Source organism: Pangasianodon hypophthalmus, chromosome 4, assembly GCF_027358585.1.
Source record: "Pangasianodon hypophthalmus isolate fPanHyp1 chromosome 4, fPanHyp1.pri, whole genome shotgun sequence".
In the NCBI taxonomy this organism is placed as follows: Eukaryota; Metazoa; Chordata; class Actinopteri; order Siluriformes; family Pangasiidae; genus Pangasianodon; species Pangasianodon hypophthalmus.
In genome coordinates, this window is record NC_069713.1 from 8125763 (window position 1) to 8186710 (window position 60948).

Consider the following 60948-nt stretch of genomic DNA (forward strand, 5'->3'; position numbering starts at 1 on the left):
CTTTATAAATGTTTATGAAGCTATTTAAGTTGTCATGAAGTGCTTATGTAGGAGTTATAAACTACATTTAAAAATCTTCATGTTATGTCAACATGACATAAAAAATTATTAAATCAGTGGTTATGAATCAGATCTTAATGTTATAAAGGCTTCACAAAAAAAAAGCAGTGTTTATGACAGCCAACTCCTGTTGAAAGCCTTTATAAATATTTATGTATGTTTATGTACGTTTATGTAGGTGTTATGAACCCCAACCTTTTATAAATTGAAATGTATTCTTTTTATGTCAACATGCCATAAAAATAGATGAAATCAGTGTTTATGAATCGTATTCGTAATCTTATGAAGCCTTCACAAACGTCTGTAGCTGTTATGTCATCTTGACATTAAAACTGATAAAAGCAGTGTTTATGTCAGCTGATGCTTGTTGAAAGAAGCCTTTATAAATCATGTATGCTATGTACAGTATATTTATATCATAAACAGATCACTTTATGTCAGTTGTCAAGTGCTTATACTGTATTTGTAAACACCAGTTGCTTCCTGTTTTCTGTCATTTGGACTGCACTTATAAATCTTAAAAAACGTTCATAAGGTTACTAAGAACATTATAGATGCTCATAGAGAATGGCAGTGCAAATGCTTACAGTTAAAATAGTATGCTCACCATTTAATGTACGTACTGAAATGAAGATCGCACTCTGCATTTGTTTACGTTTACTCAGACTTATAAAATGTGAACCATGACATTCCTGCTTGCTCCTGATGCTTTTCTGACAAATTGCGCATCTCCTTCCAGCAAATTAACCTCCCAAGTTAAAGCTTTTCAATGAACTTGTAGTGTTCCACATTAGGATTTGGACTTGACTGCACGTTGGAATTGCTGAGATGTTTCAACTTTTTAATAGCCCCCCTGTTTTTAATCAGGATTTTTTGCCTATGACTGTGCTTCTATTCTTTTGCCTAATTTGGATTAGGAAGCTCTCGGCCTAAAGTGCAGGCTTTTGTAGCTCTCTTTTTCCTTTCTGCTTTTCTTCAAATCCCATCATCTTTGAGTGAAGAAACAGAATCGGGTTGGTTGGGGTGGGGAGGAATAGCTCTCGTCTGAGGCTGTAATGCCCTGCAGCTGCTTAGCATCTCTTTTATTTTGATCATCGCAGCACAATGGATTCATGCCATTCTGGCAGCACTTTCACTTTTTTTCCTTTTTTCTTTTTTTTTTTTTTTTGCCCACGATCAGCCCGAAACATAAAGATAACACGCTTACTTGCGCAGACTTTCGACGCAAGTGCATACACTGCCTTTTTCTCTGCTTATGAGTACAGAAAGAGTAATGTGAGTCTAAAGCAGTCTTCGTGTGCCATCACTGGCTGTGGAAGTGTGTATGTGTGTGTGTGTGTGTGTTTGGTGATAAGGTGATATGCAGCTCAAGATGCCCAGAGGCAGTTAATAACCTTTAGGCGCTAAAGAAACTGTGATTCCTTGTTTACACCTGGTATTAAAAAAGGTGAACCGAGGCTGCGTTCAGGATTTCCATACCAAACAGCGCATAACACTGCTATCACACCTGGCTGGATGTGTGTCTGTGTGTGTGTGTGTGTGTGTGTGTGTGTGTGTGTGTGTGTGTGTGTGAGTGTTGATCAGATTTTCTCACTTTATGCAGAGGATCAGCAGTCATGTCAGATCTTAGATAAGTTAGCCGGCCAGCACACTTTATTTATTAAAGGTAAACTCTTAGAAAAAAAGTCTATCTAGAACGTTCTTGATTTTATTTCTGTTCAGAACCGTACAACATCCGAGTGTTTCCCTTTCAGAGAGCATTTCAAGCTGAACCATTGAAGAACCCCTAAATTAGCCAAAGAATACTTTTTTTTTTCTTAAAAATGGACACACTGGAGATTATTTCTCATGGTCTTATGTAATGGCTTCAGAAATACAATACACTCTGAAAATATACATTTCTTAAGATTCTTTATGGGACGGCCACCTAATATTTGTGAAAAAAAATAAAAGGTCTAAGGGAGAGCTAAAGGAATCTCTGAGGTCTAAAGGAATTTTTCTTTTTTCTACTATTTTCATTTCATTTTAGCCAAACAGCAAACCGAAGCTGTTTCTTTGGATAATAAACCCATGTGTCGCTCTTTTTAAAATGAAGTAGAACTACATTATACATTGTGGATCTCTTTCATCAAATAAAATGTAATATCATAAACATAAATAAAAATACTCCATGCCTTCATATTATATGATCTCTAGACTATATGAGTCGCAGAACCATGTGATTTAATACACATGACAAATGACTAATGACATCACTGCACTCCTACTCAAGTAGACACTGTATAGTGTTTATGACAACCAACTCCTACTGAAAGAAGCCTTTATAAATGTTCAGCTCAAGCTATGTCAGTTGTCATGGAGTGCTTAGGTAGGCATTATGAAATGTCAACATAAAAACTAATGTCGTTAGTGCTTATGAATCAAATCACATCATATGACGCTTTCACAAAGGTTTGTGTAGCTGTTATATCAACTTAAAAAAAAAAAAATGGGGAAAGCAATGTATAGGACAGCCAGCACCTGTATAAAAAAACAGCCTTAATAAATATTTATGTCTGTTTATGTCATTTGTCATGAAGTGCTTATGTAGGGTTAATGAATGCCATATTTTTGAGCTTAAAAATTCTTGATGTGATATCAGCTTGACATAAAAATCTCAGTGTTTATGAATCAAGTCATAATGTAATGAAAGTTTCACAAAAGTTTGTGCAGCTGTTAAGTTAATCAGTTTGTGTCAGTTATTATAAAGTGCTGTATATTCGCTGTATAGGTGTAATGTAGCCTTATGGACATTATATGAAACATGAATGAATTCAAAATTGTATGTTTATTAAAAGTGGAAGTGCAGGCACTCCATGTGCTCCTGAGCCGTCTATGCCCTGTGGTATGTAATAGGACTTTGAGGACTCAGCGTGTTTGTAAAAAGTCGATTTTTATCTTTTGGAAGTGCTTCACTATGATGAAAACAATTGCAAATGGAGTTTTAAAAGTAAAAGGGCTCTCCTTAGGATTAATCATACGCTAACAGTTGAGGAAAATCACCTAGTGAAAAAGCAGCTTAAACTGACCATGCACTCATTACAATTCAGACATAGTTCGGACATGAGACATAGCTGATTAATTATATCCAAATAAAATTCTGTCCTTGAGATGAGCATTGCTGCTGATTTCCTTTTCGTGGCGTCTCCAGGTACGACACTCGTATCATGCCACAGCACTGTTGATTTATCAAGATTGACTTGATTGATCAGAAGGTATTGATTCAATTTCTATAAAAGCAGCTCTGACAAAAAAAATGTAATGCATTTGTTCTAATATGGCATCGTTTATGTTATCATGCTTTAATTAATAAAACAAATTGTAATTGTTGACAAACTGATGTGGTATAAGAGGAATAAAACACTTCGGGACATGCTGTTATTTGGAAAATATTCAACTTCGGGTGGTAGCTGTAACTCTGCTTCACGTCAGGCCACATCACACCACCCTGTTGTTGATTATTTTCGTACAATAATATATCCCTTTGTATTTTATTCCTTACATATTTTTAATATTTCTCTCAAATGGTACTCCATGGTGTTTTGAGTGTATTTACAGTCCAGAAAAGTGTGAACTTTTTTTTTCAAGTGCTATGTTAATTCCAGCTATTATCTCCTTATTTTGTTGTAGTAAGTTGTTATTTTGACTTAGTATCTCATTATTTTGACTTACTATCTCATTATTTTAACCTAGTATCTAATTATTTTGACTATCTTGTTATCTTGACCTTCTATACATTATTTTGACTTAGTATCTCATTGTTTTGAATTTCTATTGACTTAGTATGTTGTTATTTATTAATTGTTATAATTTCTTCTTCTTCATTATTACTATTATTATGATTATTATTATTATTATTATTATTATTATTATTATTATTTTGGCTTAGTATCTGGTTATGTTGATTAATAACTCATATCAACTACTATTGCTAGACAATATTTTGAAATAACAAATTAGTAAATCAAAATAATTAGTTCCTACATTTAAATAACAAGTTAGTAGTTAGTTAGTAAAAGTAAGTCAAAATAACAAGATCCTAAGTCATAATAAAGACTTAGTAAGTCATAATAACGAGATACTAAGTCAAAATGAGATAATATCTTGAAATAACGAGTTGCTAAGTCAAAATAATGACACCACCTGAAAAAATTCACACCTTGCAGATCAGGGCTTTCACACAAAATAGCCAAAATGTTCAAAGTCACATGTGACTATAATATGTGCATAAGTGTTACACAGAATTTAAAATGACATAAAATGAGATAAACTTTTATTATTCCCTCACTGGGAAATTAAAGTATTCAGTATTAACTCCTATCTATGTGCGCAGCTTAACTCTGAATATGCCAGAGTGTGTGTATCTAGCACTTTCTCCAGCTCTCCAACCCTGATTTCTGGTCACTTGGTGGATTCTTCTTGACTGTCAGTCGTGTAGCCCTTGCATCACTGTCAGCTCCTTTAACAGCGCAGTGAGTGGACTGCAATCTGTCTTGCCAAATAAACGTATGTAGCAATTACTAGGAACGAATCATGAATTCCCTCTTAATGTGCACCTGCCGAACCTGGCTGAGCTGACATGATCTCTCTGAGAAGTAAACAGAGGCAGGGTTATATGATATGTTACTGGAGGGGTTGAGGAGTAAGATATCTGAGATTCACCTCTGGATGAGGTAGGCCTGTGGGTTCCCTGGTGTTTCCTTCATTTTCCTGGTTCCTTGTCCACTTCTCTACATTACACAGGGTGGAGCTGCAGAGAATGGTAGACGTACGAGGAAGAAGCAGCGGCCCGTAGGATAATTCGCTCAGCCGGAGGCAGCGCTTTCCCACGATTCCTCTCTTTCCACCCACTCTCTTCTATTGTGCTTGCTTGCTATTATTGAAGGGTTTCGATGGTGGGTGTGCTCCGAGGCACACACATGGGCAGGAACGTAAGCTTGGAATAAGATCACATCCTTTGTCACCATCCAGCTAGATGTATACTTTAACTTCATGCCACTCATTAGCTTCTGAGATGTAAGACACACACAGATCAGACTCACCCAGAAAATGGAAGACACTAGAGCGGACATGTGACGGGTTGCAAAGGGACGCTGTCGTCCGAGTGTGCGGCCCTTGGTGACTCGACGCACCCTGACAGCTTGCTCGATGCTCCAGGGACAGTGTCACACTTTTCCCCCTCCTTTTTGCCTCACACATTCTCTCTCTCTGTCTTTCTTTTCCATGACAATCAAGAACAATTGAGCTCATGAGATGGATTCAGTAGTTCTAATGCGAGGCCCCCGAGGCAAAATGTTCAAACAGATCGAAAGAAAAACATGTCAAGGCTCAGGGTTTACTGCTTTAAGTTTTTTCCACAATCTCTATCATTCTTTTAGAGCAGCAGGATGAAAGAGGAGAGAGTAAGCGAGAGATAGGAATGCACTGACAGTGCCTGGGTCAATACTGCCATCTGCTAGTGGTTTCTGGTAATAACTGAGTTCAGACCACTGAAATATAACCATTTGTACACTTTTCCCACCATATATACTGTATGTATTTTACTGACTCACTATGTACTATACTGTATTATATCGCTGCATATTGATTGTTTCTGTAGCTCAATCCACTCACCATCCACTTTATTATTATATTGAAGATAGAAAAATGACCAGATGATGGTTTTCCAGTCTTCGGTTGTCCGGTTTGAGTGATCCTGTGCCCACTGTAGTCTCAAATTCCTTTTTGGCTAACAGGAGTGAAACCTGAAGTGATCTGCTGTTGTAGCGACTCGTTGTGAGTCCTGAGATGCTTTTCTGCTCACCACGGTTGTCAAAACTGTTACTTTCAGCTCGAACCAGTCTGGCCATTCTCCTCTGACATCTCTCCTCAACATGGCGTTTCTGCCCGTGGAATTGCTGCTCGTTGGATGTTTTTTGTTTTTCACACCATTCTGTTTAAACTCTAGAGACTGCTTTGTGTGAAAATCCCAGGAGATCATCAGCAGTTCCTGAAATACTCAAACCAGCCCGTCTGATCGTTGCCAACCACCATGCCACGGTCAAAGATCACATTTTTTCTGATTTCTGATGTGTACTGAAGCTCCTGACCTGATTTTGTGAATTGTGATGTTGCCACATAATTGGCTGATTAGATAATTGCATGAATGTGCAGGAGTACAGGTGTTCCTGTTAGAATGACCGGTGAATATGTTGCCAGTGTTTCAACCCAGAGCTTGGGGTTACTGCCTGTGCAGAGTTTCACATCCTCCCCATATCCACATGGGCTCTTTCTGATTTCTTCCCAACTCCCAAACACATGCCACTAGCTGAACTGGCTGCTCATCCGTCCAGTACAGTTCCAGAGAATCTCTCCCACTGTGGACGCAAGCTGTTCTGGTAGCATGTGGTAGCTCTTACTAACACACTTTATGTTGTTTTCTCCTCGTCTTTACCGTACGTATGTTAACCCGAGTGTAGGTTTATATGTGTTTGTTCCTAAACTGTGTCTGCGCTGAGCCGTTTTTGCTTGACCACTGCATCTCCCCAGTTACTGACCCTACCTTCTGCATTAATGATGACGCCTCACTGCAACAGGAGATCAGCCTTGTGTCTTGCGGCATATCAGTACCAATTATGAGCGATGGTGAAGTCTGCCCATTGGCATGTGAAAGAAAAACCCAGCAGGCTTCTCAGATCATAAAACTCTCTCCATCTATTGATGAGATCGAGGCTGAGCTCTGTTTCTAAAGGATTAGGCTACTCGCTGTGAAATCCAAAGTTGCTCTGATGCCTTGTCTTTGTTTATTTCAGTCAAGCTTTGGGATTAAACTGGTTAAAGGATGAAAACATATGCCTTACTCTAGCTAGGACATTAATAATGGTATGAAAAACAACATGCCTCGAACAGTAGTTCCAGTTTCAAGTTCATTCTAATATGCTATCATTTCTTGAATGAATGACTTGTATGGCAGACGCTCCATATAAACAGATTAAAAAAAAACTGGGTGTAAGTCTCGATGTGGTGTTTTTTAGGTTTTTTTGGAAGGAGTCTCCAGTGTCAGCACTTTATAACAGTCAGAGGTAAAGCTCTAACTTCATTTTCCAACACACAAGTCTTCAGGACTTTCTCACTAACATGACAAGGTGTATTGTTTTGTCTTATTAACTTCAAGAAAGGCTGGTGAGGGAACAACGGTTTATAGCTGCTATAGTGTTAGTGATAAAAGGGACTAACCTGTTTTGTGGATGTTCCAGAACATTAAACATATAAACGGAAAAATCACTTTGGTTAACGGTTTCCTACATTACCCACAATGCTGCCTGACTACCTGCTGATAGTGGTGCAGTAGGATTTACGCTACATTCGCAAGGTGAAATTACGTCATTTTCCACATGGCACATTCAACACACAAAGTGGAAAAAAAAAGAACATGGAACCTCCATGTTAGTCTTTATGTTGTCTCTATAATTAGCAATGAGCTAGTCAGCAGCAATCTGTGTAGTGAGTGTTATAGATTTAACAAGCGAATATGTCTGTATGTTTATTGATATAAAGCAAATACTTGTATATACAGAATAACACATTTAAAGATAAGGAGTGCTGCTTTGTTTCCTTCTGATAGCTGTGCACAGACATGTTGATTTGATGTCACTCAGTAAGAAACTCCTAGTTGAGAAGACTACCCTAAGTTGATAAGAAGTAATTTCAATTTGGGGGCCGTTTTCTTTGGCTTTTCCTAATTGGAGGTTGTGAATTACAAGTTGCGATCTCTACCTAAATAGAGTGATGCAGCAGCACTTTAGTGCTGTAGACAGTCCAGCTCTCTCAGCTCCTCATCTGTACACTATATTTGCGCAAACACGTTTGTATTATAACCATAGCAGCACTTCTGCTTCCGGCTCGTCCACTATAATGACAATATTTTATACCCGGTGTCTCTAGGCATTCCCCAAAATATTATATGTAAGAACATTTGCAAAGTTCCTTTTAGTAAGCAGGAGGAAAGTACAAAAGTAAGAAAATACCTATTAACAGAAACAAACACCCATGCTAACATTAGCCCAAGACTATGACTTTATTGTAAGACTGAAAAAACAAAACAAAACGAATGTTAGACATTGCTGTCTCTCTGTACTGACGAATGTAAACAGTAGCAGTGTAAACAGTAACAATACACTCTGGTCATGATTCGATTTGATTCAAGATACTGGCTTCATGATTTTGATTGGATTCTCAAAATATTTGAACAAAATTTGAATGAAGAAAAATTATGACTGAAAAGACTCCTTTTTTTTATTTCTGAATCATAAACAATGCAAAACAGTGTGCATTTTTGTCTGTATAAAATTAAATAATTCAAAAATTGCTACAAACAGAGGTTTAATATTATAAAAAAAAAAAATTAATAAATAAATGTATAAATTCTCCCCAAAATTCTGACTGAATAAACAAAGTGCCTGTCAGGTAAAATGTCTGATTTCCACAGCTTCTGGTGTTGACTGAAAAGACTCCTTTATACGGTACGCTAGTTATGGTCGTGTCACCGTATAACGTATTACGTGTGTTGGTTGTTGCAATCCAGAGCTATCGGACTATCAGACTTCACAAGTGCACATGATCTCACAGGCTGTCCATGAAAGAACGTGATCACATGACCAGCGTGCTCTCTATATATTTTAACCCTGTGGGATGCGCAGATGGGGACCTCTGGTGCTCAAACAGTGCAACTGCATTACATGCATAATGAATCGAGTTCTGATTTCCACAACGTGAATCGCACATTTCCACAATGCACATCATCACATATTTGCATCGCGATGCACGGTGTCATGATGTATTGTTACACCCCTAGTAAACAGTGCTACTGGAGACGCGACATTCCCACTATTTCAATGAAGCAATATCACATGAGCAAGAGTGCTGTTATAATGAATATCAGTACTGCTGTGATTTGACCGTATCTAATCACAACCATGCAGATATTCAGTATAACCTCAAGTGCAATGATTGCTTTTATACAACAGTTCTATAAACAAGAAATTATTATCAAGTAAGTGACATTTCGGACACAATATGGCCAAATGTTCTGTTTATTTTTGCTCCGCTAGCGGAAATAGATCCTGAAGAAGCTACACTTACTTTATAGCACAATAGCTAAATGGCTCACATTTATTTGTACATTCCCGTTAAAGGTGCTTCCATTAAAAGGATAGAGAGTTAGACTTGCAACCCGAAGGTGAACCTGAAGGTCGTGGGTTCGAGTCTCAGGTCCGGCAGGGATTGTAGGTGGGTGGGTGTGCTCCGGGTGTGTGTTCACTACTGTGTGTGCACTTGGATGGGTTAAATGCAGAGCACAAATTCTGAGTAAGGGTCACAATACTTGGCCACATGTCACTTCACTTCATTTATATTCCTGAAACGTCCACTGATTATGTCACTAACACTAGTGTAGTAACGGAGTGAAGAGCGAAGTGATACACACTGCACACTGCAGTTAGGGGAAATATAGGCACTCTTGGAACGCCACTCGACCAATCAGATTAGTGGAACTAACTGTTGTGTAAAACTAAAATTCCCTGAAATCGCCCTGTGTGCGAGTAGCCCATACAGCACCAAGCAACAATTTCAATACAAACCCATTTAATGTGTTATAATATGGTTATCATTTAGTTTAAAGATCTTATTTTTTTCATTTAGTACTGCCCTTCAGAAGCTACATAAGACATTTACATGTTTCCCAGAAGACAAAATAATAACAATTTACACCAATCATCCTATTCAAAAGTTTACACCCCCCTGGATCTTAATGTGTCGTGTTGCCTGCATCAGTGAATGTTTGCACCTTTTGTAATAGTTGTGTACGAGTCCCTCACTTGTCCTCAGTGTGAAAAGATGGATCTCAACATCATATAGCCGTGTTGGAAAGGAGTCAAATATGCAGCAGATGCTGGAAAAGCAAAGAATGTGCAGGAGCTGAAGGATTTTTCTGAAGAACAATTGGCAGTTTAACTGCTCAGGACAAACAAGGGACTCATGAACAACTATCATAAAGCATAAAAACAGTCATTGATCATCCAGGTAAGACACACAGTACTAAGAATCAAGCGTTTGTAAACTTTTGAACTGGTTCATTTGTGTAAATTCAGGTATTATTGTGTCTTGTGGACTATATGTCAATGTGTTATGTGAAATAGTTTATTCAGGGCAGTACTAAATAAAAAACAAAATGCAATTTTTATGATCCCTAATTATGATACATATATTTTTTTAAATTTAAAAAAATTCAAAATGTATTTGGAACAGGTCTGTGAGAAAAAATTAAGAACACTCATGTTGTTATTGTTTCAAATATTATATACAAAAACATACAAATATATACAAATTACACAATATAAATTTATGATTTAAAAAAATAAAAAAAAAAAACCCTGAAAGTTAAGAAAATATATTTGGAGCAGGTCTGTGAGGAAAATAAGAACACTCGTATTGTTATTGACAAATATTAGCTAATTAAATTCGATTTCTTTCCTTGTTTCAAATATAAAACAAATTAAACACTATTCATTTATGATAAAAAAACTGAAAGATAAGAAAATGTATTTGGAAAGGGTCTGTGAGGGAAAGTTAAGAAGAATATTGGCTAATTAGATTTGATATCTTTCCTTGTTTCAAATATAACATACAAATTAAACACTATTAATTTATGATAAAAAAAAACTAACTAACAAAAAAAAAAAAAAAAACCTGAAATTTAAGAAAATGTATTTGGAGCAGGTCTGTGAGGAAAATAGGAACACTCATATTGTTATTGACAAATACTGGCTATTTTTGGCTACTTTAAATCTCTATTAATTTATGATTTTTAAAAAATAATAACTTATGAAGCCTTGTGTAAAGCTGGCTGCCCGCCCACACACACACACACACACACACACACACACACACACATACACAGCAGCTCTCCACATTCTAGCAGCAGCAGCTCTCCTCATTCAGACCACATGATTAAATTCCCGCCATCTTCAAAACGCCATTCACACTGAACACATCTAATCCAGCGGGGGCATGACTTCATCACCATTACAGCCAAACTGCAGCTGTACTGCGTTCCCTGTCACTCAACACCGACCCCCACCCTCTCCTGTGCTGTCTAACATCTCACAACCATATCCACGAACAAGGGCATACGCCATATTTAAGGTTTAAAATGTAAAAATCATGTTAAATTTGCGTGTTTGTGTTTGTGTGCCACTCTGTGAACGCTCTGTGAAATGCCTTGCGGCCTGCCTGAGACTGACTTAGAGGAATAAACCATTTGCTTACAGGGGAGACGTGACATAGCGATCTTAGAAGGACTTGTACTTTAAATACAAAATATGTTTTCTTCTAAAGATATATAATCATGGAATATTGTGTATAGTCATTTCAATCGCGTTAGTGACTAAAAATTGTCATTTTGAAACGATTACAGATAAAACACCTCGGCGTTCCCCCCTAAACAGCGCGCTAGAGGAACAGTCCACCCCAGACTGCGTTGTATGTGCAGATTTCCTTAACGCAAGCTGTATGTGATTGTATGCTGTAGCTAGGGTTTTATTTTTTTTTAACCGCCGCTTTATAAATTTTGTTCAAAACTTCAGCATGTCGGTGGCTTTCGCGCCTCACAGACAACGCGGGAAGGGTGATATTACACCCGCGGGGATACAGAAGGTAACCGTGTTTTGGAAAGCGCAGCAATAATAAAAGCGATGCTAGTCTGTTAGCAGGTTTAGCTAATTAGCTTGGCAGCGTTGCTACACTTTTAGCACCGTGGCATAATTTTAATCATAAAAAGAGGCTTTAAATTTTTAATAAGCATATCTAATAACCGAGCTTGTATGTGCAGCATTTTGTTTTTTTAACTATTTTGAATAAACAGCACTCAAAACGTTTTTTTCTCATCGCCATGTTTAACTAGCTCAGTTGAAGGCCTAGGGTGAATTCCAAATGGCACACTAATGACTTCGTAGTGCACTAGGTAGGGCGTGGAAACCGTTATCATGCGCCCTAGGTAGTGCAGCGGTGTGGAGAACAGAACGCGGTTTGGGATACAGCCTGTCTTTTCCGTAGCTACATAACTGACTGCAATTAACGTTAGCTGTTGCCTTTGTTAGCTTGCTGGTGAGGTTAATGGCTCATAAATAGCTGGAAATCTGTTGGAACTTTTTTTTTTTTAATCTTATTAAATCAGTTGAACTGATTTTGTTTCAGTTAAACGTGATGTTTGTATTCGTCCCTTAAAAAAAAAAACAAGAAAGGAAGCCATTATAGAATAAGGAGCTAGTGATGGTTAGTCTACTTTTTGCTCTTTATCTCCACCTCAGTGCTGGTTTGGGCCACAAAAAGTATAATTTAGCTTCATTAACATCTTGGTTTGTTATTTTTTACTTCCTCAGCTCCTTCAGATTGTTGTCAAATCCATTCAATCCCAGTAGTACTAGGATTAACTCCATTTCAGTCCTACATCCTGTGCTATGATTAGGTGTAAGTTTACTCCAGAGACTATATACTTTTTAGTAGAAAATATATTCTTACTATATAATCCCACCCTGAAGAAGAGCAGAGAGAGTCCAGAAGCTCAGTCGAAAAGGTCTTTTTTTTTTTATTATTATAATTACGCCTCAGTGAATCTGATAAAAGGGCAAGTCAGGTAAATCACACATCATGTGCTGCAGAGCTCTAACACATGGTTGGCTTTGGCGAGAAGGAAGATCCAGGTTTTACGAAGGAGGAGTAAAGACAGGGTTACGCAAAGTTACTGGACCACAAGGTCTACGATAGCTCTGCCTCGAACTGGTTTCTTCTTCTTCTTCTCAAACTGGCGCCAAGAAATCAGAAACTAAAACCTTGAGGATGTGATAAAGGAAAACCTCGCTTCAACGTACAGAGTCGCTGCAACCTCAGAAATCTACAGCAGACTAAATCATGAGCTGAACACGTGTGCAGATGATCAACAAGTACACTCTAAGTATCCATTTAGAGTACGGCTGCACAATATATCTAAATTAGCGAAATATTGCAAATGTAAATAATCACGATATCTATATGGCAAGGGCTTGCGATAACTGAATGATTTTAATACTTCAAAAAGTTACGAAAAGTCAAAGTTTCAGGGTGACGCAGATAACAGAGAATGCTTTCTTTTCCTCCAAACAACATGAAACATGTATGTTTGTCATTTTCAGTTTTTAAATATGTATAAATATAATTTAAGTTGATTATACAAACGTACAGCATTATCGTACTGCCAATCGCATTATTTAACAAGCTATCGCATTTTCCTTCAATATCGTACAGCCCTAATTTAGAGATACGCTTAATGTTGTCCGTCAGCCGCAAACAAAATATTTCCAGTTTTCATTTTATTTAAAATTGATCCGACTCTACTTTCACACTAGCAAGCGACACGAGTGTGTTTTAGTTAGCTGGAATACAAGTCATCACCTCAGAGTGCTTTTAACAAGCGCAGACTCCTCCCAGTACACGTTAGTTCATAACACACACGGTTTATAATCTGATGAAGATGGAGCTTTTAAAGAAATCATGATTTTTGAGGCTCATTATTTAAAGGAAACCCCCCAAAAAAGTGGTCAGTGTTATGAGCTGATTTGTCTATTAAGTAAGGAGTAAAACATGTTATAAATTTTCATCAACACAAAGCTGATTGCTTCCGTGTAACAGCACGTCCCAGAGTGTTTTATTCCTCTTAAATCACAGCAGTTCGCAAAAAATTAGTTTTTTATTTATTAATTAAGGTCATGTTATATTTTTTTAACCATTTATAGTTATGTTTAATATTGTGAAATGTCCACAAAACAAGTTCCTGTTATCACTTGTGCTACAGCAGCTATTAACAGTTGTTCCCTCACCAGCTTCTCTCTCTCTCTCTCTTTTCCTCTTAAAGTTAATAGCACAGAAAACGCTGTTTGTCTTGTTACTGAGAAACAAAAATGTTAATAAACGGTTACTGCGCTGACACTGGAGACTCCTTCCCAGAAATGTTAAATGAACATCATCGCAGAGAAAACTTCACCATATCAATGATTTCATCTTTTTTTTTTTTTTTTTTTTTTTTTAAATCTCTTTATCTGGAGTGTTCGACATACAAGTCCCTGAGATAAAGTTGTTACTATAGAAACGATTACGTGTTAGAATGAGAGCATTAATTATAAACCTGTGATTTGCCTTACAGGCAGAACTGCTGTTATAGAAAATTAACCAACACCGTCTGACCAATCAGATTTGAGAATTCAGCGGCACTGTGGTATAAAAATGAATTTAAAGTTAAGCGTGGAAGAGAATAACGTGCATTTGTGTTTGTGTGTATCTGTAGTTACTGGATGAAAACAATCAGCTGATTCAGTGCATCATGGACTTCCAGAGCAAAGGGAAAACAGCAGAATGTTCACAGTAAGTTTCTTCACAAACATCTGACAGGTTCTTCGGATCTGATTGGGGCCGGTGTGTGACCACTTTTCATACTGAAACAACTTGCACAGGAAAATTTTCAGACATTCAGGCTTTCCCAACAGGACACATCTGTTGAATGGCGTGTGTGTGTGTGTCCATGTTTATTAACAGGACACCACGCTTCTGTCATCATGTTGTGCTTTTACGCGTTGGCTTTTAAATATTTGATGCTGGGAAATTCTATGCAAATGTCAGATTCAACCTGGGAGAAGTTTTGCTTTGTTTGTATTTAGTTTTATTCTTAGTTTCTATTTTAGCTGTTACTTTAACAATTAGTCATGGCGAGGACCGTTTCAGCCACGGCACATTCATAATGCAAAAAAAAACCTAAAAATACCCTCAATGAGAGGTCACATGCCTATTTCTGTATTATATGTAATGAGTAATACGCTCAGTGTTATAGGAAATTAATTAATGACGTGCAGCTACTGTGATATTACCGTTGGAAGATATGATTATTTTCCAATAACAGCACATTTTGAAATATTTTATTCCTCTTATACAACAGCAATTAATACGGTGGCCCTAAAGTGCAAAACACTTCAACAAACCAAAAATGCAACAGCGAAACCAAACATGCAACAGCGAAACCAAAGGCGTGACGGCAACATCAAAAACACGACAACGAAACCAAAAACACAACAGCATTAACTCAAAACAGAAAGGCTAGGTTTTTACTGAACGTCACGTTCTCGTTTCTGATTGGACACAGGGTTTGACTATCAAAGTAAGAAGGAACTATGCTTTTTCAGTCTGCTGATATCTTAGGCTAATGAAAACAGTTGGATGATTTAAAGGTTAATGATTTTTATCTTCTGTTTCACAATTTGAATCGTTTTGCCCTTACTGTGGCAAAAGCCTTGAAGCTGTTCCAAGCTTCACTACGATTAATCCAGCCGCTCTTCCTGAAACCACGATTAATGTAGCTGCTCGTAAAATTTTACAGGCGCGGCTTTTAGACATTTAGCGGAATTAGTGCCGAATTCAGAAACTGCATGTCTGCGGGCTCCTACACAACCGAAACAACTTAACTTTCTCAAAACAACCATTTTAAATAAATCAGTAACAAAACACACACACACACAGCAATTCACAGTATCTGTGAGTATACAGGCTAAAAGTTTACATTTAAAAATGTGTTGTGTTTTGCACTTCAGGGCCAACAATTTTTTTTTTTTCATTTATTAAAGAAAGTCTGTACTTTTTATCCATTTATAGTTACATGTAAGCAGTTATAAACACTCGTTTCCTCACCTCGTTCTCTTCTCTCTCTTTTGCCATATCACTGAGAAACCAGAAAAGCACAAACTCCTCTGTCCCGCGGTGGAAAACTTACTACTTACTTACTGTTACAAAGCACTGACACTGGAGACTCCTTCAAAAAAAAAAAAGTTAAATCTACTTACAGAAAACTTCCCTATATCAACAGTTATGTTTTTCTCTGTTAAATAACACATCAATCTGTTTATTTAGATTATGAAAAGCGTCTGCTGTACAAACCTCTGTGAAAGAGTCGTTACTATAGAAACGAGAACGTATTACAATGAGAGCGTTAATATAAACCTGTGGTTTCTATCACAGCCAGAAATACTGTCAGAGCAGCGGTTACAGGAAATGAATCAACACTTTCTGACCAGGGAGAATGGCGAATTTTGTTTACACTTGCACACACTTTGAGCTTCTGTCTCTGTATCAGGACTTGTCTTCACTGTTTAATAACAATACTCCCACCCTGTTCTGTTTGTTTTACAGTTACCAGCAGATGCTTCACAGAAATTTGGTCTACTTGGCCACAATAGCAGACTCCAATCAGAACATGCAGTCTCTCCTCCCGGCTGTGAGTGTCGTTTGTGTTCCACCAGTTTGCATCTCGTACATCATCTGTGTGATCTAACGAGCACTGAGATCTTCTGTAACCCACTTCTTCCCGATGCTAGTCTTTACAAAGCCTTTTATGTACTTTTCTGTTTGTTTTTCTTGCAATCAGCTTTAGCTAAAACACAGAACTGTGCTGAACTGATTTTAGAAACGTTTCTGTTGAGATTTATCACACAAGATCCTCTGCTGTAATCACTGAGATAATAGAGAAGATCTTTATCTGAATTGTCCTACATTTCTACTACATTATTTGGCTAAAAGTTTGTATACATATGACCGTCACACCCATGTGTTGTTGAACATCCCATTCCAGATTTATTTCCCCTTTGCAGTTATAATAAGCTCCACTCTTCTGGGAAGGCTTTCCACTAGATGTTGGAGCGTGGCTGTGGGGATTTGTGATCATTCAGCCACAAGAGCATTAGTGAGATCAGGCGCTGATGTTGGGTGAGGAAGAAGAGGTCTGGGGTTCAGTCGGTGTTCCAGTTCATCCCAAAGGTGTTCAGTGGGGTTGAGGTCAGGGCTCTGTGCAGGACACTCGAGTTCTTCCACTCCAACCTTAACACACCATGTCTTCATGGAGCTCGCTTTGTGCACAGGGGCATTGTCATGCTGGAACAGGTTTAGGTCTCTTAGTACTAGTTAAGGGAAATCTTAATTTTAAAGCATACAAAGGCATTCTAGACAATTGTGTGCTTCCAACTTTGTGGCCACAGTTTGGGGAAGAACCACATAGGAGTGTGATGGTCAGGTGTCCACATACTTTTGGCCATATAGTGTATTAAACAAATGCAGGTTAATAGAAACCAGTGGTGATGTGGAGATACACATTTAATAACTGCATTGTTGCTCACAGTAATGAGAAACTGATTAGACGTTAAAGTGCTTGAGAGCCATGATTTGATTCCATATGTAGGTGTATTTCCTTTTGTAACAGGAAGTCCAGAGGGGACCATGTCGATTAATTCCCAGAACACCCAATAGTGTTTGAGATACACCACACCTACCAAAAAATGCAGCCAAGAGTTTAAATAGAGTTAGTTTTCAGCAATTTATGATCTATATTTTAGAACGGAGGTTTCTAACCACTGTGCCTCAGATTGGTATTGAGCTCTGGGTCGTTTGTTACTGGCCTGCAGCAGTCTTTTCCCTCGCCCTCATCCGGTCAGGGCGTTAGACTGAAACAAAACTGCAAGCTCTATGGACGACTCTATGGAGTGAGATCATGCATGTTTGAGCCGAGATCTAGATTTTGGAGGAGGACTAAGCGCAGAGGCACACAGGCGTACTAACTTTCAACACGTACTAATTTTCAAGACAAAAGGGCTGTTTGGAAGATGAATAACGTGGGAAGCTGCACGAGTGGCCTGTGTTTAATGTTTACTAACTGCTACTGTGGTGAGATACAGGACACATGCGTTCTACGGAGCATTTGATTGGATGCAAATTGAATAAGTACCGAATGAATTTTACAAACAAAATTTGTAGCCATTTTCCTATAAATTTTATTTATATATATATATATATATATATATATATATATATATATATATATATATATATATATATATATAATATCTGTTGGGTTATTTGTCTTCACATTTTTACTGTCTTCTAGTAGAAAAAGATGTCTGTTTAACACCTGGATTATTCTTGTTATGATAAACTTTAAGAGTTTTAGCTGTTGAATATGCATTGTATACCAGCAAATAACTATTCTTTATTTCTGATTAGAATAGTTCTGATTTGATGAGCCCAATATGAGTTTAGGTTTAACACAGTGCTGCTGTTTACAGCCCCCCACACAGAACATGGGCATGTCAGGGGGCATGAATCAGAGCGGTGCGCCCCCACAGCCCCCCCACGGCCACAGCATGCCCTCAGACGGCCCGCCTTCTGGCCCACACATGCAGAACCAGATGAACGGTCAGATGCCTGGTAAGAGAGCGCCATCTAACAATTTTATGGACAAAAATCACAATAACTGTGTGATGTGATAGATCAAGGCTTTTAATCAGTAATTACTCAACAGCAACGAATTAACAAGGTGTGGTTTCTCTCCAGGACCAAACCACATGCCCATGCAGGGCCCAGGGCCCAACCAGCCTCCCAACATGCCGAGCGGCACCATGAACATGCCTCCCAGCAGCCACGGCTCCATGGGCGCCTACAACCATGCCGTTCCCTCCTCCCAGGGCATGAGCAGCCAGGGCCAGATGAACATGAGCCAGGGCCAGCCAATGGGCAGCTACGGTCCCAGACCCAGCATGAACATGCAGCCCAACCAAGGTACCGCTCTGCTGCTGCTGCTGATGACTGGCGCTGCATGAAACAGACTGTGTAACTAATCATTTAATGATTATAGTAACACATACCAGGGGTGGACAAATCATCAATTCATTAGCTAGCACATCAGGCAGCAGTGTGCTGCCCAGTCGCGTGCTTGCCTGGAAGTCCAGACTGAAATGCTGCAACTAATGTAATTTAACGTGCAAGTGTGATTATTCAAGAACTTTTGGAGCGACTTTACATAGCCAAAGTCTTAATCTTCTCCTGATAATGTATCTGGTGTTAAACAGTTGACAAAAAGTCAGGAAGTCTTTGGCTAAGATTTCAGCTATGACCTGTGGTGCTCATTCGTCACAGGTAAATTTGCGTCTGGCTGCCGTCATCGTTTTTATTTTATTAAAAGCTCAGTGAAGTGTTTCTAACAGTTTTTTTACCACAGCGCAGTTGAACTGGTGAATTCTTGAATCTGATTGGTCAGACGATTTATGATTTCTGCATTATTTCTGTATAACAGCACGGCTAGGAAAGTAGTTCCAGTTGTGACATGAAGGACATCTTAATATTAATCCGCTCGTTCGAATACTTTGTTTTATAGTAACAGCTCATATACAGGGCCTGTAAGGCAGACACTAATAATAATAAACTTCTGTAAAAACGTGTTTAACAAAGTAATATGCATAATCGTTGATGTGGTAATTTTTTATTTATTTATTTTTTTTAATAAAAGACGGTTATCTAGCACTTTATGGAAGGAGTCTCAGTTGTAAACACTCCTGGTCTCGCTTATGCTTTCTGTTTTCTCTGTAAAATGACAAGCTGCACTTTCTGACAGAGAGATAAAGAAAGAGAGAGAAAGAGGATGGTGAGGGAATGACTTTATCGCAGCGTTAACGTAGGTGCGAACAGGAACTAACTTGTCTCTCGGACGGCCCACAGCATATAAAGTTATAAATCGTTTAAATGAGCGGCGTGTCGTTAATTAATATATTAAACATTGTAATCGCTTGCCGCAGGCAGATTGCTGTGGTACAAGAGGAGTAACACGCTCCAGACTGTGACATACATTATTATTTTTTTATACATATTTAAATGTTTAAGCAAACAATTTAAGTGTAAAATTTTCTTTGTGGAAGCTCTGAGTATTATAGATTTTTTTTTTTTTTTTTACTTTCCCTAGTTCTTGGATGAGTGAATAGAAAAACACCCTGGTGACCGTTAAGTCAGCTGATCCTGCTCCTGTTGATTAAAAAAAAAAAACGATAGTCTGGATGTATAATATGGCTGTCCTGGGCTCCCAGGCTAATCTCCTTATTAAGGAGGATTATAGATTATAATAACTTTCACAGGTGATAAATTGTTTTATATCCAATTGTTAAACTCTATTTTAGTAATAAAGAACAGAAAAGATTCCTGCACTCATATGTGTACAGTTTTAAAAACCTGAATATATAAGAATTATTATAAAATATTTATATCTTTGGGGGGGTTTGTCTGATTTGCTTGTAATTGAGAAAGGGAATTGCTTGTGTATTTTAATAGCCTAGACGTCGTTACTGATTTGATAATGGAACTCTGATGGGTTTTATTCATTTGCTCAGTGATTTGTGGCACTTTGTTTGACATCTCATGAGCAAGTAGTGTTTCTTTTTATGTCTGTGAGCTCCAAATTGATTTTTAAAAAATGATGGAATTATTTTTATGGACATTTTGTGTTACTTAGCTTGTAAGTGCCTGAACATTATGTTTGTCTTTAGGTCCCATGATGCACCAGCAGCCTCCCTCGCAGCAGTACAACATGCCCCCTGGTGGTGGCGGGCAGCATTACCAGGGACAGCAGAACCCCATGGGCATGATGGGCCAGGGCAACCATGTGATGGGACAGAGGCCCATGCCTCCATACAGACCACCTCAGCAAGGTTCAGCTTCTTTACTCACTTACTGATAGTAATCAGAATCAGCACTTTTCATACATTAACACTAGAGATCGCACTGAGCTGACACCAGGGGGAAAAAAAAATGGTGGATCAGATATTGGCGAAATCATAGATCCTGTAAGAAATGCCAAAGATTGAAGCAGAATTTGGGGGAAAAAAATTTCTGGAACTGGAAGTGTTTACATATAAAGAGACTTTTTTTATTATTTATACTAATCTGTGAAGTTCTACATTAAAAATAAATTTAAAGCTTAGTAGTTTTTAAATTTAACGATATCTAATGGGTATTGGTATCAGGTGATACTCGAGGTGTTAGTATCGGTATCAGAAAAGAAAGTCGCATCATGCCATTTCTAATTAACACTATTACGCATTACAGCCTGAACTGCAAAGTTTTGTTTTTTCTTCTTTGTTCTTTCCTTTAACTTTTCAGCTGCTCTAAAAACTGTAGCTTTCTAAAGCTGTGTGTAAATCATTTACTTGGTAACAGCCCAGGGCCCTGATTTAAATTTCATTACAGTATGAGGAATGCGAAAAGATTTAAAAAAAGGAAAAAAAAAAGAAAGAAAAAAGGCACTTTGTTTACTATTAGGGCTGCACGATATTGAAGAAAAATGAGCTAGCTTTAAATAATATGATATGCTGTACGTGTGTATAATCAATTTAAATTATATATATATATATATATATATATATATATATATATATATATATATATATGTTGTGTGTGTGTAACTGAAAATGAAATAACTAACATTCATGTGTTTCATGTTCTTTTGAGGAAAAGAAAGCATTCTGTATTTGTGTCGCCCTAAAACATATGTCGATATTTACATTTGTGATATTTCGCTAATTTCGATATATTGTGCAGCCCTATTTACTATGTTACCTGGCTGCACATTTTTCCCATGTCTGCCTGTAAGCACCTAAGATAAAAATGTGTGTGTGTGTGTGTGTGTTTTGTTTTCAGGCCCGCCGCAGCAGTACCCGGGCCAGGAGGACTACTACGGAGAACAGTACAGCCATGGAGGCCAGGGGGCACCTGAGGGTAAGGACATCTTACTGTCTTTTCTATCTTACTACCGCAGTCATTCCTTCCTGGAGCGCCTCATAACTGACAGTCTGAAATGGATCTCAGAAATACCTCCTGGACTTGTTTTTTAGTCTAATGTTTTTGTGTGGAAATGTTCTATTATAGATCAGGGTTCTCACAGTGTAATTTTTTTTGATCTGCTCTGTGCCTCACTGGACTTACAGAGCTGTGTTAAGGACAAACACTCAACCTGTAAACCTTTTTTGATTTTTTTTTCTCCCCCCCCTACCTTGAATGAAAATGTCTGAGTCCATTCGAATGTAGTGTTAACCAAATTTTATATTTAAACTTATACTGAACACTTAGGTTAATTAATGTAGTCTTTTACACCAGATGTGCTGCTTAACATAGTGGCTTGTATTGCTTGAATTACTGGAATGTAAATACAATTGTAGACTGAGCCATGAAATGAATAATGACGTGAGAGTGCCATCTGGTGGTCATTCAGCTAACAGCCATGAGTGATAGTGTGTGGAAGAATCTGAAATTATTTGTGTGTGTGTGTGTGTGTGTTTGTGTGTGTGTGAGAGAGAGAGCGAGAAAGCGGGGGCCATTCCTGGCAGAACACACACACACACACAAACACACACACACACAGAGAGTCTCTATGCTTTGCGATTGGAAAACAGTCTACACCTGTGATCATTTGAATATGCATTTTTATTATTATTACTTTGAAAGTGGAGAAATTCATAATTCAAAGAAGTTCATAATTAAAAAAAAAACTTACATATAGGAGTAATTAATTAGAGAATTAACGGTGACGTTTTGATAGTTTTCCTGATATTACATGGTTTCATTACATATTTTTAGTATTGAGATTTTTTTATGATATTGTGGATATTTTTTTCTTTTTTCTTTTTTTTTTTTTTTTTCCTGAAGATACATGGATTTTGCTTACATTTTTGAAGGCACTTTGTGTTAAAGGTTATCTGTTAATTAAGGCGTACATTTTTATTTTTTTGTATATGCTTTGCTCCAATAATCATTCTCTCTCTCTCTCTCTCGCTCTAGGAAACACACAGTATGGTCAGCAGCAGGAAGCGTATCAGCAAGGCCCCCCTCAGCCGCAGGGCTACCCAGCACAGCAGCAGTACCCAGCACAGCAGGGCTACCCGGGCCAGCAGCAAGGATACGGTGAGTTCCACAGCACCGTCTCACACCAAAAATGTCAGAAGAGCACCGCAAGGTGGACGTGGTTACCTGATTTGTTCTGCCGTGCAACTAGGCAGGGGCTTGAGTAGAAAGATGTGCAGCGAATAATCCTAAAAGCGGTTAATAAAAGGCTCGTCACTCATCGGTTCGTCTAATTGACTAACTTTACATACATTTTAGCATCGGGTTTAGGTTTTACAAATCATTTTCTGTGTCACTTTTCTACACCGAATAAACAAGTGTTTAGGTTCAAATTGTTAGTCTCAAAGTGAGTAGGTTCAAAGTGAGTCCCCGGATTCACACATTTATGGTTTAGCAGTAGCATTTACGATATTTGACCCCTTTCTACAGCAATACAGGAGACACCTAAAAAATTTTTTAAAAAACCAAGCTTTCCTGTTTTTTCACCTAGAGCAGCAATCAGATTAAACAGAAAAGCCAATTCACTGAAGGGGAAAGGACACGGGACGTGAAACAGCCGCATCTGGTTCTGGTAGCGGTTAATTTGACGTTGTGCTGACTTTATCTAGGTGAAGTTTGATGTGTGAACCAGTAGAAAAAAAATATGTTTGGGGATGCAGTCTCTTTAAAACAAATGGAGCTGTTGCTTATTATTGAGTAGTGATCACACCAGACTCTGAGCACACATCTGAAAATAGCCGTCTCATCCGCTGATATTCGCTGGAGGTTTGTGGTAAATTTCTGTATTTTTATTTATTTTTTTCCTCTGCTTCCTAGGCTTTTCTTCTTAGGAATGTTGGCACCTATGGATATAGCAGTATTAATAGTTTATGTGCAACTTCATGTGTTTACTGTGTGTAGACAAGAGAAAAAGGTGGTCAGGTTATGGCTCAAAACGAGTGTGCCTGGGAACGCTTCATCCTCCCCCAGCCCTTTTTTCCTCCTCGCATCCTGTCAGCTCATCTCTCCTGCTCGCTCTGGCTGGGCTGGAGGCTTCTCACATCTTAATAATGAGCTGGTGGAGGAACACACACACACACACACACACACACACACACACACACACACTGCAAAGCTGCGGGCACCATCTGGAAGATGTTCTTCCAAGCGCCCACAAGGTTAAGATGGGCCAGTGCACCTAATGATCCTGCGTGGGCTCGTTTCGAACGAGCAGAGTCGGAGCGAGCCCAGCACGCTGCGTAATGGCCAAGCGCTCGGCCGGCCCACGTCACTCTTAATGAGTCTGGGCTTTTTTAAATCGAGCTTTATGGACTCCTTGATGTTGGGCCACATTAGCAGGGCAGCGCGCTACTCGTGGGTCCACCACCATCATTATACGCAGTCGAGTCCGGAGCCGGCCTTCATCCTACTCCTACTCCTCTTCCTCTGAGCCTATGTGCTGATTGATTTGCTCTGCGGCGGTGTTGCATTTGATTCGCGCTCGCTGGTACTCAAAAGGCGACTTTCATATGGAACTTCGGCAAACAATTACAAGGAGGCACGAAAATGTATGTGGGGAAAGTTGACCGTTGCGTTTGATACCCAAAAGCACAGCTTATTTGTACTGCAACTATTTAATAAGCAGAAGCAGGCAGATGTGGGCTTGTATCAGCAGTCAGAGATTGGTGTCATGCAGTATGCTGACTTTTCTTGCCCTATTCGTCTTGTAGGGCCTTCTCAAGGTGGTCCTGGACAGTACCCCAATTACCCACAAGGCCAAGGGCAGCAGTATGGAGCGTACAGGCCACCTCAGCCTGGTCCTCCACAAGGCCAACCACAGCGCCCATACGGTTATGACCAGGTAAGTCAGCAAGAGAGAAAAAGGAGTTAGGGGTCTTAAAGCATTTGAAATAAGGGAAATGGGAAGTCTGCACTTGTGTTTGTGATTTGGAGCACTTCAACCCAGTCTTTAATGACGTCCAGGTAGTCCACATTTTCGTTCGCTCCTACTACAATGCTCAATTAGAAAGCAGAAATGTATTTGTTATTATTATTATTGTTATTTTACAGCAGTCATTCTCAATACTTTTTTCTGTCTCCCATTAAACCCAAGGCCTGTTGAAGTGATTACCTTCTTTTCTAAACTGGGACAGAATAAATGAGTGGACTTCTAACGCTGATCTAGGCTGGGCTGAAGTGGGTAGTTCTGTTCTGGTAGCGCCTGCTTAAAAAAAATAAATAACTAACTAACTAAAGGGTGCATGTGAATCACAAAGCCAGTGACGTGTAAAAAAGATTAAAGTCACTGTGCCAACAGCTCATAAGCTGGTCCTCTTGTTGCCTCTGTTATTCCTGTGTTTCTCTGTGGCCCTTGGCGAAGGGGCCACTCTGTTCCTTTCATATCTCTATGTTTGAACATTCAGGGGCACATGAGGAAATAACGGACCGAGTATTTCAACCCCTGACTAGATGTTTAAGAAGCAAAGGTAACTTCTGCCGTGAAGCGTTGTCAGATCCAGACATTTTAACTCCTAGCCTTTTTTTCCCCCCAACCTCCGCTCTTTCCCGTTACTCTTATCTTCATTTTCTTTATTTTTGGTCTTGTATTTTACATTGTTTTGTAATCAGGGGTCGAAATAGTCCTCAGGTCCTTGTTTCAAACAGATGAAAAGTCACTGAGGGGGAAAAAAAACCCAGTGGTTATAAATTGTAAATATTTTTACTCAGTGTAACACTTGCATCCAGCTTTTGCATATATGAATTTGTTTATCGTTATTAATACCCAAGTAGTGCAACCATGGATGGTTGTCAAGATGGTAAACCCCTTTTTAGAAATATATATGTAAAATACCAAAAATACAAAAAAAAAAAAAAAAAAAAATGGCCAAAAGGTAACCTTCATAACACATCTGTCTTTCAGTCACTTTTATTCCTTTTCTCTCAAACTGTTAATGTAAATGCCACACACACACACACATATATATTACAGTGTTACTCATATTGCATCATCATTCTAACTTTTTATGCATTATTTAATATATAAAATGTAATTATAAAAGACAAGTGGCTATATTAGAACTGTGAGAAGAAAAAACTACAAGTTAAAGCATCTCTTTCTTTTTTTATTTTTTTTTTTATTATATGTAGTCTATTATTATGATCTCCTCATGCTGAAGCTCTTTCCATTATGTAAGCTGAAAAGGGATATATGGCTTGGTGAGCTCTTACAGTTTCACGGCTGATCCGGGTGTAGAATATGACAGTTATTACACCGCTGACCTTTTCAAAATACAGATTGCAATGCATTTTTCTCTATTACTGTCATATGTTTTCTGCAAAAACAGTGGCTTACAGCTCTCTTTAAAAAAGACCTGAAGTAATCAAGGGCTGAAACCAACAATTATTTTGGTGTTAATAATTAATAGATTCATTTATTCATTTTTGACGATTTAAAAAAGCCCAGGTGGTCGCACTGTTTTCTCTGTCATAACTTTCCCCAAATTTCCCATCCAAAGCGTCTAGTGTCTAAATGAATTGAAGTAGTGCTTCACACACACTGTGGGTCCTAACATGACCCAGCTAATCTCTAAAGAACTTTGTTTCCAACTTTGTTATTATTGAATTATATAGATTTTTGTCAGTTAGTTACTGCAGCTTTACAAAATAATCACGGCTGCTAAGTTTCTTTAAGCATTTTGGCTTTTTATTTCTAATTTGTTAAAAGTTAATATCACACTGCTAGCACACATTATATTACATAGCACAAGCAGCTTAGACCTATTAACACGAGTTGGTCTGAATAAATCCAAAAAAAACAAACAAACAAATGTTTTGCCATGAATAAATACGGATAAAATGTAATCCCTGTGTTTCACGAATAGGATGTGTATTCCACCTATCCTGCGCTCATGTTAGCAAGTGACAAGTCGCACATTTGCTTGTAGTTTGCCGTTTGTGGGCGTGTAGCAACAGCTAATGTCGTAGATTATGGGCATGCGCTGTCCAGCATGAGAAACTGTAGTAGCCAAAATGTGTTTTCTGAAGCAGTTAATACAAATAAAACTGATTTATACACATCACTTTTTGTCACTTTTGAAAGCAAGAAGAACTGTACTAGCTATGTACACTTACCAAAGGCCTCCACGATCTGTCACTGCTCTGTCCTTCCAAGCTTTATTTTTCTTCATAATGTCTCTATATACACTTAACGAGAGGCCCTATATTACAGAATAAGATGAAACCAGGGTAAATTTTTCTTTCTTTGCATGTCAAAAAGTAAATGGGAACTAATTGCAAGTGGGAATCTAAAGAACATTGGACTTGACACGCCACAGGATTGGTCTGAGGAATCATTCCAGCCGATCGTCATACTTGATTTGCATAGAGAACATCTCAGTTCAGGCCTCACTTGTCGTTTTGAAGCTGAAATCGTTGCTCTGTGTAATGCACATACATACAAACCAACTGATCACTTGTCACTTGCTGTGTGAACATAAGTTTAAGTGTTTTGTGTAGTTTGCAGTGTAGAACTTTACCCATAACGAAATTTGAAAGCATGGTATGAAGAAATTGTTCAAAACTGTTGTTTAATGATAATATCAGTATCAGTAGTTAATATGTCAGGAGTGTTTCATAATATTTTTCCTTTAGGTGTCACTGTGTACCACTGTCATACTGTGAAACTGTGATTTTATTAATATTTTTTTTTTTTTTAAACAAGATAATCTATCCTACCATGATCCATGATACAGTCAAACAGAAGCGTCTCTAGCCCTAAACTGGAGACTCTGTACTCACAAGAATCGCACCAGGCAAGGCCAGTCAGTGAAAAGGTTCTCACACATGCAGTGTCGCATGTACATTTGTAATGAATGTAGCTAAAAATGCTGAAGCGTTTTATTAACAGCCAGCATGAAGCGTCTTGAAGCAGCAAGGGTGACATCGGAGGATAAGTGACAAGCTTACATTTTTGCTGTTTTGTTTTTCGTCATCCTCAGGGTCAATATGGCAACTACCAGCAGTAAACAAGAGACGCTCTTCTTCCCGTTAGAGCGTCTGCGTGGCGCTTTACGTCTTTCTGGACCTGCGGAAGGGCTACGGCTCTCTGAGACTCCCACTCCCCTTTTCTAAATTCCGAAGAGATGGATCCCGCCTCTCTCTCTCTCTCTCTCTCACACACACACGTACACACGCGTACAGAAAAATCCTAACACACTTCTTTTTGTGCATAATTCTTTCAGACACACCCTGACGTTGGATGAAACTGTACATGTTTTCCACAATAAGTCTTTGTGTTGATGAGACGATAAGGCCGTGATCAGGCCAAACTGTTTTCTTTCGTCCACTTCCTGTTTCAGCAGATCACACGGCAAGCTGTAAACCTCACTACTTACTCCTATAATGACACTTTTCGGTCTTGTCACAACCCCTCCGTTTTATCCAAAGCCATCTTGAAAGCAGCAATGCCTTAAAAGGAAAAAAAAATAAATAAATCAGAGCGGCCTTATTTAATTTCAACAACAACAAAAAAAAAATCCAGGGAGGGGGATTTCGATATCCTGCAGCACGGAGTTGTCTTTTTGCTGCAGTATGTTAGTAACCATCTCTTCACTCGATTGCGTGAAAGTTTATCTAGCTGAAGCAATAACGGGGGGAGGGGGAGCGGCCCAGAGAGATGATCTTGCACAGGGAATATTCTTCTTACATGTCAAGGTCAAACTTGTATAATGTACAAATGTATTTTATGCTTTCTAGATAGAGCTTACTTTGTACTGAGGATTTGGAAACTTTAGCTCTAAATATTGTACCTTTTTTTTGTTTCACTGAATGTCTTTATTAGGTGTTCTTTTTCTTTCTTTTTTTCTTTTTTTTTTTTTTTAATAATAATTGTTGTCCCTACCTTCTCTAGTGTAATGTCTTTGGTTCCTCCCAGCCATGCTGAACCTTGATTAAACCCATCTGCTACTCTGGTGGTTCACGTGTTAATTGTCCACAAGGGAGCACTTCGTTTTTAAGTGCAGCGACTCGGCTGTACACTGAAAAAACAGCCCCAAGAGTGGACAGTCAGGAGTCGCATTCAAATTGGAGTCATAGAACATGGAGACGAGTTAAAAGCAGTATAGAATTCTTTCATACAGGTCCAGAATGATCAGATGTTTGTTCTTGATAAACTCTATAGGTATAGTGAGTAAAATTCATATTGGGTCCTTGATTGTGAGGATTACAAAAACGTACAAACACAGACATGTTTAAAGAGAAATCACCGTTTACATAATGAAAAACAAAATCAAATTTGAGCTTGCATCCAGTCTGTTTTCGAAACACCAAACTGCTCTTAACAGCTATTCTGTCAGTCAGTACGAAGATTAGGGAACGCATGTTGCAAATTTGTTCACGGTGTAATCACGGTGACGCTGATCGTGGTGCCCGCTTATTCTGGTCCTCTGTACCTTATTTTTTCCTGTGAAGTTTGTTTTAGCAGGCTGAAAATGTGAATTGGGCTTTTTTATTTTTATTATTTTTGTTTCTCAATAAAAGCTACAACCAGATCCTTCTTATTTTTAAGCTAATAGAAAACGGTCTTCAAAATGGTCACTTTTCATTGAGGGTGTTATTATTTTTTTTCTTATTTGTATGCATAAAACGTGGTACTGGTTGTAGCTTTATAATTTTCCTTCTAACTCCTAATGTGTAATTCTGAGCATGTACTATGATGAAGTATGAAGCCAGCGCAGTTCTCACAGGTACTTAAACCTGTGTATGGTTTTCTTTTTGGTTTTGAGGTTGTTTTTTTTGTTGTTGTTGTTTGCTTGTTTTTTGTAATGTTGTTTTGGGTGGGGATGGGAGTTCGAGATCAGAATGTACGAGTATATTTGTGCTGATGAGGAATAATCATTTGGTGCTCGGTATCATGATGCAACTCAAATGTGCCATGACTGTCTCTTTTTCCATGACAATGTAAAGTTGTACATCATTGTAACTGAACAAAATGGCTGAAATAAATTATTGTAATACGGGTTTTATTTCCATAGTTTTCTCCTTTTTTTTTTTTTTTTTTGTTTTAATTTTGTTATGTAAGCGGCTATGGCCAATTGGGATGGAATGTGGAAAATGGTAAGTAACCACAAACGCTTTAACTTCATACAGTCTTCTGTAGGGGGGTAAATGGGATGAACTGGTGTGTAATACATTTTGGAAGACCGGACTAGGGATGCATTCATATGAGTACTGATATTGGTCCAATTCAATGCTCATTTACTCGTACTCATAAATGTTCCATACGTACATCTGATACCAAATGATACTATGTGACCTAATCTCTAATAACCAGATGACCCGAAATGACAATGGGACCTGGACATATTTCATGATTAATAATGGCAATCAAAGCAAAGCAGACTGCAAATGTTTCTCTGTGAAAATATCAAGAAACAGAACTATGGCATCTTCTTACAAATAACTTGATCAAACATCTCGGATTTTGCACAGTATCTTTTTAAGGGAGAGCGTGATGGCGGCCGACCTGAGGTCGCAGAGCACTATCATTAGAGCAGCGTGTTTGAAAGAGTGCAATGTACTGTAAATTGTGTTCACACAGGTGTTTGTGAGCATACAGATAAATTATTGTTTGTGAGTACTGAGCACTGAGATATACACATTTTCTTTTTGTCAGTGGCTACACAAAGTGCAATTCACACCAAAGGCAGCATCTTAAACATCAAGCCTAGCATGAGGAGTTCGTTGCTCGTAGTACACAGCAATGAGAGCATAAACAGCTAGACAAAAATGTCACATAATCCATTAGGTATAATGTGTTCTTCCTGAAGTACAAAATGAGTTCCTGCGAAGATCAGCTATTCTGTGGTTACTCCAGAGTTCCTAATGGGTCTTGATGGAAATGCTAAAAAGGCAAGCTCATTGGTGAAACCTCTTGAATCAGAAGACTTATCAGGATGACAAGAAGCCTCGTCTTTAATGGGTAGTTAGAGATGGTGGTGTATCTGCCAGGCTGATATGTCAGTGAGTCATCCCAAAATAGGTGCCAAGATCAAGGTGTCCTCCACCGTGAAGTGCAGGTACAATATGGTGGCATCAAAAGCTCATCCTGCCTACATGAGTGAAATTAAATGAAAGTCAAATGGTCTCACGTGTGGCTGGTGGTCTGGGAAAACACTTTACTGTTTCACTGTTTCTGAAAGCTACAGACTTTCCTGAACTGAAATGTGTTTCTCTTGCATGTATCTCAACCAGAAGAAACTTGCAAAGGGGTAAAGCTGCATTTAAAGATTCCTTTCTGTTGCCACCTCACAGCTCCAGGATCTCCGGTTCGATCCTGAGCTCGGGTTATTGTCTGTATGGCGTTTTCTCTGGATCCCTTCCACCTCCCAAAACCATGCATGTTCAATGTTTTCACCTCTGTGTTTGATAAATTGGCACAGACTTCTCAGACAAAACCCACAGACAAAGGTAAGAAAGCAATTTTCACACCCTTTTGGTGAAAAATATTTGATTTCTTATGGGCATAAAAAGTTTTTTCACCAAAACCATATATATTTTTTAATGATTGTTAGCCAGAATTCAGCCACAGTGATTATCTGATGGGTTTTCCCAGACCACCACACACACATTATATTATAAAACAAGTTCCTTAAGAGGCATAACCTTTCAGACAGTTGTTTCATTTTTAGCAAAGCTGTACAATTTGAAGATGTGTGTAAACATGTGGCAGAGGGTAAGATAGTTGGCCTGGCAGTTTAAATAGAGAAATCAGTTGTTTGTGGTGTTGAGAGAGAGTGCATGGCTTGGTGCAGCTTCTCTAATGTGTCCAGCTGCATGGCGAGAGCACAGGGACGTGTTCACACCTCTCTTCCTCTCGCCAATACGATGGAGAGGCTACCTGTCACGTCAGAAGGGGAAAGATACAGATGGCATGCCAGATGTGTGGTCAGTCAGGCTGTGAAAGTGTGTGTGTGGTTGGATGTGTAGAGGGTAGGGTTGGTTAGGACACTGTGCTGAGTGGGTGTGCAATAGAATAAAATTCTATTTATATCAATGTTTAAATCAAAATGGTACCAGTCATAGCTGGATGACGTGCATAAGCTGTGTGTGTGTGTGTGTGTGTGTGTGTGTGTGTGAGAGAGAGTGTGAGTGAGACTTCCCTACAACAACCCCCCCAACTCTCACCACCCTGCTGCTCCACAGCTGGCCACTCCACCCTTCCCAGCTGCCACTGGGGCTCCCCCTGGCCCAGCGTCTTGGCGGAGGCAGATGATTGGTTGAACCCCTGCTGAATGAGGGCCTTGCCAACCAGTGAGCTCCACCATGAACCTGCTAACGCTCTCGGGGTCAGACAAAGTCACTCCTACATCGACGGCAGACTCGAAAATGGCAAAAACAGAGTGTTGACATGAAGAAGATGGGAGCCCAAGCTGAACGAACATGAAGGAGAATTTAAGAGCGAGTATCGGACGCCTTTGGGAAAAGGGAACGAAGCTTGTACCTGAAATATGCATTCAACTTCTGTTTGCACCTTTCAAGCAGGCACGACACAGGGTTTCCTCACAGGCTTCCTAAAAATAAGTCGCCTTTTCCCCCCGCGTGGTGTCATCTTGGACGAGTGTCATCACCACATCGTCTGCCACTGCTGTCGTGGGCAGAGCGCTGTGACAGTCTCATTTCAGACCTTGATTATCTCATTCGATATTCTGATATATTGTTATTATAATCTCGGCCACCTCTCTGAGCTGCGCTGCAAGCACGGAGGGGGAAAATGACATTGCGATCATAGCTGGAAGGCAAGATATTCTCTCTCTCACTCTCTCTCCGTCTCTGTGACTGGAGGTCTGCAGGGAGGAATAAGGGGTGCTTACGGGGGGGAAATGTAGCAGCCTCCACAGTTTAATTGGAGACATGTCACACTAAATAAATGGTGCAAACACAAGCAGCGGCCGGAGGCTTGAGCCGAGGGCCCAGGGGAAGCGCTTGCCATTATTGGGCTGGAGCGCCGGTGTTTCTGGGCCGTATATGGAGGTGTGCATGCGTGGGTGGAGGGTCTCCAACTACCCACGACTGTAAGCTTCTGGCTGCCAAACAACCACAGCAGCACGGCAGAAAGGAGGCAAGGGTGACGCTGTCATTAGGGACGACAAGACATTGGTTATTCTGGCAGTAAATGACTGACATTTTCCATAGGTGCAGAACAAAGCTTCGTTGGAAAATGAATATTGGCGTTCATCTCTTAAAAATGTGAGATCCTTTCAGAAAGGGGGATCTGACAGGAGAATTTCTAAAGGCTTGTGGTTTTCTTTAATATTGGTGACAAATCCAAATGAAGAAGGCCACTCATTCAGTCAGCAGCCATTTATAAATAGTTACATAATTCAACAAACCATATTATATTGTCTATAACATTTCCTTTGTGATGCTCTTAGTAACACTGCATGGCAACATGCAGTCAATCTGGAGTTAAACATCTTAATGGTATGTGTGTTGTGGATTCTGGCCAAGAATGGTCAATGTCACTGTCTTTGACTACTGATACCACTGAGGCTATACGTCATCATGTTCCTGTTTTCAGAACAGAGACATGTTGTTATCAAGAAAAAGGGACTGGACCATGGAGAGGAGTGTAATCCTCCTGCTGTTATCATAATGATTCCTATGCCGCTGGCCCTGGTCGGACCTCAACTCACAGAAAGAGGAAAAATGGAGGAACAAGGGACAGAAGCATGGTTGGTTTCTGATACCTTACGATACCTTACCATACCTTAAGAGGATGAAAGGAGTGGCAAGGGACATGAGCATGGATTGTTCATGAGCAATACCTTATGAGGGGAGAAGAGGGACATGTGCATGGATCAGGTTACATGGACAGCGACATCAGAAGCTCGGGAGCTAGGAGCTGAATACTTTCCAATATGGCAAGGTGCTCTTGGACGTTGTACAAGATCACCTTGTACAAACCATTTCAAATATGGTAATGAGTGAAAGTAACAGGTATAAAGAGATGGGGTTTTACATTGTACAGAAGGTGGTTGAGTAGGGGTGTGTGGCGCGGGCGGCCTGTGCTACTGTGCACTGGCCTATAGGCCACACTGCACTACTCACTGAGACAGACAGACAGGGAAAGAGGGGCAGAACTGATCATGGAGAGAGGCTTTATTAACTGACATTCTTGTAAGACTGGGGTAACATCTGAGATTGTATGTTATGAAGATGTGTTTTGATCTTATACTATAATGCTTCAAATTGGAGCAAGAAACATTTATACTATACATTCCGGCCAGATATTAATACATTGATAATTAATATAAGCCTAGTAATTCTTTTATCTTATTATAAAGCTTCAAAGGTATGAAAGATATGTGATGGTTATGTGCTACAATAACATTGCGAGTTAATTTACATTAAGGAATATATTTATTAGTATTAATAAAAGTTATGTACTTAGAAAATCTTGATGCTTCACTGCATTATGTTCTTTGTGGGCTTTCCATCTTAAACCAGAAAGAGAGCACTATAGGTGCTTTTTTGGTGAATTGTTCATTATATTTCTCATGCATAATATTACTAGATTCCAAATGGCAGAAATGTGACTGGAAGAATCATGTCAATGAGCAACTAGAATTGTGTCAAAGTGAAATCTATTGAATGAAAAATGAAAATATGCTTTTGTTGAGTTAAGTAATACTTAGATAATTGCTTATGTATTTAATCATGGTTTAAATAAATCACATAATGTTTATGTTGATTTTTAAGCTAGAGTCACAGTGGTAAAACATTGATAAATGTTAAAAAGCCTCTTCTTATGCCTAACTTGGGAGTTAGTATGTGTAAAGATTTCCTGGGTTTTTGGTAAATAATTTCCACTGTTTATTTAGTAAAACCAAATCTTTGTTACATGTGGTGGATCAGCTCCCAGAGCTGAAGTCATTCCCTGAGTCGTTCCCTCATCAGTTTTTTTTTTCCTCTCTTGGTAGTAATAAGACAAAAAAAAAACAACAACAATGCAGCTTGTTACTGAGAAACCTCAAAGCGTAAATGCATCTGACTGTTATACAGCGCTGACACTATAGACTTTTTCAGTAAAGGTTAAACATCCCCTTACAGAAAACTTAACGTCAACAATTACACATTTTTAAAATATGTTCATGTGGAATATGAACATGTGTAATAATGTTCTAAAGGGTGCCTTAATATAAACCTGCAATTTGAAGCCTGAAGTACTGTCAAAGCTGCTGTTAAAAAAAAATCAATCAACAACTGACCAATCAGGCATTCAACAGCATTGTGATATACAGCGATCAGCCATAACATTAAAACCACCTGCCTAATATTGTATAGGGCCCCCTTGTGCTGCCAAAACAGCTCTGACCCCTTGAGATATGAACTCCACAAGATCTCTGAAGGTGTGCTGTGGTATCTGGCACCAAGACGTTAGCACCAGATCCTTTAAATGCTGTAAGTTGCGAGGTGGGGCCTCCATGAATTGGACTTGTTTATTCAGCAAATCCCACAGATGTTCGATTGGATTGAGATCTGGGAAATTTGGAGGCCAAGTCAACACCTTGAACTCTTTGTCATGTTCCTCAAACCTTCCCTGAACAATTTTTGCAGTGTGGCAGGATGCATTATCCTGCTGAAAGAGGCCACTGCCATTAAGGAATACCGTTGCCATGAAGGGGTGTACTTGGTCCGCAACAATGTTTAGATAGGTGGTACGTATCAAAGTGACATCCACATGAATGCCAGGACCCAAGGTTTCCCAACAGAACATTGTCCTGAGTATACTGCCTCTGCTGGCTTGCCTTCTTCCCGTGTTGCATCCTGGTTCCATCTTTTACCCAGGTAAGCGATACACACTCACCCAGATGTACACATGATGTAAAAGAAAACGTGACTCATCAGACCAGGCTACCTTCTTCCAATGCTCCATGGTCCATTTCTCATGCTCACGTGCCCTCAGCATGGGCACTGTGGCCGGTCGGCAGCTACGCAGCCCTGTATGCAGCAAGCTGAGATGCACTGTGTTCTGACACCTTTCTGTCATAGCCAGCATTAACTTTTTCAGCAGTTTGTGCTACAGTAGCTCTTCTGTGGGATTGGACCAGACGGGCTAGCCTTCGCTCCTCACGTGCATCAGTGAGCCTTGGGCGCCCATGACCCTGTTGCCGGTTCACCAGTTGTCTTTCCTTGGACCACTTTTGGCAGGTACTAACCACTGCATACCGGGAACATCCCACAAGACCTGCCGTTTTGGAGATGCTCTTACCTGGTCGTCTAGCCATCACAATTTGACCTTTGTCAAAGTCAGTCGGATCCTTACGTTTCCCATTTATCCTGCTTCCAGCACATCAACGTTGAGAAATGAGTGTTCATTGGCTGCCTAATATATCTCAACCCATTGACAGGTGCCATTCTAATGAGATAATCAAAACTAAAATGTCCATATGTAAGTAAAAGTAGAAGGGATTTGTACTGATGCACAGGTGACCACAGGTTTGCTGAATAAGATGAGGTGTGTGTTTCGAACGCAGTAATTAATTTGCAGTCACGCTCCTGTCTGCATGCTCTTAATCAATCAGTGATTTTCTCCACAGGTTTAGTCTCAAAACGCAGTCCTGAATCCTGCAGGACATGAAGCATGCAGAGAAGCTATTGATGCGACGTACAGAGAGTTCATCACTGATACTCAGCTTGAAAAATCCATAACATGCTCTCAGGCACACGTCAAGCTTCTCTCATCTGCCCTCAAACCATTTGTGTTGATTTATGTATTGCTACAGGGCCTTATACCATTTCCATTAGCAACTCATTCATAAACTGCTGCCAGACTGTTTGAACTTCAAATGTATAGCTGTTGCACCATTTGTACATACCTCAGGCATTAGCAACCCAGCACATATCTACCACAAAATGAGCTACAAACTGCGAGAATATTGGCAATAAAATATTTGACAGTCTGAAGATAACAAATTATCAAACAGATATTGACTTGCACATTACAGAATGAAGTCACATTTCATTGTACTTCTTTATTTTGTTCTTATCAAAAGGAAACTGTAGTTCTTTTTACTTATTTTTACTAAAATGGTATTATTTAATAATTATTATATTTAGCAATTTTATACATTTTGGGGTATTTATTTATTTACTGGTTAATTGCTCAAAACAAAAAGGATGAGAAATACCAGGGAAGTCGGGACTTCAAAGGATGGGATGGATGAGGTTTGAGAGGAGAAAATGAGGTCACTGGTCACTTGGAGTGCTTGCATGGTAGGGTGCCACAAGGCTAAAGGCCCCCAAAGAGTGAAATCAATAGAAAGCAATAAATACCCTTTGTGTGTTTCAGAAACTTCATATCTCTGCAAACAGAATGTGTTCAGGGTGTGTTTAAATATTTTTTAAATTGGCCTTTGAAACTTCAGTCCTACATTTTGCTTAAAGGTATCAATGAGTCTCAGACAATTTAGAATTGGCAGAAAAAATGAAAATGGACAAAGTCTGATTGAGCTTTGCACACTTTAGGGATTGTGCGTCACTAATTCTTTCTTCCAGACCAAACCACAACATAAAGTATTGCGGAGACATCCCCATCTAAACACTGGCACCAGTTGGACTTGATCATCACAAGATGCCACCACATCAGAAATGTGCTCATTACATGCTGTTACCAGGGTGCAGACTTTGGCACTGACCACTCACTAGTGCTGTAAGGTCAGACTATGGCCAGAAAAGTCCAAGTCACTAGGAAACTACCCATAGAGGCAAAGAAGACCGAACACCCAGAAGCAAAGTCCAGTAAACAGATTGATGCTGTGCAAATGATTACTGGCTTCGGCCATGTAGAGGCATGCAGCTTGTGTCTGATTTCAGCAACAGTCTTGGTATGTATGATGGGATCAAAAGAGCCATCGGTTTCATGTAGAGCAAAATGACACTCTTAAAGTCAGCTACAAGGGAAACTATCAACAACAAAAGCAAACAGCTGAAGAGATGGGTGGCACACTACTCTGAACTATACTCATGGGAAAACATCATCTCAGACACCACCCTTGACTCTGAGCAACCGAGCAACCACCTGTTAACTAGGAAGGCACACCAGCTACTGCAACAGTTATCAGGGAATTTTTCTGCTGAGCATGGTCAGAAAGGTGTTCATCCTTGTTACCCTCAACAGACTGCAGAAACTTGCTGACAGGGTATCTTGAGGTGCAATGTGGCTTCAGGTCTGGACACTCCATGCCCGACGTGATCATCTCCCTACACCAGCTGAAGCAAAATTATATAAAGAGGAGAGGCAGTCGCTTGACTTTGCCTTCATCGACTTAATGAAAGCGTTAAACCTTGTGAGCCACTATGGACTGTTCAGAATGCTTGCCAAGATTGGATGCCCACCCAAACTCCTCAATTTGATCTAGTCATTCCATGCAGACATTAAGGGGATTGTCCAGTTTGATGGCACATAACTAGAGGCTTTTGACCTCCAAACCAGGTCAGATGGAAAGCTGTTCAGTATGTCTCAGCTGAGGGCAAAAGCTAAAGTCTATGAGGCCCTCATCAGAGACATGCTGTTTGCAGATGTCGTGGCCTTGGTATTTCACACTGAGGAACAGCTACAGAACCTTTTGGGCAGCTTCTCACTGGCATGTGAAGACTTCAATTTGACCATCAGTCTGAAGAAATCAAATGTGATGGGCATTGAATAACCGTCAGTAATTTCTGTCAAAATATCTATGTACCAGAGGTGGTACACAAGTTTACAATGACAGTGTCTCCCTGGACAGAGAAATCAACAGAAGGATCAGCCGTTCAGCCACAACCTTTGACTGGCTAACGAAGAAAGTGTGGGAAAACAACAAGCTGACGGTCCACACCAAAGTGACAGTCTATAGCACATGCATCGTGAACACCCTTCTGTACAGTAGTGAGTCCTGGACTCTGTACTTCTATCAAAAAAGGAGATTCAGCTCCTTCCACCTGTTAAGACTATGATGCATTCTTGGCATCAGGTTGTCTGATTGGGTCACACACTTTGAAGATAGGCAAGGAGGAGGTGGGGACCAACAAATGTAAAGTTTAATCTTGAAAAGATCTCAAACAGAATGTAAAACAAAAATATAGGGCAAACATAAAACACGCAGTCATCTCTCTCCCCTCTCTGGTGTCTCAACCTGCTCCTTATCTCTCTCTCCCGCTGATTAGACCACTCAGCGCCAGGCATGCATCCTCACAGCCTGGCCACTCCGTCCTCCTCATCACAAGTCCTTACCCATGCCAAACCTTCCAGCTTCTTCACACTGTTCCAACGACATTGACTCTGACGGCTTGGCCATTTTCATCTCGTGGAATGGGAGAATTCCAAAGGACCTGCTGTATGGGCTAACTGGCCTCCAGCAAGAGAGCATAAGGGCGTCTCCACCTGCACTCAAAGATGCTTGTAAGAGATTTGAAGTCTTTGGACATGAATGTTGAGAACTGGGAGGAGCTAGCTAGCAATCATGACTTATGGAGGCAGGAGCTGTATGAGAATCTGCAATGCGGATAGGCTAACTTAAGACGAGCTGCAGATGAAAAGCATACTCAGTGGAAGAACAGCCAGAAGATGATGCCTGCTGACACCAACTTCAAATGCAGCTTGTGCAACAAAGACTGCCATTCCCATGTGGGGATCTACAGACACAGCAGACACTGCTTCAGTGTCACCAGATACAGTGACATATTTTCTGGGCGCAAGATCCATGGTCTTTCGAGACTTTCGGATGCTGTAGGTGAAAGCATTGACCCTTGTGGTACCCCATTCATTCAAGTCAGGTTAAAATTTCATTGAAAAGCAAATATGCACTGAAAATGGGCTCTGATTGCCAATGAGTTTTACAGTCAGCATTTTCCACACACACTTTATTTGAAAATTTAAATGAGAGCAGTATACAGCCTTACTTCCTGATTTTAACTTGCAGTTCAAAAGACTGACTGTATCTGTCCTTTCTCAGTGGTGTTCATGTTTATCTGACGTTATGATTAATTTTTGGCACTGGAGCCTGAGAACATCATGGAATAGTCCTTTAAATTCCAACTACTACATTGCAGTGTGTTCATGTATGATTGTCTACTAAGTTTCACAATGAAAGTAAAAAATATATATAGAAAAAGTATAGAAAACTATCACTAGGGTTACGAGGCTTATTGTTATGCCAAGTGTGATTTTAGAAGTTTTAGAAGTTTGGACTTTTCAGAAACTTTCCTAATTATGGGTAATTATCTCCTGTGAGGTAACGCCTTACTTTCCCTGCAGTGGAGTGTTTAAAATCTTAATGGCGCTGCACATGTAACACCCACGTCCTCAGTGTTTCACTTCTGAACACCTGTAGCCAATTGTCTCATTACCTCCCTGTGTGTGTGTGTGTGTGTGTGTGTGTGTGTGTGTGTGTGTGCGTGTGTGTGTGCGTGTGTGTGTGAGAGAGAGAGAGAGAGCACACACTATATATAGTTGAACTGAAATGTTTCTCTTTTGCATAAATCTCAACCACAAGTAAAGTTTGAAGTCTGGTTAAAGTAAAAGGGTGAAAATAAATTCCACTGTATGACACTAAAGCAACTACTATTTATCAATGTAATTTGTATTTAATTAAATATATAATAAGTAAAATATTTAAAAAATGACCATTTATGATGGAAAATGAGTATTCACTTTGATTATCTGCATCATCCACACCTGTCTCATCACCTGAAGTAAAAGTCACAACACGAGCATGAACCTCATTATCATCATCTCTTCACTCGACTGTTCTCTGTTCAAGCTAATATTGGTGTGAAAAAATCACTGATTCATTCAGGGAGTTCTATTGGCTAAATTTTTGCAGTGCTTCACAATTTTTAAAATAGTATTCACTTTCGGCAGTTTGTAATAACTTGACAGCTGGTATTTAGACCATTTACAAACCAAACTGTTTAGGCTGATTATGTCTATTTTGCAATGCCATGTAACCAGCAACTTGATCAAAGCATGACATTCACAATGTGAGGAAATTACACTTAAGCCAGACAAAAAAAAAATTGCAAGAAATCTTTGGCTGAGAGTTGAGAGAGGTGGTCTAAGAATGCATGAAGTGACATGCTTCCCAATGGCCAATTTAGTGCCAGACAGTCAACGGAAAAGTTTAATTAACATGCTACAACACTTGTCTAAAATCCACCAATAGGAATCCGACCTAGGATTGTGCCAAACTTGCGAGACAGCTAAACAGTAATGGTGAAGTCGAAATGTAAACGAAACATGCTAATGGACAGAAAAATCCCATTATTATGTCAGGCTCACGTTGAAGAATGTTTCTGTTTATGCGACCCAGTTTTCTGCATGAGTCCACATCATGGAAGCAGTAATTGTCTTCAATCGCAGGTCTGTTGTTAGAGATTCTTCATTGTATAATTAAGTAATATTACATGAGCAAGAGTACTGTTGTACTGAATATCAGCACAGCTGTGATTGGAGGCGTGAGTACTGCAGGTAATCAGCCACGATGATATTTAGTACAGCAGCAAGATTGCAAGTATGATATTGCCTCTATACGGCAATCTGTAAACAAGAATTAATATTGTTTAACTGACATTTCAGACATAACATGGCCAAATATTTATTTATTCAGCCAGGATTTTATTGAGATCATCTTATACACTGTGATAAGTGATTATGTTAAATGATGGCTGAAGTTGGCTTTAGCTAGCAAGGTACAGTGCCCTGCAAGATTATTCAACACCCTTCAATGTCATCAAGTTTGTCTGGATTACAAATGACACTTATACAGATTGTTCTAGCCAGTATTTTTTATTGCAAATCAATCTACTCTTAAAGTACATTTTCAAAGTAAAAATTGTGTAATTTAAAACTGAAAAATGCTGCTTGCATAAGTATTCAACCCCTTCAGACTAGTACTTGGTAGAACCACCATTTGCTGCAGTAAGTCTGTTGGGGTAATTTCCTACCAGCTTTGCACACTGGGAATGATTTTGGGCCAGTCTTTTGCCCAAAGGTGAAGTATCTTCCAAGCTTTAGTTTTTTTTAGGAGACTGAAGAAGGTCGTCTTGTAGTATCTCCCTGTATTTTGCACCAGCCATTCGTCCTTCAATCTCCACAGCATGATGCTGCTGTCCCCATACTTCACTGTTGGGATGGTCTTAGTTGAGGAATGGGCACATAGGTTTTGTGCCACGTAGCATCAGTTTTTTTGTCTCATCTGCCCACAAAACCTTATCCCACATTTTAGCTGGGTCAGTCTGCTGCTTTCGGCAAACTCCAGACGTGATTTGAAGTGTTTTTTCTTCCGTAATGGCTTCTTACTAGTCACCCTCTCATATAGGCCTGTTGTATGCAGAGCTCTTGATATTGTTGACTGGTCTACCATTGCTCTAGTCTCAGCCACTAAACTCTGTAGCTCTTTCAAAGTGATTGTTGGCCTCTCTATGGCTTGCGTCACAAGACGGCCTTGTCTAGGCGGTGCATAGGTGGTATGATGCAGCTTCCATTTCCTTACAATTGATCCGACAGTGCTCACTGGGATATCCAAACACTTGGATAGTATTTTGTAGCCTTTTCCTATCTTTTGCATGTTTATGACTTTATCTCTAATTTCAATAGAATGCTCTTTGTTTTTCATTTTCAGAGTTTTCCTTCAGTTTCACAGTCTGACCAATGGTACCTGAATTAAGCGGGTCTTTTATCGAGAAAAGGTCAACTTTTTTTAATGATTCAGAGGTAGAGGCCAGGTGTAAGCCAATTGTGTTCTTGTAAGGGCAATATCTTTAATATGTGTAAACTTTGAGCTTCCACAGCACAGGGATTGAATACAAACATAATATTTCCTTACATAAAACCAATATCAGTCTTTTAAAATAAAATATGCCACAGCACAAAATATCAAAGTTTCATTTGTCATCCAGATGAATCTGGCACTGTAGCAATTAAAATATCTTTACGCAGCCTGTTTTTACAGCCGTGTTTCTTAAACTGGATTCTTATTTAGCTAACATCTGCAGAAAGCCTAGACAATGTTAAAAAGTAAAAAAGAGATAACACTGTCACCTGGTTTTTGTGAAACATATGTATGGTTTCTCCGAGTAGACGTGAAGTATATTATAGACACAAATGGTCAAAACCAGATTTTTCATCATTTTTAGAAATGTTGTTTTCCAGAATTCATCTGATCGTTTTTTCCAGACCACCACACAATATGTGTCTCTGTGTGTGTGTTTTGTCTTCACATTCTTGTATCTTCTTGCGTTGTATTCTTTGCCATTATGTTTTTGGGGGGATCCTGTCATTTTTGGTAAAAGCGCCACTCTGATCAGTGGCACAAACACTTAATGCATTACATCCTCCTCCAAAGATTTGTTCAGGTAGATCTCAGCTCTCAGACCGAGTGTCTAATTGCTGTAATGTGTTCTCCCTTCATCTAATCTGTAAACATTGCTGTTTTCAATGTCTGTGGCACCTGCCCTGATCTCCAGCCTCCTCTCTGGTGCAGGACTCCCTTCGCCATCCTCAAATACACTGCTCTGCCCAAGACGCACGTAGTTCAGCGTGGTCTAAATCAATGCAGCCTGGTCCACACCGGGGATAAACCCCCCCTGCCTGCCACCTCTCACCATGCTACCGTATTAGGAAAATAATGCCATTGATCCAGCGGGCCATCAGGCTGAGCATTAAATTTGAAAAGCGACGAGTTGGGCCACCAGGTTTCTCCTGGTCGCTCGGTTTAGGAGATGCAGCAATGAAGGGAGGCTTTCTGGTGATAACAGGAAGAGCACATGACGTCCCGGTGGATGATGGAGACGGGGTCCTGCTCGGCCTGCGTCCATTACGGGAGCGGGATAGGGGAATGGGTCGATCAGAGGCAGAGCAGCAGGGAGAAGATGGTGTGTGTCCCAAAAACAGTGTGATACCACTATAGTCATGCCATCGGGAGGAAGATACAGAGCGTGACTCTGAGGACACGGACAGATGCACGGACAGATGAAAAGCTGTGCTCTCTAAATCATTTTTAGTGTTTACTCTGTATATATTGGAAGAAATTAAATAAGTAACTGTATTTATGAAGCACATTTAAAACAATGTCTTTTGACCAAAGACTTTACTGAGAAAATCTAGAATGACTGCAATATTAGCCAGAAACACTATTTTATACACTTCATATCAATTGTGTTGTTGTTGTTGTTGTTGTTCAGAGCACTCATCCTGTCCTGTATTAAAACTGAGCAGGAGAGATGCATGATGGCCCACTTCTCCACGTCCTTGAGATGCGTATGTCAGCGCCAGGGGCTGGTAACTTTGTGTGTGTGTGTGTGTGTGTGTGTGTGTGTGTGTGTGTGTGTGTGTGTGTGTATGTGTGTGAGGGTCCTGTGGAGCTCAGCATGTGCTCTGTGCCCGAGTTCGCTCCACCCAGACGCCCGTCCCCTGCCCGCTTCTGGAGAAGAGCCAGGATCTGGAGGGACCGCCATCACAAGAGGGAGGGAGAGGGAGCGTGTTAAGGTTGAAGAGGACTTCCGAGAGTATAATGTCTTCAGAAAGCTGTGCTAAATGCATTGAAACTACATCCATACATATGCCATACACAATGATACTTCTGTAATAGAATTGTAAAGAATTGCTGCAAATCTTAAGCGTAGCCATCATTCTTGCCACCTGAACGCTCTCCTGAGAACCAAATTCCTGCCATTAACACATCAGAGGAAGCATTGTTTCTCATACGTGTGTGTTATCCGTAATCTCCGCCGTGCCCTGCACATTTCTGACTCACTCTCAGTGTGCCGTTTGTGTGTTTGCTATAATTGGTATGGATATTCGCCAAGAGCGAAGATAAAGATCCATCTGAGATCCTTTTGTCCTTGAATGGCGCAATGTGGGAATTTGCTAGCCCTTTTCCCTCCTTTATTCCGTAGCTCGGCGTGGGGAATTGGTGGGATGAGACGCTATTCCCTAAATAGCCCGTGGCAAAAGGTAGCCTGATTAGCATGCTGTCTGCTAGGCATTCCTCCAGGCCACGAGTGCTAGCTATCACTTACTAACTATTTGTATTTATAGTTGTGTCTGTGTGTGTGTGGTTATAATTAGAATGAGCACAGGAAGCGTGTTTGCTTTTGATCAGCTGCCAGCCTCGCACAGTGCCGCCATGCCACAGCCCTCACTGCTCCCAGTGGATCATGGGAAACAGCAAGGACTGTTCTAGAAAGAGCCTGAGAGCATCGCACTTGCTCAAGGTCGAACAACAGAACGGAAGGGATGATATCACGGACTGAAACTATATAATTATAAAAATGGAGATGAAATGAATAATTTTTATAGATCTATTAGCAATAGTAAGTCACTAGGTTCTATAGTAACGATTTACACAAGGACTTGTATGTAAGATGTGCCACAAAAATGCGTTGTTATTTAACAAAAATGTATAGCCATTGGTATGGGTGAAGCTGTCTGTAGGGAGATTTACAAATTTATGGAAGGAGTCTCCAGTGTTAGCACTTTTTCTGCTGCAGGAAAGTCTTCAGAAGTTTGTGTTTTATTGTTTCTTGGTAAACATGATGAGCTGTTCAATGTATTTTTTTCTCTAGCAAGAGAGAGTAAAAAGAGGCTGTTGAAGGAATGACTATTTGTGTAACTATAACAGGATAAAAAGTATGTTTTGTTGCCTTTATAAATTAAAAAATGATTGAAATAGATATTTCAAATACCCAAAATTAATTAACCCAAAATGTGATTGGATTAAAATTATGATAATTTAGGAGGAGGAACTAGTGGCTGAAATATCTCACAACATACTTACGCAAGCCACTGTATGTAGTGTATCACCCACCACCACCTTTGAAGCTTGAAATTTTTTACTGTTACAACATGGGATTATATATCATGAATCTGCACAACATAGCCATTGTTTGCAAAATTATTTACAAATAATAAATGTAAAAGTTGTATTTATTCAAGGCACTCTATACGCTGGGATGCAAGATCATGTCTGAAGGATTACAGTGTAATATATCGCAATACCTGGGTTCTTTACTGTATTACATTATACGTACCCACTTGGATGTAAAATTTTCAGCTACTGAGACATGAGTCTACTCACATTTAAACACGTGTCTGCTTCCTGTCCATCAAACTATACATCTACTATATCTCCTATCTACCATAGTGATGTGCTGAATAGTTCATTGTGCTGCAGGATGTAATATTTATCTAACTACAACAGCAGCATCTACAAGATCCTTCACTGTTTCTGTTCCCTGCTAGCAAAGGTACGTTTTTTAGTCGTGTCATTTTTCATGTGCCTAGACATCAGTGACGAGCACTGAGTAGGGATTTAACCTGCAGCCAAGCAGCCAGACTTCGTTCCTTTCCCCCACTAGACATCTGTGTACATTCCTACACGTGGAAATGAGAGATGTGCTCTAATGATGTCTTGCTGGCTGTGTGCTTTCCATTTCTCTTCATCAAGTCCTTGGCATTCTGCTTGCTCAGCACTTTATCAGGAAGGGGGGGTGGGGTGTAAACTCTTAGGGGAATCATAAGAGTTTGATGTGGTCTCACTGCCAAAATGTCAACGATGCTGGGGAAGAAGGAAAAAAAAAACACTTCAGCCAAAAAACTCCTTGGCTCAATATTTAAGTAAGCTCTCCAGGGTTGCATTTTTTTAAAAGCTACATTGGCCCATGAATTTATATTTTATTTACGCAAGTCCTCAATGTGACAGTTTGGAGATGGGGTGCAAACAATCCACACGAAATATTAAGCAGGAAAAATGAGTCAGGGATAAATTAGCAGTTTTGTAGTTCACCTCACAATTTTCATAAGGAGTCATTGTTGAACCATCTAATGAATCCATGGATCCATGACACATATTGAGAGTATTTCCACTGCAAGAACTTTTGTAAGAACTCAGGAGCTTTAATAAGAACTTTCCTAGCAAGCCATAGACTTCAGGAACAATTCCTCTGGATGAGTCACATGTAATTTTTGCTCCTGGGCTGTCCAGAAGTCCCCTCCAAAAGTATTGGAATGCAAGGCCAGTTCTACTGTTTTGGACGCAACCCTCTCCAATTTTAACCAGGCTTGGGACAGGCCTTCAGAGTTCACTGTTGCACTCAACCCCAGTGGCTGGGGTCAGTTCCCTGAGTGGGAATCGAGCCCGGGCTGCAGCGATGAAAGCGCTGTGGCCTAACTACTAGTCCTCCAGGGGCCGTAGTCTTATTGTAAATTAAAGTAAATATCTTTAGTTGAATATCCCTTGCTTGCAATAATTGCATCAAGCCGGCGACCCACTGACAACTGTTGCAGTCTTCTTTTGTAATGCTTTTCCAGGTGTGTACTTCAGCTTCTTTCAGTTGTTTGTTTTGGAGGAGTTTCTCCCTTCAGTCTCCTCTTCAGGCAGTAAAATGCTGCTCAATTGGGTTAAGGTCTGGTGATTGACTGGGCCAGTCTAAAACTTTCCGCTTTTTCTCATGATGAAGTCCTTTGTTGTGTTGGCAGTGTGTTTTGTGTCATTGTCTTGCTGCATGATGAAGTTCCTCCCAATTAGATTGGATGCATTTCTCCATAAACTGGCAGACAGAATGTTTCTGTAGACTTCTGAACTCATTCTCATCATCACTCATTTACCATCATTCTGCACCCCTCCATCCAGCCATCCATCTGTATACCCACCCACCCATCCACCTATCTATTTATTCATGTATTCATCCATCCATCCATCCATCCATCGAAAATGTTCCTAGTGGAAGGAAGTGAAAACCCCTAACCAAAGAATATTTGAGGCATCCTTTTTTCAGATTTTTGTAAACCATATTAGGTTCCCTTCCAGTCCATCTTTGTTGTTAACTGATTATTTTGTTTATTGTGTTTTCATCACATTTTCGTTATCTGTGGCATCAGCAAAGCTCTATCAATTAAAAGGTTATTTAGGAAACCAAATAATTGTTCTTTTATTCACTCTAAAGAAACTTGGCACCCTCAAATTTAAGCTTGGAAGAACTTTTATACGGCTACTAAAATCAGTTTATTAACATTAATTAAGTTTTTTTAAATTTTAGTTATTTTAAAGAAAAAAACTTAAGTTCATTTATTTAAAATAGAAGTGCAAACTTTACATTTTGTATAAGAACAATTTTACATACATATTCTTAAATTAATTCTTAAATCATCATACAGCGCTGTAAAAATATACCTAATATATAAAATAGCATTGTACCATAATCTGCCAATTGCAAGCTCCTAATGGGACCTCAGTGTGTTCGATAATGGCGAGCAACCCAACGCTATCTAACGGCGCCCAGTGGTTGATTTCCATTGTTAGCTTAATGGCATTAATAACATGGTGCAGACTTAGTGCTCACATTAATGATGATGGAATCCTCGTTAATCTATCATCCCACACTGCAAGCTGCCCTGGACGAGAGAACGCATCACTCGAGGATTACCGTGATGAGCTCTTTCCACCTGGGTACCGCAAACACCTGCCAAAATATTGGCAATTAGAGGCTAATTAGTTGCGAGTGTTTTCTGAGTAAAAAGCAAAGGAGCATTTTTTCCTGTGCCCGCATGCTGTCTGCTGCTATTGCGCCCCTCAGGTGCTTCTCATCCTTAGAACAGAACCAGTGCTCCGGATCAACATATGCAAATGATTTATTAATTACTCCTCAACATAATGGCCACATTTCAGACATCGAGGCCCATCCTGCCTCATCACGTACCCTCTTGGAACAAGACCCGAGCTGCAAACGCCTGCGTGTGCACTTTTCTTAAATATTTACTGAAAAAAAAATCAAATACTGCCAACCAAAATGGACTTATTCATTAACACATTCATACACAAAGCAGTTACCGGTAGCACCTCATCCCACAGCAATTTGTCAGTGTGAACAATTTTTTAAATTTACTAGAGTACTTTTTATCCATTTAAAGTTACATTTAATGTTGTGGAACTTCCATGAAACAAGTTAGTTTCTGTTTTCACTTACGTTATAGCAGCTATAAACAGTTGTCCCCTTGCCAGCCTCTATTTATTTCTCTCTCTTGAAGTTATTAAGACAAAAAAAGTACAGTTTATCATTTTACCAAGAAACCCAGAATGCCAAACTCTGTTCTGAAGACTTTCCAATGTTGGAAAACTTAAAGTTACAGCTTAACCTCTGACTGCTCAAAGCTCTGACACATTGTTAAATAAACACCTTGACATATGTTTGTATTTTGGCACTAGTCCTGTCTCTGGCCCCAGTCCATTCATTGTTGTGTTACCTGACTGTGTTCACCTGTTCTGTGTTCCAACCTAGCTTGTCTGTTTACACCCTGTCATGTTATAAGTACCCTTATGAAAGCTTAAAGCCTTGTTTGCCTTATTTTCTAGTTCTGTGTTACCTCATTTTGATCCTCACACATTTTTTTTTAGTTTATTGTTGCCTATCTGTGTGTTGAGCCTCAATATAAACTTTGACCATGATTTTTCAAATTTGCTCTAATAAACCACACGTTGAGTTTTCACGCTTGCGTCTTGCCTTTGCTCACCACACGTTACACTTATATTAATATCAATGGAACGCTCATCTTGTAACCTCTTCTGCACAAAGCTAGATGTAAATGCACTAGTTTTTGTTTTGTTTTTGCAAGTCACAAGTAAGCAATTGAAAAGCATCTCCTTTTATGGTGAGCTGATGATTTAAGTCTAGCATTCATTTTTTTTCTCAATCTTGATAGAAATACTATTTTGAAAAAAAATCTCTGAATTAAATGCACTACAGAAAGGACCAGTCAGAACTGCTACAAGTGGAAGCTCAAGAGAAAAACAATCGGCTATAAAAAAAATCACAAGTATCATGGGTTCAGTAAAAGGAGTTCTTAGCAGGAAAACTTTAACTTGTACTCATAATTGGCATGCTCCCTTTTAGTAAATGCAGAGCTAATTTTTGGACAGCAATGACACTGTTTCCTCAATCTGTTAATTGTCGTATTTCGGATGCGACAGCCAACCTCAAAATGCTGAAGTGCAATCTGAGTTCGTGAGCTGTGAATCCCAATCAGGATATGTTTAAAAGATAACTTGCATGTATATTTACATTTGTATGTATGCATGGAAATGTCAACACAATTCATATGTAAATAAAGTAAGAACATAAATCACGGCTGTACACTTTTCTGACGTTTTTTGTCATACAGTCTCTGATGCATAAGTCACACTTAGCTGACACAGAAAACGAGATGACACCTCAGTTTAACAGGGTGATAAAAAAAATTAAAGAAAATACTGTGCAAGACTATGACTTAAAAATAATACATGAATAAAACAACTTTCTTATCAAGTTTTATTTTCCTAAAAAGTTTGATATTCTCATTAAGTTTTGTTTCACCTTCAGGCTAGAAGGCACCAATGAGCTTAGTGCATTTTATTTTCTGGTGTAGAGAGCCTTCATGGATAATCCGAATTAGTGAAAAAAGTTAAAGCTGATTATTTATGGGTATCACAAACATTATTAAACTATATGTGAAATGAACATCTTTTTGTTCATGTTAATTTACCTCATGCGTCTGTTTGAAGGGACTCCCCCAATGTGTGTGTGTTGGAGGAGCTTTTTCTCCCAGATGGGACTCATACCAGCGCCGTACCACTCCATCATCAACTGCTACACTGACCTGTGCCCTGAGTTAATTATAGGTTTGTTTCCGAACATGTAGAACCCATTATGCAACACTAAATTAATCTAATGATGCAGTAATAAAATGAAAACACACACACACACAGAACCATTCACCATATATAACAGATTCACTCATTACATGTTTGTGATGCCATGTCCCATTTGCATGGGTTATTAAAGTGGACTAATGGCACTGCGCCCCGGTGCTTCCAAGTTTAATGGTCAATCATTAATGCTCATCACCAAGCGTTGCAAGAACAGTTCAGGTCACTTGGATTGCTTACTTATGAGAGATTGTAGACAGCGATGCGATGAACAAGGATTAAAACAATAGTCAAATCAGAAATATATTTAAAAGCAACCAATTTAAATGCTTACTTTAATCTAAGACCAGTTCTCTACTACTTATCACTTCCTGTTTTATAACACATGCATTGTTATAGGAAAATAATCTCCGACAGGATGGTGCGATGCAGGCCAATGTAAAGCGGAGTTACTGTTACCACACTAAGTTCATTATTTTCCTATAACAGCACATCCCAAAGTGTTTTATTCCTCTCATACCACAGCAATTTCCCAATGCTAACAATTTTTTATTTATTAAAGAATGACATATCATATATTTTGTCTGTTTATAGTTATATTTAACGTTGCATATCGTGATACATGATACAAGTTAGTTGCTATTATCACGTACATTATAGCAGCTTTAAACAGTCCTTCTCTCACCAGTCTCTCTTTTCTCTCTCTCTCTTTTAGGAAAAAAAAAATTGTGATTTGAAATGTTGCTAATAGGTCCTCAGTTTAAAAGTTCTTTCTCGTGTCAGAAAACGTAAAGAAATAGCTTTATCTCTGGCTGTTACGGAGTGCTGACAATGGAGACTCCTTAACATTAACAGTTACGTGTGTTTTTTAAAAAATCTAAATCTTTAAATTTCATGTGGAGCGTCTGTCCTATGTAAGTAGATTTGATTTGCCTTGCACCTTCTTACCAATTAGAATCAAGAATTCAACAGAACTGTGGTGTGTATGTCATATATGTGCATGGATTATGCTGTATGCTGTACATTGTTGCATGCATACTAAATAATTTTTAGAAGCTGAAGTGCCAAGTGTGTGTCTATGTATGTGTTGAATTTCCTCCCATCTGTCCTGTAGATCCAATGGCATGTTTGAAACCACACATCATGTATGCAGACATAACAGTCAACATGCCTTCATCTCTTCTTCCATTGCCACATGTCACCTTCTTAGATGTATGGGTGTCTGTGGGAAACTGAGAACCTGAAGGAGGACCTGATTCTATCAAGCCATGTTGTCTCGTGGGATTCCCTTGGCTATGCAGCAGTGACTGCATGTGTTACATAGTGAGGTTGGTGTGAAAAACACATGCAGAAGCTGTTTTTAGATACACACGTAGAAGGAAAAGGCAACACAACCACTACCTATGCTGGTGTTTACATAAGAAACTAATATTCATGTGTTTTTTGATACTATACTGATCCCACCAGGATACACACAAAAAAACTATCCTTATCCTGGAAGTTGTCCAGTTTGTGTGCAAGGCCCATGATCAGGTAGAGCAGAAGGGGTTGCAGCTAAAATTGGAAACACAGGATTGAGTAGTGATACAGTGGAAGGGGACAAATGGATTTTAGGTGGGCTTGTCATGTATTCAAGCCAACCATCAATGTTGCTCCAAATGCTGTATCGTGAGTTTCATAGGATGCAAAACAAGTCATAATAGAGTTTCAGAATGTGCATTATGGCAGACAATACACAAAATTAACTGAATTTGTATGGCCCATGTTAGGAAAGTAGCTTTAAACACGGTGGAAGAATCTTGGTGATGCTTGTCATTTTGAGGTTTTTGGAAAATTGTTCCAGAGTTCTAAGAAAACTGCTGGCACTCCTTGCAAGAAACATTGGATGGTATTCTAAACCAGGCCACCTATCAGCAGTTGATGGCACCAGGGGTACACTATCTATCCATCATCCATGATGATCTATCCATCAATGTAAACAGCCATAGAAAGGAGAAAGGTGGCCAACCTAGTCTCCACTGACCCATTCAAAACAATGCTCTTAATCCACATTAATAGCATCTTGACATGGGAACGGATCTTTGCTCACTTTCCTGAAGGCATGCCAAATAAGTGGTGGCTCAGTGGTCAAGGCTTGTTGACACCCCAGTGTCAACAAGTGACAATGGTCCTTGAGCTAGACCTTTATCTTTCTACTGCTCAGTTGTATCCTGTTTCAATTGTCTTTGGATAAAAGCATCAGCCAGTGAGCAAACGAGAATGCAATGTAATGTAGAGTGCAATTTAGAAGTAAATACTGGCTTGACTAAAGATTATGTTTAATGGCCTTTGATTGATATGTGGTAAACCAGCATCTCTAGGTCAGGAAACTGTTCAGCAGACATCTTGGACTAATCCAGATTCAGCTTTTGGTGGGCAGACCACAGCTCTGAACAGATGCTGTGAATGGTAGACCCTTTTAGTAGAAATTGGAGGACAGAAGTTTAAAGGCTGAGGACCTCATGGTCAGTGAGTTGTATTGTCCTCTGCCTAGTCGGGGTGGAATCGCTGGGTGAAGAAGGCTACAGTCAGAGGCAACAATCATGAGGGCAGTAGATAGTGGCATGGATGTGCTAGCAAAGTTTGATTGGTTTCAGCAAGTTCCTTGGTAATGTACTCTGACCAGTTGATCATGTATTTGGGATCCTTGGCTCTGAGAGCTCCATAGAGTCCAAAAGGAGATAGATTTTCTCTCAGTAAAGAGCTAACAACAAGTATATAATCCATGAAGACAGGAAGAAAATCAAGGATTTTTAGAATAAAAATCAAGTTCTCATGTTCTTAAGACCAAATGGGATTTTAAAAAAAAGAATGCAGATATGATTAAAAAACAAGGGGGGTGATGACTCTTGTCTTAGGGTCATTCTCAAAGTGGTACCTGAGGATGAGGTCCATCCTTGAAAAAATCTTTTTGCCCATTTTGGCCTGAAAAGTGTTCCCTGGCATCAGTGAGAGGGAAGGAAGGGAGGGATCATATATATTGCTATTTGGCCAAATGAGTATGCCAAGCTTTCCCATGTTGGAAAACTCAGTGCTCACAGTAACAAGCTTCTCTGAGATGCATGGACTGGAAGACCTATTATGACAATGTGGTGGGCCACCCATGCCTAGCTTCTGTGTTGAAAAAACTCAAGCAAAGTCTCCAAATAGCCAAGTGAACTCATGAGCAGCTGCAGGTGCTCTAGAAAGTGTTGCCATTGGAAAGCCACTGAATGTACAGGAAAAACAGTCATAGTCACTTACATTGAGCATACAATGAATCTGAATGTAGTCCATACAAACGTAGTGCCACCCACTGCTTTCCGTGCATCTGTATCTTGCTGCCATTGATGACCTCGAGCAGAGGGCTGTTGCACTTTACCTGAACATTCATTGATGATGCAGACAATACACTCACCTGCTTGCCTGTGCTGCACAATAAATGTCACCTTTAGTAGAAGATTGTTGAGCAGATGTACTGCACCAGCTGCTGTGGAACTGCTGAGTGATGTGACCATTTAGTCATGTCATTAGTGCTGATTTCTCACGGTTTGAACCATGCAGCTTGTTTCTCTCAAATCTCTGGTTATTTCAAAGCTACTATGATGGTCAAGATATCAGAGAAAAAATTCTGGAGAATAGAGTTCGTAAAGATTGATAGAGTGTTGGAGAGTGGAGTTTGTCGGGAGATTCATGTGTGGGAGCTGTTTTTCAGTTGAATCTATGAAGCAACATAATAGCTAATCCACAGAACTTGCATGTCATTAAAATGCAATGTTGTATATCTTTAAAAAAATACAATCTATAACTATGCTGGGGTACCAATTATGCAACCTATGCCAGTGCCAATATTGTCACCACTACAGCCTCATACTCTGCCTTCCCCCTTTTCTACATGCTTCCTGTAGCCTTTCACTCCATGTCACACCACTGTTTCTTTCCCTCTGCTTTTTTCTGTCTTTTAATTTCTGTGATATAGCTGGTGTGTATTTCCTCCATATTTCCTATGGGAAATTAAAACAGGGATTATGGATCTCTGGAGGATTTGACTAGAGATGAGATTCGGAGAGGACGAGGAGCACTGGAGCAGTAGGTGGGAGCATCGGAGGTGTGTGTGAAGTTATGCATTTGCTTAGTTGACTTTAAAGAGATCTGCTGAAACATAACCTTTAATTACTGTGGTAAAAACCTTGACAAGCTTGTACGGATTTATGGGTACAGCTGCTTCTCAAGAGCGATGATGGATAAAGCTCAGTAGCTTCTGCATGTGGAGACATCTGGACATATATGAACATCTTGACAAATGTTTTCCACTTATTTCAATCAATAAAGACATTTTGCCCAAATTTTGTTACTCTAGATTTATCGTGGATCAACAAGTAATGCCGAGAAATCTGTATAATATTGCATAGAAGTACATGCTAAAACTGTCATATAAGCTAAAAAAAAGAGAAAGATTCTGGATTCATAGGGGCAAACACTAATTTCCCGCATTTCAGTGAGCATCTATTATAGTCACCACATATAAACCACACAGACATGTCCACTTGAGATCATGTAATAACTGTGGAAGTGTGATAGTTGCATATAGTTGCCAGTTGATTGTAAGGGTTTTTCAAATGTGCTGGAGATTTGGACCAGTGCTTAAAAAGAGAAAATAATGCTGACTATGATGCACAGAATGTTTTAAACCATATATATATATATATATATATATATATATATATATATATATATATATATATATATATATATATATATATATAGTTATTTTGTGATTTCACATGATTTTTGTGATTTCTACATGCCCGTGGTGAAAGTTTGTTCACATTTTTCTGTTGCCATATTTCTGATAAATTTTTCTGATAAAAATTCTGGTAAATTTTTATATTTTCAGTATGTTTTCAGCATTGCATGGCCCTCAACCGAAGTTTTTTTTTTTTCCTTTCTTCTTCTTTTTTTGATTCACTTAATTATGTGTGAAACTCAAACAGCAAACAAACCAGAATTTCGCTTTGATTTGGACTCAGCAAATGGACTAATACCTATGAAAACATCCTAAGTAAGTTTCCTCAGCTGTAGTTTCTTGTAGTATGTCAAATATGAGTATGTTGAAAAGCCAAATTGTAGCATACTAAATGTCAAATCAGTATGCTACATCTGTATGATGAAAATGAATAAATGGGGAAAGTAGAGAATGACTCAAACAAACCTTTACACATCCAGTGTGTGTTGAGGTGCCACCAGTTTGATCTCTGAGTTCAACAGTGCAGATGAATCACCTCCAGACATGACTACAGTACTGGAGACGCCTGTAATCCAGGCTAAGTGCAGCCTAATGTCATTTCATTAGCTTAATGAAATCAAGGGTCACTGCAGATTTCCGTCAGCACTTTTCTGCTTTTACTTCCTGCAATCTCTGCTGGATAGATCACACTTAACTGGCACGGAACAGAGTTACAATGCTGGTATGAAATGAGACACGCGCTTCTCTGTTTTTAAGTATGACAGCCTGGGTGGCAAGATGTGAAAATATAACAAGAAAAATCATGGTTTATTCTGGAAAAAAAAAAAAGGTTAAGAATGCTTTATATTAACACAAGAAACCTTTAAGATAAGATAAAATAAGATAGAACTTTATTCATCCTGAGGGAAATTCTTGTGCCAGTGGTTGCTCAAACAGATATATCACAACAATGTAGGAATAAAAGACAATATAGTAATAAATGAAGTAGTAAAAATAACCGCAGTGCACAATAGAATAGCAAAGAAGTGAGATACTTAAGTAAAAAATAAGTAAGTACACAAGAAATAAGTGGAGAAGTAGAAAAGTAGAGTGAAAAGTAGAAAGTGACATTGCACATGATACTGCACTTTATATTGCAGATGGTATTACAAAAATAAATAAATAAGTAAAAATGATTAAAATTTAATAGTAAAAAAATTCAAGCAAAATTAATAAAAAATGGGCTCAGTATAATTCTTCAAAGAAATAAAACAAATTAAAGTAGTAATAAACATTAATGCAATATTAGTAATAAAGAACAGAAATAAAATATTAACTGAAATTAAATAAAACGAATTATTAAAAATGTAAAAAAATAAAAATAATGTGTAATTAAAAATATAAACAATGAAGAAAACAATATCAAGAATAAAATCTAAAGAGACGCAAAAGTAAAAATGTTGTATTTTGCTCAGCGTTTTTTCATTTGCATCTTGTTAACAGAGGACAAAGTGCTCCTAAAAGAATCGCCTTAAACAGTTCTTATGTTAACAACTGCCACCAGCAATCTGTTGTGGATGCGATAAAGACTCCAGATGTCAAGAACTTCAAACAACATTGTTTGAGGTGCGTGTGTGTGTGTGCGCATGTGTGTGTGTGATAGAGAGCGAGATAGGCTGAACGGGGGTGATGCCGGATGTCGTCTGGCGAGCCGAGCTCCTTTTGGAAATTGGGAATTGGAGAGAGAAGTAGGTCAGTGTCCAGAGCTGCGAAGCCTTTGGTCCCTGAGTCTCTCATGTCAGCTGTCTTGACAGCAGGGATGGGATCAGGATGGGGAAACACTCCTCTCCTCCTCTCCTCCTCTCTTCTCTCTTCGCCTCTCTGTCCCACCCTCCCCTCTGAAGAATAGTCGGCCCTTGACAGGAGTTTTGTGAAAGAGGTCATGTGACTTGGGAAAAGCTCATTTTCCTGCCTCTGTGAACCGAGGACCTTCGGCACCACAGCTCTTTTATAGGTTTATGACTTAACTGCATCGTTGCGTCTAAGACAGTCTGACGCAGAATATTAGACAGAATAAAATATCAGATGACACTTTGTTGTATTATTGTCCTTCTTATAAGTAAAGTCTTCATTACCGTAAGCATTAAGCACAAACCAGAAAAGAAAAAGGAGAAGAATCTGATTTGTCACAGCAAATGGTTTAATCCCGTATCTCATCAAAAAGCACAGCGAGGCAGAAAACACGTTTTAATGATGTGCTGATAAATAAATAAGCTTTAGGTGGAACCAGAAAATTCAAATGGAATTTAAGATCAAAGGCAGGAATAGAAAAATCTCACATGTTTCATTTCCTTAATGCTGAAAGTGAAGCTCAAGAAGTTTGCTGTAATTATGAAGAAAATAAGCATGTTAACTTGGCTAACTTCTTCTTTTTAAAACTTCTGCTCATTGGTGTAACAGGACGCTGTCATATTTTCTATAACTATACTAACTAAACTAAACTTTTAAATATCAATGTAGATCATTTAAAAATATGGTGTAGTCTGTGGGGTCCAATAGCTTATATAACTGAGATTAAGTGCAAATAAAATTCTAACAATCAGTCAGTCATGTTGGAGCAGCGCAAGAGATAAAATCTTGTAGATAGAGGGGAAGCGCTTCAGTTCTTCTTCACCTCAAACATCAGAATGGGGGAAAATGTGATCTCGGTGACTTTGACTGTGGCATGGTTGTTGGTACCAGACAGGCTGAAACTGCTGATCTCTTGGGATTTTCATGCACAACAATCTCTAGAGTTTACACAGAATGGTGCGAAAAACAAACAAAAAACATCCATTGTTCAGAAACGCCTTGTTGATGAGAGAGGTCTGAGAAGAATAGCCAGAAGTTTCGAGCTGACAGGAAGGCTACGGTAAACTCAAATAACCACTCTTTACATCCGAGGTGAGCAGAAAAGCATCTCAGAATGCGCCCTACATCAAATTGAGGAAAATGAACTACAACAACAGAAGACCACATCGGGAACAGGAGTCTGTGCCACTGCAAATCAACACAAGGTTCTTCTGACTGATCACCTCCGTGATGACTCCGCCCCCATCCCCAGGCCACAAAGACTCAAGGAACGGTTTGATCAGGATGAAAATGATGTAACTCATATGCTATGGCCTTCACACTCAGCAGATCTCAACAGCTGTGGGAGATTTTGGAGCGACGTGTTAGATAGCGCTCTAATCATCATCCCATCAACCACCATCATCCGAACACCAGCTGAGGGAAAATCTTTTGGAAGAATGGTTTTCATTATCCATCCAGTACACATGTATCAGGTTCACATTATACTTTCACACTGCAACATTGTCACACAGCTATAAAACCAGTATAACACTCAAAGTAACGTGTTCAGGTGCACCGTTAATTAACCCCGTATGAAACACCAGGCACACGTTTAACCCCCACGTGTTTCTCACAGAAAAGAAGCAGTGCTAATTAATGACTATTTGCTGTCCTCTTTCCTGCTTAGCACATTAGTGCATGCTCAGTATTAACGTCTGTGGTTTTTTGTTTTTTAACATTTAAACTATAACTAACTGATTGCAATTTTAAGTGCTTGGAAGAATTTACTAAAATAATACAACCAGAAAAAAATGTTTCAAATCCCATCACCTCCTATTTGACTGTCTTCAGCAGTAAGCGATATTCCACATTTAAACTTTTTTATTTTAATTTTTATCACATGAATTCTCCGTGACTGTCTGATAGAAACACTAACTTTCCCCCAGTGATAAAAGTTTCATCTTTATATAATTTTTATGACATTATTTACGTAACCAAGAAGCGCTCACAAATGTAGATTGGCTTTTATTTGAGCTATTTTGTCATTTTTTATTAAAATGTAAAAATCTGGAATATGGTCTATTTCTCATACTGTGGTGATTATTAAAGTAGTATAAGACTATTTAATGTTATTAAACTTATTCCTAGAAATATTTTACTTAATTTATGTAGTCTATTCATGTGAAAATATCTTACTGTACCGACTGATTTAGGTTCTTTCAATCAATCAATCAATCAATAGGAAAAAATAGCAAGTAAAAAACAAACAAACAAATAAATGAATAAATAAATAGCAATGAATGTCTAGAAATAAGTTTAAATTGTATCCGAATTTTATACTCATTTCACATAAATTTGCCTTCATTCAAGATAAATTGAAACTTTTTTTCATGTATTTGTCTTGAGATTCTGCAAAAGCTTTGATAGTAATAAAGTAATGAATGTTTATAGGATATTAAGATAACTACTATGCATTGACACTTTAAAAGATTTCGCACATATGAGCATGAACCTCTTAATTATCCATACATAAAGGCTCCATGTGCACAAATCTAGCTGTATTTTCAAGCTGTTTTTACGATTTTGTGTTTTCAGTGTCTGAGACGTCAGAGCTGACTCCCCCACCTCCGTGTTCCTCCTACTTCAACCCCCACATGCTTTTTTATTTGATATCTCTCCCTCTGTCTTGCGGCGTTGCTGTAACCCCTGCACGTCTCTGCTCCATCCTGAGTGGCTGCTCGTGGCCGGAGCTCTGTCAGTAAGCTGTGCTGATGTGAACAAGCTGCTTTTCTAATGAGGGTCTCCTCACGGCTAAGAGGGAGCACAGGAGAGAGACTCCGGTTTCATCCAGATCTCCACATGCTGCACCACAGCTGCGGTTATGTGCTCTAATTTAATCTTTTTTTTTTTTTTTACTTCACTTTGCTTAAGCGTTATTTTCTGTTTGACAAACTTTTTATGTTAAAATGTGTAACAAAATAAAAACTAGAAAACTACCTAATATCTCTAAAACACTAAACATTATAAAATTAAATAAGTAAAGAAAGAAAGAAAGAAAAAAAAAAGAATGTTGAAAGATGAAGTATTTAAGAAAGTACATTTTAAAAATGCTTTAAAATATTTTTCAAATCGTGGAATATACATGAATAAAGAAACCAACATATTTATTTATTTATTTATTTATGTAAACTACTTTATTTTTTTAATTTAAAATATTTTTAAAATATTTATTTTAATCTATTCAAAAAAGAATAATGAAGGATCAAGTTTGTCATTTTTTAAAAAAAAAAAAGTAAATAAGCTTTAAAAAAATTTTAATCTCTTTAATCTTAAGCTTCACATTTCTTAAGCATGATGTACCATTAGACAAACCTTTTCTATTAAAATGAGTGACGCAAAACAAAATTAAAAATGTATCAGTTTCTCTAATAAACACCAAAAATCATTTTTTAAAAAACAGGAGAAAAAGAATGATGAAAAGTGAAGTTTAGGTCATTTTTATGAAAGTAAATAAGCTTCAAAATATTCAATCAATCAATCAATCAATCAATCAATAAATGAGCAGACAAACAAACTAAAAAAAATAATTAAAAAAAACTAGTAAGTATTTTGCATTAATAAATAATATCTGTATTTTTGATATATTAAAAGAAGAATGATGAAATACTGGTCATTTAAAAAAAGGTAAATACACTTCAAAATATATGTAAATAAACAAACACACAAACAAACATCAATTAATTAATTCTCAACAAAAAAGAAGAAAAGAAAAAGAATGATGAACAGTGATGTTTAGGTCACTTTTAAAAATAAATA

The 60948-nt window shown here is 38.9% G+C and overlaps 1 protein-coding gene across 3 annotated transcripts; it reads left to right on the forward strand.

Moving 5' to 3' along the window:
- Positions 1-11587: 11587 nt before the first annotated feature.
- Positions 11588-59862, forward strand: ss18 (SS18 subunit of BAF chromatin remodeling complex). Of its 3 annotated transcripts, XM_026913851.3 has the most exons (11): positions 11589-11790; positions 14453-14529; positions 16342-16426; positions 18264-18405; positions 18532-18756; positions 20511-20672; positions 21661-21738; positions 22798-22920; positions 24570-24700; positions 25263-25325; positions 27837-29855. In XM_026913851.3, exons 1-10 carry the CDS (start codon positions 11722-11724, stop codon positions 25278-25280), a joined length of 1110 nt encoding a protein of 369 aa, XP_026769652.1. In that variant the 5' UTR covers positions 11589-11721; the 3' UTR covers positions 25281-25325; positions 27837-29855. The 3 variants fall into 3 exon arrangements, with proteins under 3 accessions (XP_026769651.1, XP_026769652.1, XP_026769649.1); XM_026913850.3 differs by lacking the exons at positions 25263-25325; positions 27837-29855 and adding an exon at positions 59728-59862 and having other exon boundaries at positions 11588-11790; XM_026913848.3 differs by lacking the exon at positions 25263-25325.
- Positions 59863-60948: the final 1086 nt, after the last annotated feature.

Coding starts and splice junctions, on each gene's coding strand:
- ss18 (XM_026913848.3), top strand. CDS start 11,722: ATGTCGGTGGCTTTCGCGCCTCACAGACAACGCGGGAAGGGTGATATT. Junction 16,427..18,263: donor TGCAGTCTCTCCTCCCGGCT/GTGAGTGTCGTT, acceptor TGCTGTTTACAG/CCCCCCACACAGAACATGGG. Junction 18,406..18,531: donor GATGAACGGTCAGATGCCTG/GTAAGAGAGCGC, acceptor GTTTCTCTCCAG/GACCAAACCACATGCCCATG.